The 72,089-nt window shown below is 37.6% G+C and overlaps 1 protein-coding gene, 1 non-coding gene and 2 pseudogenes across 2 annotated transcripts; 2 read left to right on the top strand and 2 right to left on the bottom strand.

Annotated features, from left to right (window-relative positions):
- Positions 1-7,793: 7,793 nt before the first annotated feature.
- On the bottom strand, positions 7,794-7,899 carry LOC125854002 (small nucleolar RNA R71). Its single transcript, XR_007445301.1, has one exon. It is a non-coding gene; the product is annotated as a small nucleolar RNA R71 (small nucleolar RNA).
- Positions 7,900-8,208: 309 nt separating this feature from the next.
- LOC125853490 (uncharacterized) lies at positions 8,209-9,597 on the top strand. Its single transcript, XM_049533186.1, has 3 exons — positions 8,209-8,494; positions 8,579-8,872; positions 8,966-9,597. Exons 1-3 carry the CDS (start codon positions 8,209-8,211, stop codon positions 9,595-9,597), a joined length of 1,212 nt encoding a protein of 403 aa, XP_049389143.1.
- A 20,421-nt stretch (positions 9,598-30,018) lies between these two features.
- Positions 30,019-36,857, bottom strand: LOC125853471 (expansin-A6-like; annotated as a pseudogene).
- A 10,262-nt stretch (positions 36,858-47,119) lies between these two features.
- On the top strand, positions 47,120-53,107 carry LOC125853462 (L-tryptophan--pyruvate aminotransferase 1-like; annotated as a pseudogene).
- Positions 53,108-72,089: the final 18,982 nt, after the last annotated feature.

Genomic DNA, 72,089 nt, shown 5'->3' with positions numbered 1-72,089 from the left:
CCTCGTTGCTTGTAAGGTAATAGACTTTCCCCTCACTTTGAATTTCGATTCATAGATAGAATATAGAAAGTCGGGAGTTGGGTCTTGACCTTGGGTAATTGTTAGATGAAATTGCATGATAAACTTGGAAATTACAATGCCCTTGGAACGATAGATAGTGATTGCGTAGCCTTATTGTATGTGATTATAAGTCTAAATGTAAGTTTCGACTTAGGGTTCCAAAGTTTGTCTTCAATACTTGGTTAAAATGATTAATTGGAATCCTGAGAATGACAAACTAGCATGATTAAATGTTGAAATGCATGGTTCAACTATGATATTGTTGAAGAGGGTCTAAGAGGTGAACTTGAAACCTAGCACAGATTACATCCACGATACCACGTCTACGGACCGTAGACCAGTCTACGGACTATAGATTGGGTTCGTGGTTAGATGCACCTGTAAATATGACCAAGTGTGAAACCACGGATGTGGACTACGGTCCGTAGATCAATCTACGGACCGTTCTGTACATCTGTGGTTTCCATCTGCGACCAGTACTGGTGGATCTCTGACCCACGGAAGGAATCCATGGACCGTAGATAATATCGCATCTACAGGTACAATGACACCCAAGAAGCTAGTCACCTACTCAAAACAGGGCAAGTCAAAATCTATTGCCCCTAGCTTTAGGTTAATCGATAAGGACACAGACACGGAGAAGGATCTAACATATGTTCCTCCCAACACACGAACTTCTCCCACTGCATCTCGAGTCACCATAGGCACCCCCAGAAGGTGTTTCCCGACGTAGTCACTGTCTCCCAGTCTGATGAGGAGCACACACTGATCGGATCACCAACTGGGGCTGCTTCCAATTCAGAGGGGTCTATGTCCGGATTCGAGTCTGCCCATGCTTCGGGCTCCGCATCTGCCCATGCTTTAGGCTCTGAGTCTGCCCATGCTTCAGGCTCCGAGTCTTCCCATGCTTCAGGATCCGAGTCTGCCCATGCTGCCGAGTCCAGTGCTAAATCAGCCACACGGTTTGGTGAGAATGACCAAGCAGCCTCGTCTGATGAGGCCACTAGCTCGGAGTCCATACCTGCACCACGGAGTGATGACCTCTCTCCAGTAGCCGGCGAGCTAAATAGGTGGTGTGTAGAGGGCCAATGGAAAATTTATCGGGATGCCAAGATGATAAACGACAAACAGAGGATGGCCCGACTAATTACAAAAAAGCGCAGAGTCCTCACGGGGAGCTTGCACGCTGTTCCATACATTCACCGGCTATTTAACCTTCACAAGTGTGATTGGATAGCTCGAGACCCAGGGACGTATAGCGAGGAGATTGTGCAGGAATTCTACGCCTCCTATGATGCCACTCTCCGAGGTTCAATTTCCAAGCAGTCAAAGCCCCTAGCTCAAGATCCTCTCACTTCCACTTTGGTTCGAGGTTGTTCGATAGACATATCACCTGCCACTATCAGCCGTTTTCTCTATGGTCCTACCACGGGTTACTCTTGGTCTCTCAACACAGCAGAGTTTGATTACAGATGAGACATCGTGCGGAGTGGCGCTTTCCAGAGGAACGCTGCGCAATGAGAGGCTGTTATACTATGGTTGGCTAGGTACATTGCTGCAGATGGCGAGCGTGCGGAATGGGTCGCCGCTCTACGGTTGGGCATCCGAAAAGCCACATTAAATTTTGTGGCCAAGTTCTTCTGGTTGCTGGTACGTAACAAAGTGTCGCCTACAAAAACTGACAACCAAGTCACATGGGGCAGAGATTGACTTTGCTCGCATGCTGCTGGCAGAGATTCACGAGAGGGCATTCAAGACCTCCACTACTTACCCTTTTCCATGTCTAATTTTTTAATTGTGCAGGGACCTTGGAGTGCCGATCTGGCATTGTGACAAGTTAGTCCACCCTACAGGGGCATTGGATAGAGGCCTCATTTGAGACGAGGCAAATGTGGTAGCACCTCGCAGAGAGCCCCAGGTTGAGGTACCTCCCTTGGGTGCTGATCTTGCAGACACAGTGGGGCAGGCACAGGGCGGTGACCCCAGTATACCAGATCACACCAAGACTGTCCCGGCCTCCTCTTCTCAGGAAGCTAGTATGGCTCCTAGCTCTTCGTGGTCCACACCACAGTTAGGAGCTACTGTTGTCCCATTGGCCAGAGTATAGAAATTAGAGGCTCAGATGGCTACACTGCTGCATCACACTCAACCGTGGATGCAAAAGTCGATAGCCGAGTCCGAGGCTAGAATGGAGCGAAGGATGGAGGGGATGATGGACCGGAAGGTCCAGGCTGTTAATAAGCGTCTTGATGCCTTTGCAGGCTGAATTAGCTAGTCTACGGACCGACGTTGATGCCATTCTTGTCGCCCCTTCAGTTGAGCCTTAGGTTGTACCTACTGCACTAGGTGATGATACATTGTTGGATGCTTTATTCAGTGGGACCGCCGAGGAAGGGCTTGAGGCTACACACGCCAAAGGTAAGCGGTACCGTTCTCGTCGCACTGAGGAGGAGAAAGCTCAAAAGAGACAGCGTAGGCAGGAGAAGAAGGCTAGGAGGGCTTCAATTTTAGATGAAGAGTTGCGCCAACATAGGGTGCGTGAGAGAGTTGCAGGGGCATCGAGCTCTGCCCCAGTTGTAGAGGCCCAGCCTGTTTTGAGGGACGTTGTGAGCACCACTGATGGTGCGGTGAGATTGATAGAGAGCACTACTGAGGGTGCTATGATTGATGATGTGGGCACTACTAAGGGTGCCCTCACTATTGTTCCAGCGGGCTCCGGGAAACCGAACCCCCCTGCTTGTTGATGATTCACCGGCGCTTTGCGCCACAGGTTTGCTTCACCCAATCCATTTTCTTTTACTGTTTTTGTATGCATTGGGGACAATCGCATCTATTTTTTTTTGGGGTGGGGTAAATGGATTGTGAGTGATAGGGTAAAGTCTGAGTAACCCAACTCATAAATCCTCTCTTGGGGCTTTCTTGCCTGTGTTCTTTTTCCCCAAGAGACTATTTAATTTCTGTTGAGCCGGCATGTGTTAGGATCGTATGTGTAGAAGCATGAAACAAAAAGAAAGAAGCATGATGGCGTCAGATTCTGTGATGTGTGCTAGAATTTGTAGGCTACGATAAGTTGAATGTGTTGGCTCTGAGTATGACTTGATAATGAACCAACTTGATGGCATGACTTAAGCTAAAACTTGAACTGGATAATCTGATAATGAAACTATGTGCCAAGAGTGTGTGAGAATAGTTGAGTGTTCAAACAGTGTTTGTGCAAAAACTAGAACTTGCCTGGTTAGTCCTGCTAAGACAATTCAATCTAGAGGTTAGGAAGTGATCATAGACCATTGTTCTGAAAAGTCCACAAATTGCCTAAATGAAGGATCCAACCAAATGAAATAAATGCTCCCTTTGATCCAAATACTTTGAGCCTTAAATTAAACCATTTCTTTCTGAACCTCGAACTCACCTTCCCATAATCTACTATGTTGGCTCCGGTCCCTCCTTGGACATGTGCACTTCGACTTAGGCTAAAAGCCTAAGTTGAGGGTGGCTAATGTAAAAAAGTAACTTCAATCTTGGCCCTGACCCGACAACGGGTATTGTGCACCTCAACTAATGGAAAATCCAGAAGTTGAGGGTGGCTATGAAAGAGGAAATTGAAAGAAAAATGGATATGAAAAGAGTGATGTTGGAAAAAAGAGAGGAAAGGATGTGACTTGTTGAAAGCTATAAGAAAAATAAAATAAAAGTAAAAAGAGCTACAAAGTTTAAAGTCACATCCGTGGTTGAAGAAAATTAAGGGAAAGAAGGTAAAACGATAGGATGACAAAAATCGGGCAAAAAGAGGTTGAAAGCCTAGTGTAATGTCAAGGAGGGCAGAAAGTCACTAAGCAGTATCCAAATGTACCACACCTGACCCTGAGCCTACGTTACAAGCCAAGAAAGTCCTATAGTAATCCTAGAGTCTAGTTTGGAGAGTCTAAGCAGTGAAAATAAGGGCAAGCTTATGGCATTGAGCACTAACTGTATTTGAAATTACTTCTGAGCGTGAGTGTTAAATAAACCCTTGTAACATGAATGACATTTATTTTTTTGTGAAAATGGGATTTCGTTTGAACTAAGGGCACTAGTTACATCATCGGAAAGTTGGTACCTTGGTGATAGTGAGACGGTGTATGTTGTGTGTCGGTTGGTCGATCTGTGTCATGGTTTGATCCGCATGAATTAGCTTGTCGAGTCTAAGAGAACAAATTTTGTACCCTAAAAGAGGGGGGGTAGAGAGCCATGTGATTGCTTGGGCTTGAAATGCTTGCTTCTATACAAATGTCGTTTATAGTCTTAGTGCGTCGCTTGAGGACAAACAACGAATTTATGTTGAAGGTGTTGATATACCGTGAGTTTACGGTATTTCTAATACATTTCACTTACAAGTTGTGTATGTCTAGGGCCTTTTTGTATTGGTTTTTTTGTGTTTTTATCATATTTTGCAGGAAAGGTGTTCAGGCGCGGAAGTATAGAGACAGCTGAAAGAAATGCAAAAATAGGGCATTCACGGAGGTGATCTACGGACCGTAGGTCCATTGACAGTCCGTAGGTGATGACCGTAGATCAGCAGGCAAGGTATGGAAGACAAATCAGGGAAATCTGACCAAGTGTGGAACCACGGTGGCCATTGACGGTCCTTAGATTGATCTACGGACCGTACTGGTGATCCGTAGATTGATACTGCAAGGGTTCCAGTACCTGATTTTTGAAGATTCCAAGTATGGAGCTACGGAGGGGACTGACGGACCGTAGATCGATCTACGGTCCGTCCTGCAAGTCCGTCGTTTGCTTCAGAGGAGCTGATTTTTGGAAGCTGAAATATTTTTCAAGTCTTGGCTGACGGAAGGGACTTACGGACCGTAGATCCATTTACGGTCCGTAAGCTAGTCTCGTGGAATGAAGACGCGTGCCTGAACAAAATTTCCTTAATTTGTTTCCCTTTTAAATTAGAATTTTTTTTTCTATAAATAGCGCATGTAAACCTCGTTTTTGGGGGTTGGACATTATTATTCTTGTTTTACTTTGTGACTTGGGATATTAGGTTGCAAATCTAGCAAATATAGATTTCTTAATTGAGTTTTGAAGATTTTTGGTTTTGAAATTCAAGTTGAAGTTCTGGGTTTATTAGTCTTCTTACGTAATTTCATAATTCTTTCAACTAAAACAATGAATTGTGTTCATATGATTATGGGTAACTAAACTCCACAACTAGGGTTGTGGGATCCATGAGCGATTAACAAAGTATGAATAGTAAATAAGCAATTCTTGAATAGTGTTTTGCATGCATTGATAATTCTTTCGTTCAAAAGTCTTTTTAACGAGTGCACGCGTTAGAACTCGCCTTGTTGATACTTGCCGGACCAAGGAGGTAATCAACAAGAAAAGAATTATCAACGTAGATTTAGTGTGATACTATCTAATAGGCTAGTGTCGATTGGTGCGAAGTAATAACTACGCCAAACATCGATTATGATGTCTAATATGAGGTAAAGGTAGGGGTTAGTAAATTATACACACGTAGCCGGACCAAGGTGCGGGGTGAAATTCTCTAGATGCCGGACCAAGGATTTAGAGATACCTAACTTATCACTTTGCATGTAATACACTAGGAAATGATTGCTATTACTAGGATTACTGAGTTATGAGCTTGTGGGGAAAACATATACCCTAATTAATTCTCTTATCTTGGCAACAACCATAATTAACTTATGTTTACTGAATTCTTACAATTTGTTTTTATAAATCCCCCCTTTAATTACCTGTTTCTGGAAGTAATTTGACTTATTGAATATAATTGTTGGTTAAGTAAACCCTAAACCATTTTCCTCGTGGGATCGACCCCAACCTACAAGTTGGGTTCTTTACTTGATAACGATCGCTTATGCTTCTTTAGGGAGGTGTAATTTTAGCGTATCAATAATGCTTAAACTACTCTCTAAACTAAATTCATAGAGTAAGTGGTTGTAGTTTAAAGAGTCGTTTTGAGGATTTGATGTCTTAAGTTGTGAAATTGTAGAAATTTAGCATTTGGGTTGACTTTGCTCAACATTCAGGGTATGGATATTCGGATCTGAATTCCATGAGCGATGGCAGCGCGTTGCGGACTGGTTTGATCTGTTCCCAATATACAACGAGGGAACATGTCCGCGTCACGGACCTAGGTATCAAATTTTCACCACGTGTTTTATTTTTGGACTGTAAATAGCGCAGCTATGTTATTTTATTATGATTCAGTTTTTGAAAAACGGGATAACACGATTTGGGCGATTTTGCGGACATTATCTAGGGCTTTTCTTCTACTCCTTCATTTTGGTAAACACTTCTATGATCTTTGAACATTATTTGATGATGTTTTATTCTATGAGTAGCTAAATTCCCTTATTCTAGGGTTGTAGCTACGATTAATGGTGTAATAGTAATTATTTCTAGCATGAGATGGTTTTTTTTTTTATGATTTATGCTTATATTCTTGTTTAACTATTTTAGTGACTGATCAACATTAAAATAAACTCATTTTCCGCTCTTGAAGTCGGAAGACGAATAGAGGGATAGACCAAAGAATGTGAGAAGCCTGTTCATTCTAGGGTAAAACTTAGAGTGTTTCGTAAATAGGATAGGCTTATACCTATATGCCGCGTTTGATTATATTACAAGAGGATAACTTAATGCTCCACCATTGGTTTATGCCTATCCCCGCTCTACAATGTAGTTAGGTTGTCAATGGTGTTAGGCGATTAGAGGTCAGGAGATCATGATCGTAAAATTAACCTTGTGAATCAATAATGAGTTTAACCTGTCGAATGCTAGGATAAGTTATTATTATGCTTGAAATCAGTATATGCTACAACCCTGGAATATTTTCCCAAATTGCAAAATTCCCTTGTTTACTAATTAATATTTGAGATTGTTCAATTTAGTAGATATAAACAAATTCCTGAAATAGTCTGTCGCATAAGTAAATTTATTTTAGATACAATAAAGTTAGTATTTGTTGATTTGAAGTCCTTTGGGTTCGATAATCCGGCTCGAAAGACTCGAGTACTACTTGAGTGAGCACGTGCACTTGTGTGTGCTTTTGGACGCAAAAAGTTTTTGGCGCCGCTGTCGGGGACTTTAAAATTGACAGATATTTAATTTTTGAGTTTCTAAATTATTTGTACAAGTTTTGACAACTTGATCTTGGCTCTTCATTTCGCAGGTTGTGTCAGGTTTTCACACTGGAAGACGACCAGGACTTGGTAGAGCCTCTAGCTGAATCAGAGAGATTTGTTCGTTACCGGAGAAGGCAAAAAAGAGTCACATTTATTGTTCCTCTTGTCGCTAGTGAACCAGAAACCCCAGAAGAAAGGGAGGATCAAGAGACATCTGCAGTGATGGCAGAAATGAAAGTGAGAGATGTGGCAATCCCACAGACCACCAATGTTACTTCAAGTATTCAGAAACCTACAGTTGGTGGGAGGTTTGAATTGAAGCAAAACATGGAGCAACTATTGCACATAAACAGACAGTTCACTGGTCTATCTCATGAGGACCCACGAGTGCATATTCAGAATTTCCTCGAGATTAGTGACACGTACACCCAAACTGGAGTGAAATCTGATTATATAAGGCTCACCTTATTCCCTTTTTCTCTGCTAAGGGAAGCAAAAAGATGGTTGAACTCTAATCCCGCAAATTCCATAACATCTTGGGATGATCTTTCCCAGAAGTTCTTGATAAGGTTTTTTCCATTCGGGAAAACAACCAAGTTGAGAAGCGACATATTAAGCTTTCGACAGAAAGGAGGAGAAAACTTGTACCAAGCTTGGGATAGGTTTAAGTCCTGGTTCTAAGTTGTCCACATCATCATTAAGCTAACGAAGTGTTGGTCCATACCTTTATTGAAGGGTTGGAACCAAACACAAAAATTTACTTGATTCTGCTGCAGGTGGACAAGCTTTAGAGAAGACATATGCTGAGTTGTTTACATTACTTAACAGAATTTCACAAGGTAATCCCGAGTGGAATGGAGGAGGAGTTAAACCGGTTGTACAAAAGACTGCTGGAGTGTTGGAAGTGGATGCAATGATAGGCCTGACTGCACAAATTTCATCAATGCAGAATATGATGACTACTCACTTCAGCAACATGTCACTATGACAACAGCAAACTCAAGTTAATATGGTGCAACAACCACCAACATGGTGTGAAGTATGTGGAGGTGGAGATCACAATGCTGAGGTATGTGGAGTAAACCCAAAATCTGTTCATTTTGTAGGTAAAACACACCGAGGAGGAAATCAACAAAATTATGGCAACACCTACAATCCAAGCTGGCGGAACCACCCAAACTTCTCATGGGGTGGTAATCAAAACCAACACCAAGGACAGAAGCAGTACATGCCACAAGGTAGTGGACAACATTACAATCAACAAAGCCATGGTAATCAGCAAGCTACCAAGCAAGGTGATATGAGTGTGGAGGACATGTTAAAATAAATCATGGCTGACCAAACTAAGTTAGCAGCAGATGTCTGAAACAATCAACTAGCGACTCAGAATTTGGAGAAGCAGTTTGGGCAATTTGCTAGTGCACAGAATTCCCAACCACAAGGAGGTTTGCCTGGTAATATTGATCCAAAGCCAAAACAAGTAAATGTTGTGAGTACTCGTAGTGGTCGTCCATTGGAGGAGTTAATGTCAAAGATCAAAGCTGTTGAAGAAAAAGGAAAACAGGTAGATGAAGCTGGACCAAGTGAGCAAAGGGTGGATGAGGAACCAAAAGCAAAACCACCTCCTCCATTCCCACAGAAATTCAAAAAGCAGAAGGAGGATGAATATTTCGGTAAGTTTATTGAATTACTCAAACAAGTACATGTTAGCTTGCCTTTGATTGATGTGTTATAGAGCATTCTTAAGTATGCCAAATATGTGAAAGATATGGTAGCCAACAAGAGTAGATTGGCGGAGTATGCAACAGTGGCACTCACTGAGGAGTGCAGTTCTAGGATCCAGAATAAGCTCCCAGCTAAGTTGAAAGATCCAAGGAGTTTTACTGTGCAAATAAAAATTGGTAAGTGTATTGAGGCAAGAGGGTTGTGCGATTTGGGCGCAAATATCAACTTGATGCCTACTTCCATGTTTCTTAAGTTGGGACTAGGAAGGCCTAAGTCCACAACCATAATGTTGCAATTAGCTGACCGTTTGGTAGCAAGGCCAGATGACGTTGTTGAGGATGTCTTAGTTCAAGTGGGAACTCTGATCTTCTCCATGGATTTTGTCATCTTGGATTTTGAGCTTGACCCGGAGGTCCCATTTATTTTAGGACGCCCATTCCTAGGAATCGGTGGTGCGTTAATTGATGTGGCGGTTGGTAGACTGACGATGAGGGCTCATGACAAGGTAAGGGTATTTGATGTGTACAAGGCAATAAAGTTACCTGCAATATATGAGGAGTTGTCTGCAATTACAATCATTGATGAGGAAACAACAACTAAATATGTTGAAGCCCGAGACCCTTTAGAGAAAGTGTTAATTGGGAAGGACATTGAGGGGGACACTGAAGCCTAGGAGTTGGTTAGTGTTCTAGATGTCCCAAATGTGAGTACGCTACGCAAGTTTGTGGATCCATTAAACAGAGTCTTGGGACCACCTCATAAGCCATAAATTGAGGAAGCACCGAAGTTGGAGTTAAAGGCTCTTCCCTCTCATTTCAGGTATGCATTCGTAGGTGCCAATGAATCGTTACATGTAATCCTTTCTTCTGCTTTGTTTGAAGTGCAGGTTGAGGCCTCTCTGAAAAAAGTGAGGAAGAGGAAAAAGGCGATAGGCTAGCAGATGGCTGACATACATGGCATCAACCCAGCTTTAGGCATGAACATGATATTTATGGAGGAGGGCCACAAGTCAAGTGTACAACCTCAGCACCGACTAAACCCAGTGATGAAAGATATGGTGCGCAAGGAGGTGATTAAATGGCTTGATGCAGGTATTGTATACCCGATTTCAGACAACAAGTGGGTCAGCCCAGTTCAGTGTGTCCCTAAAAAAGGAGGCATGACAGTGATCACCAATAAAACGAATGAGCTAATTCCAACCAGGACAGTGGCAGGGTGGCGAATATGCATGGATTACAGGAAATTGAATGAGGCCACCAGAAAGGATCACTACTCGGTTCCTTTTATTGCTTAGATGCTGGACAGGTTAGCTGGGCAAAAATATTATTGTTTCCTGGATGGCTATTCAGGATACAACCAAATTGTGATTGCACCAGAGGACTAGGAGAAAACTACATTTACTTGTCCGTATGTGACATATGCTTTCAAGCAAATGCCATTTGGGCTATGCAATGCTCCAGCCACCTTCCAAAGATGCATGATGACTATCTTTCATGATATGGTTGAAGATTTTGTGGAGATATTCATGGATGACTTCTCAGTCTTTGGAGAGTCTTTTGACAGGTGTCTGGAGAATTTGGACAGGGTGCTGGCTAGATGTGAGCTAATTAATCTCGTCCTAAACTAGGAAAAATGTCATTTTCTAGTGAAGGAAGTGATTGTATTAGGCCATAAGGTGTCAAATCGAGGGATGGAAGTTGATCGTGCCAAAGTGGAAGTCATTCAAACTCTACCTCCCCAGTCTCTGTTAAAAGGGTGAGAAGTTTTTTGGGTCATGCTGGTTTCTACAGGAGATTCATCAAGGATTTCTCTAAGACTGTGAGACCCATGTGCAGTCTCCTAGAGAGGAGATGAAATTTGCATTAGATGAGCAATGCATTCAAGCTTTTGAAGCCTTGAAGAAGAAGTTGATAGAAGCTCCAATCCTGACTTCCCCAAATTGGGAGCTTCCTTTTGAGCTGATGTGTGACGCAAGTGATGTAGTTGTAGGAGCAGTGTTAGGGGAAAGGAATGAAAAGGTGTTTCACTCTATCTATTATACAACTCAAGCCAACTACACAGTGATCGTGAAAGAAATGCTAGCCTTGGTCTATGCTTTTGACAAATTTAGATCTTACCTGGTAGGGACTAAAGTTGTTGTTTATACTGACCATGCAGCTATCAGGTACCTGTTAAATAAGAAGGATGCAAAGCTGTGGTTGATTAGGTGGATTCTATTGTTGCAAGAGTTTGACATAGAGATCAAGGACCGAAGAGGTTCTGAAAATCAGATTGCAGATCACTTGTCCAAGTTGATGAGTTCGTCACATGTGGGGGAGCAAAGTCAGATTCAGGTTGACTTTCCTGATGAATAGTTATTGGCGCTAGAGGTGACAGAACTACCATGGTATGTATATATTGTTAATTATTTGGTAAGAGAATTGTTCCCACCGGGTGCAACCACACATCAAAAGAAGAGGCTGATTTATGATGCCATGTTCTACATATGGGATAAGTTTTATCTCTTCAAGCAAAGGCTTGACAAAGATATGAGGAGGTGTGTGCCTGAATCTAATGAATCTGAGATGAGACAAGTGATGGATAGCTGCCACTCGTCTACATATGAGGGTCATCATGGAAATGATCACTGCACATAAGGTGCTCCAATAAGGTTTTTTCTGGCCTACTCTGTTTAAAGATGTTGCAGGGTATGTGAAAAATTGTGATCAATTCCAGAGGATGGGAACTATCTCTAGACGACATAAGATGCCTTTGCATAACATCTTTGAGGTCAAAATATTTGATGTCTGGGGGATCGACTTCATAGGACCATTCCCTCCATCCAATGGAAATCAATACATACGTGTGGGTGTGGACTATGTGTAAAAGTGGGTTGAGGCAGTAGCTTTGCCTACAAATAATGTTAAAGTGGTGTTGAAGTTTCCGAAGAAGCATATCTTCACTCGGTTTGGAACTCCTATAGCAATAATCAAGATAGAGGGACACACTTCATAAATCAATTGGTGAAGAATAGTTTAGCTAAATACGGAGTCAGGCACAAGGTGGCTACATCGTATCACCCTCAAACTAGTGGCCAGGTAGAAGTATCAAACCAGGAAGTGAAGAAGATTCTGCAGAAAACAGTGAATGCCCAAAGGAAAGATTGGACAATGAAGGTTGATGATGCATTATGGGCGTACCAAACCGCCTATAAGAAACCAATAGGGACTTCTCCCTATCACTTGGTGTTTAGTAAAGCATGTCACCTTCAAGCTGAATTAGAACATCATGCTTACTGGGTAGTGAAGAAATTGAATCTTGATCCACAATTAGCTAGGAGAAAAAGGATGGGTTAGTTACATGAATTGGAGGAATTCAGACTCCATGCCTATGAAAATGCTAAGCTCTATAAGAAGAAGACTAAGCGATGGCATGATAAGCATATTGTGCCCTGACTCTTTGAGCCTGGTCTAAAGGTATTATTGTTTAACTCTAGATTGCGGTTGTTTCCAGGCAAGTTGAAGTCAAAATGGAGTGGACCATTTGAGGTGGTACGCATGACCGACCATGGAGCTGTAGAGTTATGGAATGAATGTAGGCAATCCACGTTCATAGTGAATGGACAGAGGGTAAAGCATTACTTCGGACAAGAAGTGGATCGAGAAGAAGAGAGTTTGGATCTGAGCAATGAATGAGGGGGAGCTGAGTCGTGCTGCAATGTTAAATCAGGCGCTTCTCGGGAGGCAACCCGTGACCTTGTACTCTGGAGGATATTTACTTTTTATTTTGTTTTGATAGGTCAATTCTCGTTGTTGTTAGTTATAGGTTAGTTTATTTATTTTAGAAGTTGTAATTTGTAATATAAAAACATGAGGGAAATTTTGGGTGAAAAACAGTGGAGTCCGTGACCTTACCGCGTCGCGGACTTGTTTCTGCAAGGTGATGGCCCCCAGGCGAATAAAGAAATCCCAAGTCATGTCCGCGACAGCTCCGCATCGTGGACCTATTTCTGAGAATGACGAAAATTATGAGGGTTTAACAGTGGAGTCTGCGATCGAAACGCATCGCGGACCTATTTCCATTGCGCAGAAGTTCTCCCGCGTGACTAAGGGAAATTCACAAGACATGTCTGCGACAGCTACGCGTCACGGACCTGGTACATAATTCTGACTTTTTCATTAAAAAGTAGGGTTTTACCCGACCAATAGGGTAAAAATCCGACTCCCATGCTCTTTTAATTCCCCAAATCTGCCCTTAACCCTATTTCTCTCCACATAATTTCATAAATTCCCTTTCCCCATCAACCTTAACTCTCTTTCTCAATCAAATCTGTGTCACAAAGTTGAAAGATCATCATCAAGTTCGTAAATTTTCCTTCTTTTAAAAACTCAAGGTATGTTTCTCACATCTTTTCTTCTCTCTTTAGGGTGAAATTTGGATGTAAGTTCATGAAGGGGAGGGGATTGATGGGTAGTGCTTCTGAAATTGATTCTTCTTGGTATAAATTGTGATAATAGGTGAAATGATTTAATCGTTTAACCTAAGTTATGGAACCCTTGTATGTATACCTTGTTGAATGACCATGGGGGAAGTAGGAAGAGGTTACTTTGTATTAATTGGGTGAAATTTGGGTTTTGTAAAGTCTTGAGTAGCAAATATGTTATGAGGGGTATGATTGAGTAAAAGCATGGATGTTGGTTCGAATTCTTGAGTAGAATCAAAGTAGTAAGGGGTTTGTATGCTTAAAATAACAATGGGAAGTCTGAGTACTATGTTTCTTGAGAAATTTGTGCTTGAAAATAAGTGTGGGGTGATCTTTCATGATTGGGTCTCATTAACTGAAATGTTAACTGTCTAATTGCAGGATAACATGTCTAGCACACAAGGGTCTGGAAAAGTGGTTGCGTCTAGTAGCCGTAAGAGAGTGAGGACTGGCACAACCATTCCCCCAACACCCACAGTCCCAGGAGGGTAGACCCAATGTTACGGGGCTAAGGCAGTCATGTTTGAGGGCAAAAAGTGGTATAAATCACACACTGAAGCCAAGTACTTTTTAGATGTGATCCTTGATGATGTGCAATTAGAGAGGGAATTCCCTCGAATTATGCGCCACCTACAAGAGTTGCACATGGGATCCATCTTTCAAGATCCAACAGAGTGCAATGTTAGTGTGATTCGGGAATTCTATGCAAATTGGGAACCCGATGCTCGTTCTCACTTTGTAACAGTGCGTGGCGTGGAGGTCCTTCTGACACCCTCAACTATCAATCAAATATTGGTTACTACATATGCCCCTTCTGATGTCCTCACTAGGATAAATATCAACCCTCCGTATCAGTAGATTAGACACACTCTGTGTAGAGCACAGTCCACTGCGAAGTGGATTAGGCATGGGCACTGAGGTTATCATCAATCCTTTCATTATGCTCACATGAATCGTGAAGCTCGGGTGTGGCTAAAAATTGTAATGAATTGCTTGATATCGGGATTTCATTTCACTGAAGTGACAAGGGACCGCGTGTGCTTGGTTTATGCTCTGATGAAATATGTACCCATAAATATAGGCGCAGTGTTAAAATTGGCCATGCGAAAGTCTAGAGTGCATCGAGGTCGAAGGTATGCTTTTGGGGGACTAATCACTAATTTGTGTAGGTGAGCTGGAGTACTAGAGGAAAGTGTGGACTACATGACACCTTTGTTCACCACAACCCTAGATGTCACAAAAATAAAGTGGCCAGAAAATTTGCATGGACCCACCGTTACTACTACTAAACGCAACAGGAGGGATGATCTGATCACGGCGCACATGTTTGGACTAGAAATGTTGCGCCATAGAAATGGGTGTCACACTTTAACTCAGGAGCAGTTGGATGAAATTGTAACGAGGTACCCCCTGAATGAACATGCTAATGCATTGCTGGGACTCGGGCCTGCATTTCTGGAGCCCGTATGGGATGATGTTCCAACTGATGAATACAAGAGACGAACCATGTCGAATAGTGAATCGATTCTGAAGCAGAGGAGGATGACGTGTTGGCTCTTGAGGGCACCGAGGGTGATGCCGACATGGATGCGTGATCAGGGAAGTACACCTACCCTACTTTGCTTTCATTTTGATATCTGTCACACTAGGGGCAGTGTTGCATTTTAAGTGTGGGGTGGGAGTATTATATCTGTGTAAATATTTTTGTTTTTGCTATTTTGATTTGGGTTCGTTGGAAGTTGTTTTCGGTTCTTTGGCCAAGGACAGTCCCGTTGAATTGTATAAAAAAAGATTATTTTTCTTAGGATTGAGTCAGTGTCATTGTTGAGTCAAGCTGCCCTATGATAGATGGATGATGACCGTCTTAAGGGCAGTTTTAGTCATTGGGTCTATAGGGTTGGCATTTCACTAAGGCTGCACAACTGCTTTGAGTTAGACTGAATGTTGAAAATAATGGATGACTTTGTGTTGAGACATTTAGGCTCTTTTATGTGACTCTAAAGGGCGTGTGCTTAAAATAAATTTGTGTCAGTGATTGGGAAGTAGTTTGTAGTGATCAGTTCTGATTTGAATGTGTGTAAGAATTGTGTATTCCTTGCTACTAATTGAGGTCCAGAACTTGCCTGGTGTGTCTGCAAAGCGAAAAAGAGGATATGGAGTTGAGGAAGTGATATAGGCATTTCTTTGATAGCCTTGTTTGCTTTCTTCCTGTACCCACCTTGATGTATATCCTTAGTTAACCCCTTCGAGCCTTTAGCTTATTCTTTGGTAGCCAAGCATGAACCTAATTCCCATTCATTCTATGGCCTATAAATTTGATCCAAAAGCTCCTAAACGCTTTGTGTGAACAATAGTGAAGGAAACAAAAGAATGAGTGGGAAGCCACAACATAAGTCTGGCTCGTTAAAAAAAAATTGTGATGAATTGAGAATAAAAATGGTAGAAAGAAATGAATGTTGAGTGCCTTACAACAAAGGGCCAAGTGGTTTCAAGAAAAGGGGCATAACAAGAAGGTTATTAAATGAAGGTCCAAAAATGAAGTTTGTCTTGTATTAAAGCGCTTGGAAATGCAGTCACTATTTATATCCAAAAATAGTTCCCACCCGTCCCCTAGCCTACATTACAACCCTTAAAATACCTAATTGATCTTGAACTTCCGTATTCTTGAAAGTAGTGATGCAGTACACTAAGGGCAAGCCTATGATTCGTTGGTTGTGGCATGTGAATTAGTTTGAGAGTGTGAGCAAAATTTGCTTCCTACACCCATCCGCGCTCCTATTGTGTGAATTTTTTATGTGTGAGTAAATCAGGGTGTTCACTTGTGGTGAGGGCATATGTTTAATGAGGTCTGGTAACTGATATAAATGTGTATCCAAAAATTGTGCATGAGTTTGCTGCGCTCTAGGAGTCCATTCTTGAGGCTAAATTTTTTTGTGCGAGTTGTCCAAATGAGTGATTGTTGTTGCCGTGCTATTGTGAAGCTCTTGTAGTTGTTGTGGCCGAAGTTGGAATGCCTTTAGATGGAAGTATAGTAGAGTCGTCAGACGTCTGAAAGTGCGGAAGTGTTCGAGGACGAACAAAGTTTTAACTGTGGGGTGGTGATCTTAGGTGTATTTATGCGCCTAATAACCAATTTATCCAATATATATAGCTAAGTTTGAGTGCAAATTCCTAATCGGAACTGAAATTTTAGAGTCCATTGATTGTGTTTCCTCTAACCAGTATAATTAGATATTTCAGGGTGAAAAGCAAAGAAAAAGGAGCTAAAAAGGGCACCATGCAAAAGGTCGGAGATTAGAAGTCGAAGTTGCTGAGGAAATTGGCCAAGAAGCTGGAAAAATACACTGTAAGGGAGCAACTCCGCGTCGCGGAGCTGAAGCCATCGTATGGAAAATAATTTAGCTTAACAAAGGAGTGCGCGATGGCAACGCGTCACGGACTAGTTTGATCTGTTCACAATATACAACAAGGGAATAGGTCCACGACGTGGACCTGGGTGGCAGATTTTCACCATATGTTATATTTTTAGACTATAAATATCCCGACTGTGTTATTTTATTATGATCCAGTTTTTGAAAAATGAAAGAACACGATTTGGGCGATGTTGCTGACATTATCTAGGGCTTTTCTTCTACTCCTTCATTTTGGTAAACACTTCTATGATCTTTGAACATTATTTGATGATGTTTTATTCTATGAGTAGCTAAATTCCCTTATTCTAGGGTTGTAGCTACGATTAATGGTGTAATAATATTTATTTCTAGAATGAGATGGATTTTCTTATGATTTATGCTTACATTCTTGTTTAACTATTTTAATGACTGAACAACATTAAAATAAACTCATTTTCCGCTCTTGAACTCAGAAGACGAATAGAGGGATAGACCAAAGAATGTGAGAAGCGTGTTCATTCTAGGATAAAACTTGAGTGTTTCGTATATAGGATAGGCTTATACCTATATTCCGCGTTTGTTTAATATACAAAAGGATAGCTTAATGCTCCACCATTGGTTCATGTCTATCCCCGCTCTACGATGTAGTTAGGTTGTTAATGGTGGTAGGCGATTAGAGGTCGGGAGATTATGATCTTAAAATTAACCTTGTGAATCAATAATGAGGTTAACCTATCGAAAGCTAGGATAAGTTATTATTATGCTTGATATCGGTATATGCTACAACCCTGGAATATTTTCCCAAACTGCGAAATTCCCTTGTTTGAAACTGTTTAATTGAGTAATTAATATTTGAGATTGTTCAATTTAGTAGATATAAACAAATTCCTGAAATCGTCTGTCGCATAAGTAAATTTATTTTAGATCCAATAAATTTAGTATTTGTTGATTCAAAGTCCTTTGGGTTTGATAATCCGGCTCGAAAGAGTCGTTGTACTACTTGAGTGACCACGTGCACTTGCGTGTGCTTTTGGACGCAACAGTCACGAACGTGAAGGGTCTTAGTTAGGCAGGGTTCGCTTAAGCGAAACATGGGTCACGATTGCGATGTTCGCGAAAGCGAAGGTCTACACTTTCACAGAGTTCTCTTTTGCAAACCCAAGGTCTATTTGGAGACATCAGAGATGGGTTTATGTTTGAAAATTTCAGGGGTTTAATCCCCATTTTTCATTTTTGAGCTTGGAAAACCTTTGGGGGGGATTTTAAAAAAGATTTCTCATGCAAAATCATTTGAGTAAGCTCTTGTAACCCTAAAACTTCATTTCCCTTTTACTATTTATGGATTTTAACATCAAAATTTGAGATTTTGATTGGTAAATGACTAGGTTTTTTCAAGAACTCAAGTTCTTAACTAAAATGGAGATTGTGAACTGATTTTGATTCCTTTTTTGAAATGATTTTTCACCAATGAGTTCCTAAATCCTAGAGTATTATTTTTAAGTGTTGATTTTCGGATTCAAACCTTATTTTTGGAATTGTGTTGTGAGTTGATTGACCTATTTTACAATGAAATTGATGTGAGTATTACTGTTTCCGGAAATTTATTGTGAATACCTAATTGTTATAGATTGTGTATCTTTTGACATTGATTGGAAGGGGAAGACTCAACTCTTGGAGTGATTAATTGATTGATTTAAGTCAAGTGATCTCCTAAACCTTATTTTCTAGTAGATTTTATGTATTTCCTTCGTTGTTTGTGTGTTGGGAATAATGGGAATGAGGTGAAGGGTTAATTATCCACTTGATAAATCCTAATGATTAAAAAAGGGCTTAAATGAAAAGGCTATGTGATGATCATGATGATGTAAATTGCCTTGTTGTGACCCTTATTGGTTGATTGATGAAATGCTTGGTAGCATTAATGTGGACTTGAATTGCATGAATTGCTGTCTCCTTCATATGGTATGATATTACTTGTGTGCATTGATTGTTTGACACCATGATGAAACATGTGATGATTATGATGTCGATTTAATTTTCAGCAAGTGTTTATGATGTCGAGGTCATTGTCGGCAAGTGCTATTATGGCGAGGTCATTTCCGGTAAATATTTATCATACCAAGGTCATTTCTATCTAGTAAATTAATATAAAACCGGTGGGAAATGGTTACAGCTAGTGATTTGATCTAAAGCCAATGAAAAATGGTTTCGGCTAATGATTTGATATAAAGTAGATAGAAAATGGTTCTGACTACTGATTTGATATAAAATGATGGGAAATGGTTCCGACTAGTGATATTGTGTTGATGGAAAATGGTTCCGACAAGAGATTGATTATTGTGATTTGATGTATTTTGATGTTTATATGTGACTTACTTGTTAATTGTGATTGATGCACTTGTTACGTGTGGTTCATCTACTTGACATTGGTATTTACTAACTTGATTCGTTTGGTTGTTGAATTGTTACTATTGAACTGTGATTATTAAGCCATGTGAGTTGTGCTTTGCAGAAGGTTGGGCTGATTTCTGTGTAGGTTGTAGTTTGAGGAGGTTCGGTTGGGATGAAAGGAGTATTCAATTTCTAACTAGATGCCTTGTTTATTAGGTTGCTTTCAGGGTACCTTGTTGTTGGTACTCACTCCTTACTTCTACACTTGTGTAGGTTCTGAGCCCAGTATAGCGTGATTGCTCTTCTTCTCCTACTTTCTGAGGCTTATTGAAGGACTTGAGAGGTAGATGTTTGTCATCCTGGTGGACCCTCTTTTCCCTTTTGTTTATACTTTGTTCTATTTGAGAAATAAAGGTTGAGACTTGTACTTATTTCTTAATTTCGCACTTTTAGTATTAAAGGCTTGTACACATGACAACCAGGTTGTGTGGTGTTAATAGAATGAATAAGTTTTCCGCTTTTATTTTGTTTTGATTTATCTTTCCGCTTTTTATTTTGTTTTCGTTGGGTTGAGGTTGACTTGTCTTGATGGGAATAAATAAGTGTCATCACGTCTATTTATGGATCGTGACACTAAAATACCCTACTATTGCTACATGCAAAAATTGGGGCATTATATGTCACGACCTAGGGGTACCCCCTAGACGTAACATGACATATTTGACCCCGAAAGGGTCTGATACAAGCCCTTAGCATAATCATAAACATAAAGTCATAGAAATGATGCGGAAAAATTTAAAACTTTTACAATCGAAGTCAACTTCTTTTTCATAAACGAAAAATAAGAGTCAAGACCTTGNAAAAGGGACATTTAGTTGAAATCGTGCATTTATCAAGTTTAAAAGCCATTATGCAGATTTATGAAGAAACATAAGTCAAACCAACATATAAGCAACCCAAAGCCATACTAGTGCAATGCAAAGGTAAGATCTCATAACCCTACCAAATGCTAAGTATCACATTTAGGTCACCAACAACATATATATCTTACTTTTGCCTCATCCATAACCAATATACATAAATAAGGAGTCATTCATGTTCATAACTTGTAGCAAGTAAAGTCAACCTTAACATCCATACATATCTTACATACATAATCCATAAGTCCTCATAACATAAGAGAACCTCACCATAACCCCTCTTAAAGTCTACTTGTGCAATGCATAAGTGAAGTCCCATACCCCACTCATACTAAGTAGTACCTCTTAAGAAGTCATAATTAAAGCCCATGTTCTTATCATAGTTCATATTCATATCATATAGGGACAATCGCCTTAACCGACATAGACCATGTGAGCTACATGGAATTCGGTGTTCTACCCCCACACTGAAAAGGGGTTGTTCTACTTGCCTAAGTTAGAACCATACTCTTAGCTTAGGTGGATCCACTAGCTAAAGACCTATGTGGGCACATAGTTATGGGATAATGAGCTTGCTACTAGAAACCCTAAGTACTAATGTGGAGGTTTCCATATCATGAGATAACCATATTGGGAACGCAACTACTAGCGTGAAGGAACCCATCTCATACTCATATCCACTCGGTGCTAAGAATAATTCCCTTTAGAATTCATATTAAGTCTTTACTTAAGTTCATGGTCATGAGAGAATTCACTAGGCACTCAACCCAATATACATCATAATAGCTCATAGATTCATTAGTTGAGGATGTCCTTTCAACCTTAGAATCATCAACATGTGGGTAAACCTTCACATCATATTCATGGTGTGTTCATGAGAATTGCCTTTCAATCAACACAACAAACTTATCATAAACATACATACATACTTCATGCATAATCAAATGTAAGGGTATAGGGAAGAAGGGTTCTTGAATCAATACCACAATTACACAATAGTCATAGGATCATCACTATCTAAGTGAATCACAAGTTCATATACAATCCTCATCAACATGTATAAACCCTAACAAGTTGTCCTTTAAGGCTATCAATCAAGATCAACCCTAACTTATAGAATTACCACATTAGATCGAGGAATATCATGATTCAACAACTTAATCAATGTAAACATAATCAATTGTCAAGCTCCCATCATCAATCAAGCCATACCATAGTTCACAATTTAGGAAGAAGGGGGAATCATGGGTCCAAGGGAGATTTTCATTGTGAAACATCAATACTCCATTAATCCAACCATAATTCATCATAACCCACCATAATCAACCATAATAAACAATTGAAAATGTTTTAGAAGGAGACCCATGTCATAGATTGAAAACCCTAGGTTTGTGGGATTTGGAATCTCAAAAACATAGTTTGAAGGGGCTCTTTGGGTGATAGCTACCCAAAGATTAAAAGCATACATACCTTGACTAAGAAACTCCAAGAAATTTAGGGAAGAACCTTTGGAATCCACAAACCCTAGCTTTAATGGCTCCTTTTTTCTTCCTTGAGTTTAGAGAGAGAAATATTGAGAGAGGAGGAAGTTTTTGATTTCAATTGGGTGTTTGGGTATTATGACTTAGAATAATGGATTTTGACTTAAAAACATCTTATATACTTCCCCTAAAAATACCCAAAACAACCCCACTTTAATTGGACTAAAAAGGAAATGACCCAACTAACCCTCATTTAAGTCACCTCGTCAGGGACCAAAGGCCACCTTCACGAGCCGTGGTATGGACCACGACTCATTGTCCTGCCCGTGAAGGTGAGGCAGTGGCCATGTTTTTGGAGCACAAGGCTTATTTGTCCAAGGCATGTTCATGAGCCCCCTTCACGAGCCATGAAGTGGACCACGATCCATGGTCCTACTCGTGAGGGGTGAGGCAGTAGCTAGGCTACCTCATGCCCCCAATTCCTCATGCCCAAGTCTCCTTCACGAAGGGCTCCACGAGCTATGGTCAAGACCACGAGCCGTGGTCCCTTCCGTGAAGTTGAGGCAGTGGCTAAGGTTTTGGGTGGCCACTTTTCCAAGGCCAAGGGAACTTCACGACCACCTTCACGAGTGGTGGAGTGGATCAGGACCCGTGGTCCCTCTCGTGAAGGTGGGGCAGTATGCTCCTATCTAGGGGCAGTCTTGGCCTTTGGCCTTGGCTTGGCCCCTTCGCTTTGGCACTTGTCCCTTTGTCTTGACTCAAATAACCTTATTTCAACCTTAAATGACTTATTAAATTTGGGGAGTCATTTTATGACTTTGAACTTTACATTTAGGCTCTAGTTTAACCTACCATTTTTCTGGGGTGTTACATTATAACTACTAAATGTTGTCTGAATATAAGTTTCAAACAAAGAACAACCCTTCAACTTTCCTCCCCATTTTGGATCCTCTTTTAGCCCTATATTATGTAATTCTTACGTCCAGAATGTTATATGAGCATTTTAAACGTAAAGAAAACCTTCATACTTCAACAAATTCGCCAAATTAGAACCACATTTTCAAAAATTCAAAAAATCAACCCAAACTCTATTCTACTCAACAAAATTCTAGCATGAGATAATCACTATGCGTAAATTGAAGTAAGAAGGTTAAGTAAATCATTAGTACCTTAGTATTGCAAAATGGAGTGATCGGGAGAGAAAAAAGTGAGTTTTTGAAGTAAAAGAGGAGAGAATGGGCGAAAAATCCATTCCTCTCCCCTTTATTCTTGTTCTGAGCCCCGCTATGTTGTTATAGCGACTGAGTAGCCACTACAACAGTACATCTATAGAGGAAATATTCTTGCTATAATGGGGTCCAGATTGGTGGACGAAAAAAGTTTTTGTTGTTTTGTTCGTATAGTTTCTGTAAATCGATGCTTAATAAGGCCCTAGTGTACCTGGGTACTCAGAGGGTGGTAATTTTCTATGGTTTACATAGGGATTCAATTCTCTCTTGACAGTGTAAAAATTAGGCGGTAGAATTTTGCGATCGTCCTTTCTTTCTTCCATCTTACATTCACTCAGGGACGAATAATGAATTTATTGGTATCTATTGCAATTATCAATCTTGTCGTTATTCAAAGGGCATATAGTGTGGAACCTTTAAGAAATTTGAATTACATTTCCAATTTAAGTTAGGGTGACATGACGAAATTTTAATTTGATTTAGTTTGACGTCAGCCCTCCATATCAGAAATTTTACCTTTACGGAGCTGCTACTATAGCAGTTACATGGCTGCTATAGCGAGGCTGATGAGATCAGGGCTTATAAAATACAATTTCTTTTATTTTCTTTTCACTTTGAATTACAGGGAAATGTTGGAATAATAATTCAATGTTGGAGTAGAAATTCAAATTTATAAAATTTGATATTTATTTAACTCATGTCTAAATAATATAGGAAATTGATTTCTAGTTCTAGTTAAATTAGATTTCCTTTTGCATAGTTGAGTTATTTTTTATGTGTTAAGGAGATTTTTTATCTAATAGGTAGAAAGAGGGGCAAATTTGAATCATTTCTGATAGGTTAAAGAGATTTTTTATTCAATAGATGGAAGGAGGGGTAAACTTTATCCAAGAAGTGGAAGGAGGACATTTTTGAAACATTTTCAATATTTTGAGGTCATTTTTTGAAACATTTCTAATACTTTAAAGCCATTTTTGAACCTTTTCCGTTTAATGTAACAACACTATATTTTAATCTAATTGGATAAGTTTAGCCCTTATATATTCATTCTATGTTTTCTTTTCTTATTTTGTGACACTAAACCACCTTCTAAAAAACATTCTAGAATTAGATGTATTTACTTCTCTGAACCTATCAAATTTGTTAAATTGTATTTGTACATATTTTGTATTTGAATTCGTAAAAGTCAAATAATCAAAATTCAATTCTGTAAAAGGAGAAAAAACAAAGCAATCTAATCCAACCCATGGATTAAAATGACTTAATTGGTTAGAAGCTTATCAAGAATCATAGGAACGTCAAAGTTAGAAAAACGATACACCTTTACAACTTCTTTTCTTCGATAAAAAACATGTGATGCCTTTTCATAACTTGTAATTCTCAACTCTATGTCATAAGCGTGCATACCTAATTCTTCAAAAGTTTGAGGCTTAATCCCTTGGAGGATATACACTAGGCCCTAATGCATTCCATGAATACAAATTTCAACTACGAAAGTTTCAAAAAGTTGATCCTTGCAATCTACGCGGAACATTCACCAACGATTGATGTAATTCACTACATGCTCATTCTTACTTTGTTTATACTTGTGAACTACACCATGATTATTGCACGATGGGTGCTGAAAAAATGATTAAGAAACTAATTTTTGAGTTGTCTCCAACTATCAATGGACTCATGTTCCAAGTTGATATACCAGTTAAATACATTCCCCTTCAATGAAAGAAAAAATTGTCTTACCAAAAAGTCACCATGTATTTCATCATTGCTACAAATTTCAATAAAGTAGGTGATATGTTGCCTCTAGTTTCCTTTGCCATCAAATTATTGTAGTTTAGGTGGTTGATAGTTCGTTGGCATGTGTAGATACTCAATTTGTTTGCTATAAGGTTTGGAGTAATATAATGAATTTTATGGTGCTCCACCATATTGACCCCTAATAGTGTTTTTATCATGTCTTGCAGCTATTGAATAGATAGAGTCGTAACTAAAGCAAATTCTTTCTCTTTTTGAAATTTAGACTTACCTCGTGACTCCTCAACATGCTTATTTAGCGGAATAAATCCAGGTGGACAAGTGGCGAGTGACTCGACTCTCCGGGAGAGAAGAACTCTATTTTATTCATAAGTTGAGAGATTTGAAGACTTTTATCATCAACAGACTTCTTCAGGTCTTAATGATTTGTTCCATCATTGCGAACTTCTCGTCCATGTTAGTAGTGTCCACCATCAAGGTGTTGACATTCGTTTGAGTTGGAGAGTCAGTTGAACCCCCAGATTCACCAAAGTTGAAGCCAATATGAGAAAGTTCTTCAAGCACCATAGATGCAAGGCTACCCTAGTGATCTTGGTTACATCGTCATCTAGATTTTTATTTTTTTTTCATATCTCCAAAGAGGTAAGTATTTAGATCCATCCAAACCACTACTTTTGAATTTGCATCACGTGATGGGTCCAACATGATTGAGATTAGAAAACGTGGCAGTAGTAGAGTCCTAGCATGAGGCATCGTTGATTTTATCGAAGTCCACTACAGTAGTTGGATTTGTAAATTATTTTTTTTCAGGTTGAAGAGATGAAGAGAAGAACTGGTCCCACTAGGTGTGCCAAATTTGTTCGCAATAAATTTTTGTAGTTCTTAAAATTAACTTCAATCAAAATAATTTTTTTAAAAACTAATTTTATTGATGAATCTTCATGAGTATAATTCTGTTATTCTCTTGATTCTTCTCTCCTAATAATTTTTATGATTCGAGGGCTGACAGTAGTGTATTTATCGAATGTAGGATGATGTAGATCTCTGAAAACATCGAGCAACACTTCGTCGTCAAGTCGATCTCGGAAAAAAACTTTGTTGATCACACTTTCAAAGAACTATGTAGTTGATGTTGTGGCTTTCTTCAATGCTTCCAAGATGTCCTAAAAAATTATGTAACCCTCATATTTATAGTTGTATAAGAGAGGCACCCCAAATATGGATGAACTCTTATACCTTCTTCTGATTGGTTTATGTAAGTCATCAAGCTTATTAAAAATACTATGTGATAAGGTAGCTTTTTAATTGATTGTTGAACTTTGACCAGGATTACCACATCATTTGAACACATGAGATCCTCTTGTTGGTCTTTAAACTTGATTGGGACGCCAAGTCACCTTGATATGTGACATGAGCTTGGACCTTAAGATGAAATGGACTTTGAATTTGAAATTAATAAAATGAATTTATTTATTTGTGAATGTCAAATTAAATATTCAACTCAAATGAATATAGACTTAATCCAATTTTTGTATGAATTGAATCCAACAAAATTTATGTGTCTACACTAATAAACAATATTAACCCATAAAAATGGGTTGATATGTTGTTTTACTATGAAAACAAAATTCAGTCTATTTTCAAAAAAGATATTTTCTTATTCGATATGTTAAATATAGTCATAATTAAGACATAATATAATTTTATTAGATATTAAATAATTATAAAATAATAAAATAAAAGAAAATAACGATCCACCTACCTTTTAGAGGCAGTGCAATCTATTTTAACATGCTCAAATTAACCAAATTCAGCTATTTGACACTATTCACACACATCCATAATGAAAAATGTTTAACCTTAGGTAGGAGTGACAATTTAAGCCCATATAAGTGAAGTGGAACCATTTTTTTCATATTAAATTAAATGGATCACTCATATTTTCTTAAACGGATAAATATGAACTTCAACCTATTTAAGCTCATATTAATATGAACAAAATGGGTAAACATAAGAATCCATATATACCCATATATATATCACTCTATTATCACAAAAATTCCTAATTGTACCATTTATTTTTTAAAATAAAATATAAAAAATTGGGTGGGTGATGGGGGCAAAAAAATTGGGTGTGTGGGGGGGGGGGGGNATAAGAAAGATTGTCCTTGTAAGACATAGTTGAATGAAAATGAGGATTTGAAGTAGATAAAATAATTTGTCAGATGTGTTGGGATGGTTTTCATTCAAAGTATGGCCGGCCTTTTCTTTGAAAAGTTGAGACAAGTCAATCAGTGAGTATAAGAATCACATGTGGCACTGACTCACCTTCTACTACCTAATGTTATCCATTCAAACGAATTAGCTTTTTGCACCGAAAAACTCATTCACACTCACTATCAACATCTTTAATTTATTTATTTAATTTCAACAAACAACTTAAACTTATAATAAATGAGCAAAACAAACTTTATATTTAGTTATCATACGTCATATACCTAATGGTTTGTAACATATACACCTGAAATAAAAGTAAGTTCTATTCCAATTTCATCTCAATTTATGTGACACATTCGAATTAGAGATTCAAACCAATCTATCTTTGACTGTAAAATTTTCATATATCTTTTGAATATTTTTTAATTATCAATTATTGTGACTTATAGAACTTTTTACGTAGTTTACAAATATAGAAATTTCATTTTTTAAAAAGATTAGAAATTTCATGAGCAAATTCTCCGTCAAACTTAAACTGTTTGACTCTAAAAAACAAATTATGTCACCTAAATTGGGACAAAAGAAGTAACAATGTTTTCCTTCAACACACCCTATGCCAAAACTTTCCCCCAGAGAATTAGGACCTAGACTAAGCTAATAAGGCAATATGGAATACATTACAAGAAAACAATTAATGGTAGAAAAAACAAGGAATCTTGTTAAACATAACTGAATTGAAATAAATTTGAGTGTTTGGTTGTCTGTTGATTGGATTATCCTCCCATCATTGTACAAAATTTGTTATTTATATAAAAAGAAGTCTCTCCTTAAAATATTCAATCGCACTAAGGGGTTTGTTTAATAGGGTACATTAGGAAAAATAATCCATATATTATGGATGATATTATTTAGTACTATATTTTGTAGAAATATTAGGCCTATATATAACTAATGCAGGTATTAATTATACATCCTATATGTTATTATAAGATGTATAACTAATACCATCCATTTGGTGGTATTAATAATATATGAAATTTAATATCATGAGATTAATCTAGATAAAAAATACCCCCTCAAATCATTTTAATCGTTTTGTTTATTTTTTATTTTATATTTGTACTAGTAAATTTATTTCAATAAATTAGCGTACAAATTTTATTATTTAGAGAGAGTTTTTTATTGCTAAATAAATTCAATACAAATGAAATGTACAATGTTTAATCTATTTATTATTAATATAAAATATTATAATCCAACTAATATAATAATGTTGATGTATGAATTAAGACCAAGAAGCACCAACAAAATCATGAATTAACCTTAGATTAAAATAAGTATATAAGATCATAGTCTAATCATGAAAGAGACCATAAATACAAGTTAAAGCAATGCATTATGATCAAGTTTCCGCTTGCTTTCAGATGAAAAAAATTGAGTAGACAATTTTATATCAGTTAAGAAATTACTAGACTCAAAAATCTAAAAATAAAAATTGTTCAAATCAGACCAAAAAGTTCAATTTTATATGATAAAATGCTCGTTTCCCATAAGATCTAATAACTTTTCAAAATATTTTAAAAAAAAATACATCTTAGGTATGAAAATAGTTTAATTTCTTTTACTATTCTTATTTTTTAGTTTTTATTTTATGATAAATAGTATTTTTGGGTGATAAAAGTCCTAAGTTAATGATATTATTGATACAAAATAAAGTTCAATGACTTTTCTCTAAAAATTCTTATAGTTGTGTGATATTTTGAGATATTAACTCTAATTTATTAAGATGACAATTATTCACCCTAAAATAATTTAAGTGAGTGTAACGACCTGTTCCCATCATTATAGAAAAGCCAACGGGGAAAATTTTTGGACCGAAAAACTTTTTGGTAGTATCATAAATTTCTCAACCTAGTCCAAATTTGGACGAAATCGGAGTCAGTGAGGACTAGGGAAATCTGGTAACTAATGGGAGGTCTAATTGTGAATTTGATTATATGGGTAGGTAGCTAAGATGTTAAGGAACCCGTACGACTTTACAAAATTAAATTCGGGCGAGTAGAACTCCCAAAAATGATCTTAGCGTGAACGGGTATTTTTTGAGTGTCGTGGGATGAAGGTGTGTTGTGAAATGGGGGTTTGAGAATTCTTTATTTAGCTCTCTGTTCCGTGCAAGCCCCTATGGCGGGATTTGTGCCGCCAGAGCGGGGCTGCTGCAGCGGGGAGAGGACCGTTGTGGCGGGACATACACGACTCAAGTCGGAGATAAACCCCAAACGCCATTATTATGCACTTTTTGACTTTGAGTGCTAAGGAACGACCACTGGTGTTTTCTTGACAATTTTTCACCATTCTTGAAGCTAAAGGTAAGGTTTTCACCTCCCGAAGATCCGTAGAACTTAGTTTCTTGGTTAATTATCGATGGGGGAGGATTTTGATCGGGGATTTATAGTGGGAAAAGTCCTAACTCATCATACTTCTTAATTTCATTGAGAGTTGCATTAACTTTCAATGGTTGGACAACAAGTTCTCCAAGCTCAACAACTTCCCATAAGTTGAGAGCGTTTAGATAAGCCTTCATTTTGATGACCCATATGTGATAATTCTCTTCGGTAAAAGTTGGAGGACCTGTCGTTGGTTGATTTTCAGGTGCCATGAATTTTTTTCAACAAGCAAATTCAAGATAGAACAGAAAGTAGATGAGCGAAACAAACAAAATTTGATTCAGATTCCTTAAGAAATAGGCTTTGATACCATGTTACAACGAAAAGGAAGAAGAACTTCAGGTCTACAAGGTGTAAACAGTAGGAAATAACAGTTGTAAATTGCTACAGAAATTTGAAAGTGAAGAAGAAGGCTTAAGTTTTCTTGAGTTCAATTTTTTTTCTCGATGTTTCATTACATATGGTGTATTTATAGATAAAGTGTGAGAATTACAACCACATAATAAGCAAAATATCTCACACCAAACTATGTACCTATGTGGCTCACTAACCACCACTCATTTTAAATCAAGACTAACATATCTACTACAAAATATTTCCAACCTAGGAGTTTCTAGACAATTCTTACTTTTCTAACATATCTAATACAAAATATCTCCAACCTAGGAGTTTCTAGACAAAATCTTACTTTTCTAACATATCTAATACAAAATATCTCCAATCTAGGAGTTTCTAGACAAATCTTAATTTTCTAACAAACCACGACTCTTACATACTGTGTTATGATCACCTCATTTCCCTATTTAGACTCTAAAGTTCTTTCCAACAAATATCTGACCAAATTGCCAATGTGATGGGGCTATGTTCCACGAGACAGATTTGTGTTTATCGCTAGTTGTGACCCTGAATGACAACGACTGACCAACCAAAACGGAGTTGGTGTGCCAGTTCTGACCCCAATTACGACTCAACATTATCCAGTTAGTCCTCGTACCCTTCAACATAATCTTCGTAATGTCACCTACACCCGTGACATTCGTGACTAAAACCAAGTTGAAGTAACTAAAACCATTGATAGTGAACCTTATTCAACCTTGCTTCCTACATGGTACCCTGCATAAACAAATTACAAATGACTTTTAACTTCTACACGCTGACACTATAAAAGAACTTTTACACTATCGCTTTTATACTTAAGTGTGAAAGTAAATTGTACCTAATGTGAACATGTATACATGGTCATTGTGTTGTAGAGTTTAAATCCTATGTTACCATGAAACATGGACCGTTAATTGTTGGAATTCAACTTTCTTCTCCACCATCTTCTCAACCATTGATAGCATGTTCTAATTTCACCAGAGAAGATAAATATGTCTGATCATGTCTTGTTTGAGAAAAGCAAATGGGCCAAGAGTGATATTGGGTAGCAGAAGAAGACACGGCTGGGCTCGGCTTGGAATTAGATAAATAATGTATAGGTTAAGATTTATTTAATTTTCCACACTTGTATAAATACAGGATTCTTTACGCAGTAAATACACACGAGAAAATTTTCTATACGACCTTCAATTTTTACATGGTATCAGAGCGGTGAGAATTTCTATTATTCTAATTCACATCAATGGGTGACAATTCAACCCTAGCTGCTACTGCTGCCAGTATCATATCTTCAATTGATTCAAATCATCTGCTCTATCTTCATGCTTCTAATAATCTCGGACTGACCTTGGTCAATAGTCTATTTGATGGTAAAGGCTATCAGGGGTGGAAGAGATCCATAATCATAGCACTATCGGCAAAGAATAAAATGGGTTTTATCAATGGTACTTTTGTCATTCCAACATCAGGTTCTTTAGATCTGCAACCTTGGCATAGACCCAACGACATGGTGACTTCTTGGCTCTTGAATTCTTTGTCAAAAGAAATTGCTAATAGTGTCCTTTATTCAAGAACGACTCATGAACTGTGGACTAGCTTGGAGCACAGGTTTGGCCATACCAATGGTGCAAAGTTGTTTCATCTACAGAAGGAGTTGAGTAGGTCATCACAAGGAACAAACAATATTTCTGCATATTTTACCAAACTGAAGAAGTTGTGGAATGACCTTGATTCCATCAACTCGAATGTTAAGTGCATTTGTGTGTGCTCTTGTAAAGGAAAACATAAACTCCAAAATCTTTGGAAGATGAGAGGCTTATGTAGTTTCTCATGGGTTTTAATGACACTTATGCACAGACTAGGGGGAATATTTTGATGGTAAACCCCTTACCAAGTATCAACCATGCCTACTCTTTGATTTTACAAGTTGAGAATTAGAGAGAGACTTATCTCAGTCCTCATCTTTCATCTGATTCTTCTTCTTATTTCATGGTGGGTAATACCAATCAACACAAACATGAAAAGCAGGCACAAAGGTATCCAACACCTTCACAGAGATCTGGGATCTCACAATCAAGAAATATCACTTCCCAAGAGCCACAAAGGTTCGAGAAACAACAAATCAATTTCAGAAATTCAAAGGAAAAAGGGCTAAGTATGATCCTAATGTTACCTGCACATATTATGGAAAAACAGGCCATGTAGAGGATAATTGTTTTAGAAAAATAGGTTTTCCAGAAGACTTTGTGTTCACAAATAATAAAGGAACTCAGGGACAGATTAGGGGAAATTGAGCATTGATTACTGAAGACAATGAAGGAAGAAACAATGATCAAACATATGCCACAAATGTTGCTCACAATTACAACAAAGAACAATACAATTAATTTCTTCATATGTTTAGACAAATGAAAATGGAGGAGGCATCACAGAAAAACACAAACACAGGCTCTGAGATCAACAATAATGTTGTGGCTGGTACAATTTCAAAGTATCATGGATCCTTTTTTTTTGTTATTCATTCTAGCACCTGGATCATTGATTCAGGTGCATCTGAACATGTGTTATAATCCCCAATGTTTTACCTCCATGTCCCCTCTTCAATTCCCCTTGACCATTAATCTTCCTAATTGTCAAACCATTCAAGTCACTCATTCAGGAACTGTGCCTATATTTTCTGATATCATTTTACAAAACGTTTTGTATGTTCCCAGTTTCAAGTTCAATCTCATGTCTGTTCATAAATTTTGTGTTCAATTTTGTTACACACTATTTTTTACATGACATGAATGAGTGTTTCAGGACTCTTCAATGAGGAGGGGTCAAGTTTTTTGTGAAGCCAATGAGGGTCTCTACTTGCTACAACCTAGTCCTCAGAAGTGTAGTTCTTTTTTTAGCAATAATGTTTTAGTTTCACCACAAACTATATTTAGTGGATCTAGTCTTTTATCTTTACCTATTTCAGTTCTTGTTGAATCAGTTTCAGTTTCTCATTCTGTATATACAAGTGCAACTTCTAATGTAAAATTGTGGCACATTAGATTGGGGCATTTGCCTTACTCTTCAATGAAAAATGTCATTTTCCTTTCTTTTTCGAGTAATTATGACTGTGTATGTGATGTGTGTCCTAAAGCTAGGCAATCCAGGCCACCCTTTCCCATTAGTCAAATTTCTAGCAAATCTGTTTTTGATCTTATCCATGTTGATACTTGGGGACCTTATAAAGTAGCTACTCATAATCATTATAGGTATTTTTTGACTATTGTTGATGATTTTAGTAGAGCTACGTGGACTTGTTGGCTACAAAGAGCAATGCATTCACAGTCTTGCAAAGTTATTTACAAATGGTGGAAAGACAGTTCAATGCGAAGGTTAAAGTCATTAGATTGGATAATGCCTTAGAACTAGGAAAGAGTGAAGTGGGTTCTCAATTCTTTAGTTCTCATGGGATTGTGCATCAGACCTCTTGTGTGGCCACTCCACAACAAAATGGGACAGTGGAGAGAAAATACAAACACTTACTAGAGCTTGCAAGGGCTTTAATATTTCAATCTCATGTTCCTATCGTTTACTGGGGAGAGTCCATCCTTACAACCATTTATTTGATTAACAGGTTACCTTCTAAGGTGCTAAAAGGAAAAAATACCTTATGACATCATATTCGGGAAGTGACCATCTTATTATACTTTGAAGTGTTTTGGATGTTTATGCTATGCTAACACTTAATTTATCTACTGATCAGCCTGGTTCTCAAACTGATCTCATTCCTCATACCATTCCATCTACTAGTTCCACTTCTTCACCAGATCATCCATTCACTTCATCATCACCTGATTCAACTCATACTCATATTTCCCCTCGGTTCAATTCACTCTCATATTTCATCCCCTGATCCTCCCATTAATAATCCCAGAAGATCTCACAGAATAAAGGTACTTTACCATCACATCTTCAAGATTATTATTGCGACACCATTTTTTTAGTGATGTGACAAACTCCTGTTTTGACACTCCTACTAAACCTAGTGTTATTTCTTTTAATGCTCTTTCTCTTTCTAATAAATCCATCATATAATTAGTTTCTACAATCACTGAGCCCACTAGTTATAAAGAAGCTTTTACTCATCCGGGTTGGAGGAAGGCTATGGATGATGAAATGGAGGCTTTACAAGCAAATCATATATGGGACTTAGTTGCTTTACCTCCGGGTAGACAAGCTTTACCTTGCAAGTGGGTTTACATGGTGAAGCAACATGCTGATGGGACACTTGAGAGGCTGAAAGCAAGGTTGGTGATCAGGGGTGATATAAAGAAAGAGGGGATAGATTTCAATAAGACTTTTTCCCAGGTGGTCAAAATGACCACTATCAAATGTTTGCTAGCCTTTGTAGCTAAGAAGAATTGAGAAATTTCTCAATTTGATGTAAATAATGCCTTCTTGCAGGGAGATTTGCAAGAAGAAGTTTACATGAAGTTCCCAATTTGTGTTGATCCTCCTAAAGCTAGTTTGGTTTGCTAGTTACAAAAGTTTTTATATGGTCTCAAGCAAGCCTCTAGGCAATGGTATGCCAGACTTGCAGGGGCCCTCAGTTTCAAAGGTTTTATTGCCTCTTTGATTGATTATTCTATTTTCTTTAAGAAAGTAGGGGATACTATTGCTATTGTGGCTATTTATGTGATGATATATTGATAACTAGAGATGATACACTGTGATAGAGGATCTAAAGGTCTTTCTTAATTCAGAATTTACGATCAAGAGTCTTGGGTCCCTGCATTACTTTCTTGGTATGGAAATCTTAAGGGACAATCATGGTTTGATAGTCAGTCAAAAGAAATATACCTCTGATTTGTTGTGCGAATTTGATGTCTCACATCTTTCTCCAGTTGCCTCTCTATTGGATCCTGCAGTGAAATTTGTTACAGAATTAGTAGAGTATATGGAAGAACAACCTTATATCGGCACATCATTGGTAAGTTAAATTACTTAACTCATACACGACTGGATATATTCATGCAGTTTTGATTCTCGGTCAATTTATGAAAAAATCAAGTCTTGATCACTATCATGGAGCTTTGAGGGTTGTAAGTTACCTGAAACAATATCTGCATCAGGGTCTATTCTTCTCTTCTTCTCCATCCTTTTCCCTTAATGCTTTTTGTGATGTGGATTGGGCTTCCTGTAGAGACTCACCGAGATCTATCAGTGGTTTTTTCATTAGTTTAGGGGGTTCCCCCATTTGTTGGAAGTCCAGTAAACAAATCTCTTTATCCCTCTCTTCCACAAAGGCAAAGTATCGATCTATGCATCGATTGCTGGTTGAATTAACCTGACTTACTCGATTATTGGATGATCTCTCTGTTTCGCCTCAACTTGTTGTACCTGTGCACTCTGATAGTGCTGCAGCCATTCATATCGCACGAAATCCAGTCTTTCATGAGCAGAAGAAGCACTTGAGTTGGATTCTCATTTTGTCCGTCAACAGTACTTGTTAGGGATCATTTCCCTATCTTTTGTTCCTTCCAAAGAGAAACTCACTGACATATTCACTAAGCCTCTTCATGGCCCGCAACATCATGGAGTTCTATGCAAGTCAGGTTCTCACTCCGCTCCCCTCCACCTTGAGGGGGGATGTTGGAATTAAGCCTTCTTCTACACCATCTTCTCAACCATTGATAGCATGTTCTAATTTCACCAGAGAGAAGATGAAGATGTTTGATGATGTCTTGTTTGAGAAAAGCAAATGGGCCAAGAGTGATATTGTGTCGCAGAAGAAGGCATGGATGGGCTCGGCTTGGAATTACACAAATAATGTATAGGTTAAGATTTATTTAATTTTCCACACTAGTATAAATACATGATTCTTTACGCAGTAAATACACACGAGAAAATTTTCTATACGGCCTTCAAGTTTTACATTAATTAAGGATGGAAAAAACACTTTGGCTGTGAGTTTTTCACACCACCTAGGGGTTTAGAGTTTGACATTCAAATGGAGACAAGTTCCCCAATTTTCCACAAACAAAATGTTTCAAAGTTTTCATTACTAGTGCGCCATATGTTCACTTTTACTTGTTCATTTCAAATTTTTGATAACCCTTAGAAAAAAATGATTAATGTAGTTCACACCCAGCTTTGACAAATGACAACAATGCCCTATGACATAAAATAACTATTAATCCCTCTGTCCCAATTTATGTAGAATTTTATTTTTTTCGAAAGTCAAACAGTTTAAGTTTGACCGGCAATTTGCACATGGAATGTTCAAATTTTTTGAAATGAAATTTATATATTTGTAAACTAGGTAAAAAGTACTATAAGTCATAATAATTTATAATTCAATTTTTAAAAAAAAGCTGTTAAAAACTTACTGTCAAAAATAAACTTATTTGAATCTCGAAATCCGAAAAGTCTCACATAAAATGAGACGGTGGGAGTACTTCAATAACTATCAAACAAAAAACAAATAAAGGAAACCAACTCAACATGACCCCACAAAATAAAAATAAAAAGGAAAAAGAACAAGAAAACACAAATAAATGAAAAAACCAAGAAAAGCTCAAAAAAGCTAATTGAGCTCTTTTCCCACTTTTGGCTTCACCCGTCATGAATCTGAATTAGTCCATCAATTGATTTCGAATATTGAATATCTATAGACTTTCTAAACAAATACATATGATATACATAAGTTATATTCTTTGAGAAAAAGACTTATTATTATCGGGTTATCAATTAACAATTATAATATAGACAAAGTTCAAAAAAATGCTTACCTACGATAAACAACAGGGACGATACCAGCACGATACTTAGAGATCTTGAGGAACATAGGCATGGCGAGATCAAAATGAGTATGAGGTGGATTACACCAACCACCATTATTATTACGCAATGCATAATTTGGAGGACAAAAGTTAGTTGCAGTAATAAAAAATTTCTGGCGAGTTGAATATACTATTTTATTCAGAGTTAATCTTTTGAGTTAAAGATTTTGTAATTTAGTTCAATGAATTTTATTCAATTTTAAGCTTTGTATGCTTGAGTTAGTCTTTCGCTTGTAGTTAGCCAGGATGAGGGTTCGCTTAGGGGACAACAATGGTTCTTGAGTGTCAGAAGAGCATGCCGACCATCTTCGTATTGTTATAGGTGTTCTTGGGAGACAAAATTTATATGCCAAATTTTCTAAGTGTGAGTTTTGGTTGGATTTAGTTGCCTTTTTGGGACTTGTAGTTTCAAGGAAAAGGGTAATGGTAGATCCCCAATACATTGAAGCGGTTAAGAATTGGGTCCGACAAAGCTCTGTGTTTGAAGTTAGGAGTTTTGTCGGGCTCACTAGTTACTATCGTCAATTTGTGAAAAACTTTACTTCTATTGCCACACATTTGTCAAGGTTGACCAAAAATGAGGTGCCTTTTGAATTGACTAAAGAGTTTGAAGAGAGATTTCAAAAGATCAAGACCCTTTTGACCACAACACTTATCCTGGCACTACTGGTGGAAGGTAAGGATTTCATTGTTTATTGTGATGCTTTACATTCGGGTTCGGGTGCTGTGTTAATGCAAGATAAGAATGTTATAGCTTATGCATCGCGACAGTTGAAGGCGCATGAGAGAAATTACCTAACACATGATTTACAGTTGGCAGCGGTAGTGTTTGCTCTTAAGATCTGGTGGCATTACCTCTATGGTGTCAAGTGTGAGGTGTTTACTGATCATCGTAGTCTACAACATGTATTCACTCAAATTGATATGAATTTGAGACAACGAAGGTGGATGGAGTTACTCAAGGATTATGATGTGACCATTCAGTATCATCCGAGTAAGGCTAACATGGTGGCAGGGACATTAAGCCGAAAGGCGATGAGTATGGCTAGTCTAGCTTGCTTGAGTGTATTCGAGAGACATTTGGCTAAGGAAATTCAAACCTTGGAATCTAAGTTCATGCAGTTGGGCATATTAGAAAAACATGGGGTTTTAGCTAGCATTGAGGTGAAGGCTACATTCATTGAGAAGATCAAGGCCAAACAGTTTGAGGATGACAGCTTGAATAAGCTCAGAAAGAAGACAGTGTCTGGAAATGCACAAAATACCACTCTTAAAGCGGGGGGCGTGCTCAACTTTACAAGACGGATTTCTGTTCCTTGAATTGATAACTGGATTTTGAAATTATTGACAGAAGCTCATGGTTCGAGGTATTCCATTCATCCAGGTGTGACCAAGATGTACCGAGACTTGAAGCGACTTTATTAGTGGTCTGGAATAAATAAAGACATAGCCGCGTTTATGGCTAAGTGCCAAAACTGTCAGCAGGTAAAGTATGAGCATCAAAGGCCTGCAAGTTTTCTCCAAAGAATGTCAATTCCAAAATGGAAGTGGGAAAGGATCGCTATAGATTTTGTGGTTGGTCTTCCCAAGACTTTGGGGAAGTTTGATTCTATTTGGGTAGTGGTTCACAGGTTGACTGAGTCAGCTCATTTTATTCCTGTCAGAATAGACTATAATGCTCAACAGTTGGCTAATGTTTATGTGAAAGAGATAGTAAGGCTGCATGAGGTGCCCCTTTCTATCATCTCAGACTGTGGTACGCAGTTCACATCCAAGTTTTGGAGGAAATTACATAATGAATTGGGCACACAACCCACTTTTAGTATAACTTTCCATCCGTAGCCGGACGGGCAGTCGGAGAAGACTATTCAGGTATTAGAGGACATGTTGAGGGCATACGTGATTGACTTTGGAGGGAATTGGGATAAGTTCCTACCGTTTTGTGAGTTCTCCTATAATAACAATTACCACTCCAACATTGATATGGCACTGTTCGAAGCACTTTATGGGAGGGGATGTAGATCACCTGTAGGGTGGTTTGAAGCTGGAGATGTAAAACCTTTAGGGGTTGAATTGGTGAAAGATGCTCAGGATAAGGTAAGAAGCATCCAAGCTAAGCTTTTAGCAGCCCAAAGTCGATAGAAGAAGTATGTAGACCATATGGTAAGACACATGGCATTTCAGACTGGTGAGAATGTTCTTCTTAACATGTCACCCATGAAAGGAGTGATGAGATTTGGCAAGAAAGGCAAGCTTAGTCCGCGATACATTGGTCCATTTTAGATTATTAACTGTGTAGGACCAGTGTATTATAGATTGGCTTTACCACCTAGATTATCTGGATGTTATCCAGTGTTCCATGTGTCCATGTTAAAGAAGTATGATGGGATGGAGATTACATCATCAAATGGGACTCAGTTTTGTTTGACAAGGACCTTCAGTATGAGGAAGAACCAGCAGCAATTTTTGACCGCGATATTCGGAAGCTGAGGACTAAGGAGATAAAGTTGGTGAAAGTTCAATGGAAGCATCGTCTAGTTGAGGAAGCTAATTGGGATGCTGTGAAGGACATGCGAGACAAGTATCCCCAGTTGTTCAATGATTCAGTTACTACTCTACCCTTACTTTAGCTCATTTTTTCCCTAGTTTGTCACTCGGGTATGAGTGATGGGTAAATTGATATATATTGTAACGAACTGTTCCCGTCATTATTGTAAAGCCAACGTGGAAAGAATTGGGGCTAGAAAAACTTTTTGTAGTAATTTGGAAATTCCTATCCTAGTCCAGATTTGGATGAAATATGAGTCATGTGAGGTCTATGGAAATCTAGTAATGAATAAGCGATTTAATAATGATTTGGATTACATGAGTAGATAGCTAAGACGTTAAGGAACACGTACAACTTTACATAACCAAATTCGGGCAAGTGGAACTCCCAAAACTGATCTTAGAATGAAAGGGTAGTCTTCAAACATCATGGGTTAAAGATGTGTTGTGAAATGGGGGTTTGAAACTCTAATTTCGATTCTCTGTCTCTATGTAAGCCATTGTAGGGGGATTATTCCCACCAGGGCAGGGATGTTGTGGCGGGATGGGGTTTGCTGTAGCGGCATAGTCGCGAATTAAACCCCAAAAATGTTATTTTTCGCAAGTTTTGTTCTTGAGAGCTAAGAGACGACCCATGGGTATTTCTTGAAGGTTTTCCACCTATTCTAGCACTAAAGGTAATGATTTTACTTCCCTAATCCCCTTTTCGATCCGTAGAACTTAGATTCTTGGTTAATTATTATTGGGGGAGGGTTTTAGACTGAAATTGATGGTGGAAAATAGCCCTACCTGCATATTAGGATCATTGGTTTGGTATTAGGTTATTGGGTTTGTTATAATTCGGGTAATTGTACCTTAAATAATTGATCCTTGCATTAAATTATTGTTTATAGACCACGAACAAGCGAAAAGAATTTGGAAAGGGAAGATTCAAGTGCTTATGAGTCCAAGATTTGGACTTATTTAGGGCTTTGTTTATGTAGAATTAGTTTCCTCAAAAGCTTATTTTGTGCCAATAACTAATGTAAAACCCTTGATTTTAAGGTATATGGATTGAGGAACAAAGGAAGGACACTAACAAGCAAAAAGGAACAAAACAAGCTGAAAGGATGAAGAAAGGCTGCCTGGTGATCGTCAAGATCACTCGGCGAATCGCAGAGTGGCTATTTGACCACCTGAAGTTCTAGTGTACCAAGCCCTGAGGGAAGAAATCAAGTTGGCGACAGAAAGGAGCAGTCGGTATATCACCGAGTAGTCCCGCGATGTTGTGCTGGATCGCCCAAAGTTACAGACGTTGAGGATGCTGAATGCCAAGGTAGAAAGACAATGAAAGTGACCAAAGGGAAGCTCCCCGAGTGGTTCTGCGAGCCCGACTTACTTCACCGAGTGACTCTTCACAACACATTTTTGACGACTATAAATTTAGTTTAGTATCTAATATCAGAATATCTTATCATAACTCATATTTTTAGAACTGAGACAAGTTTTCTCTAGTTTTTCCTAAGCTTTGAAGAACTGAAGTTTTTCACTTTTGATAAATTGGAAGTGGGTCTTTGAGATTCTTTGAATTGGAGCATTGTAAGGAAGAATCTACTCCTACCCGGTTGATGGATAATCAATTTGGTAACGGTTTTTACCTTTTTATGATGTCTAGCTAAAACCCAAATTCTTGGGGTGTGATTATGTGATTTTGGGTTGATTTAGTTTATGATTGCTAATTATTAGTTTAAATGCTATTTAGAAGTGAGTTCAATCATTAAATATGGTTTAATTTAAGAATTGTAGTTGCAAATGCAATTCTAGCCTTGTGTTCGTGGCTTGCTCGAGAGAGAGGTTTTAGAACTAAGGTTTTTGACTGATGATCAGTGGGTATTAGGTTGACCTGGGTCTAACTCGAGAGAGTGAATCCTAAACCTAATCCCACACTTTCAACTCGAGAGAGTGAATGGGCTAAGGTGTGGGCAATTATTTTTTTGCATGCTTGTTGATGTTCGAGAGAAATCAACTTTATTCGGGGGTAAATTGTTCGAGAGAAAGTTTATCTCCTCTATAGCCTAGCTTACTTACTAATATTTAGCTATTTTTTAATAGTTGCAATCACCCATTTATCTAAATTAGCGTATAATCTAATCACATCCCAAGAACCCGTCTCATAATTGTTATCTCATATTGTTTGGCACTGTTTGAAGTTGATAATTAAAATCAAAACCCCTCATTTGACATTCGTGTCACCCCCTGATTTGAATGATGTGTTTATTTGATAACTTTTATTCCTATGACTTATTTGAACATGTTGATACTTCTCAATTGAATCTTATACACGTACCACTCCCTGTAGGATTCGACCCCAACTTATTTAGTTGGGTTATATACTGAGTAACAATCGTTGACGATTAGAATTAGATGAATTGTCTTTGAAACGATTAATGGAAATGGTGCCGCTGCCGGGGAGCGGTGTTGTTTGAAATTCTTTTGGTGAAGTTGAATTTTGTTCTTTTTAGTCATAGTTGAATCTACTTACTTTTAATTTTGGTTTTTGTGTTGTTGTTTTAATGCAGAGAAAATGAGTGTCAGCAGAAGCAATGGTAGCCAAGTGGGCCGCCAAGATGACATCGGCAATCTCAATGATGTAAATAAGCCGAATGTTAATGACCCTAATCTAGTCGGTGGTGTTGGTGCCGTTCGCTTGCCTCTAGCTGAAGGGAACACCGTGTTCCACATTATTAGCACCAAGTTGCAGCTCTTGCAATTGAAAGGGTTTTTTGGTGGCTCGGCTCATGAGGATCCCCATGAGCACATAAGGAACTTTGTTGATGTTTGTGGGTCATTCTCCTTTAATAACATATCTCAAGAGTCGGTCCGGCTGAGGTTGTTTCTATTTTATCTAATGGTAGAAGTGTGCAATTGGTTGGCGGAGTTGCCAAGAGATTCTATCACTTTGTGGGAAGAGCTCATTACCGCATTTCAAGTGCGATTCTTTCCCCCTTCGAAGATGATGAATCTTCGGGACAACATCCAAAGCTTAAAGTGTTTGGAGGGTGAGCTAATCCATGAGACTTGGCTAAGATTTAAGAAGTTGGTGCTACAATGCCTAACTCATGGTTTGCCCAACAACGTTTTACTGTAGTACTTTTACCGAATCCTTGATTCGGTGAACAAAAGAGTAGCTGATCAACTTTCTCCGGGAGGTCTGATGCAACAACCTTATATTATAGCAATCTTGATCTTGGATGGTATGACCAAAATTAACCGGGCATGGTACTCTCGTGAAGATCAAGTCTCCTCTCTCACTTTTAAATTGACAAATGAGCAGCTTGAGAAAGATCAATAGAGGGACCAAAACATGGCAAAAATAATGACCCAACTCGACATTTTAGCCAAGAATGTCATGGATGCTGGTGCTAAAAATGTAAATGTTATGGGTGTTGGGTGTGTAAACCCTGATGAGGACAAGGTTGAAGCGCTGTACAACGAGAAAGTGAACTTTCTAGCTAACCAAGGAGGAGGTTATCGTGCAAACTACCCAAGATAGGGTGGTAACCAAGGTTGTAACATGGATGAGGGATGGAGAGATCGTGATAAAGAATGGCGAGATCGAAATGCCACTTGGAAGGAAATAGATGGGGAGAAGGATAGGTATATTCCTCCCCACAACTATCAAAAGCCCAAAGATTCCGAGGGTGGCCGGTCAGAGGATATGCTTTCTCGTGTTCTCAACAAGGTTGAAGGGTGCAATAAAATTTTGAACGAGATGAAGGAAGATGTATTGACCCTTAATCAGATGGTGACCTCTCCTTCCGTCTCTATTAAGCAGTCGAAGACCCAAATGGGTCAATTTTCTTCTCATTTAAACCTGAGACATCAATGGGGTTGCCTAGTGATACTATGGCAAACCCCAATAATGAAGTTTGAGTGGGGACTTACGTTGTGCCACGACGTTAACTAAGGCGCTGCTTGGGAGGCAACCCAAGTTTTTATTGCTTTATTTTTGTTTTTGGAATAACGTGTGTTGATTGTGCAGGTTGAAGTGTAAAATGTGTTTGAAAAGTGTAGGTTGGCGAGTAAAATGTCCAGTCGGCGACTCGCCGAAGAGGTTGGTGAGCCCGACTTGGACCACCGTTGGGCTCAGGAATATATCAGGTTAGAGTCTGTAAAACTCAGTGGGCCCATGGACTAGTCGGTGAATCGTTGAACAGGTTGGTGAGCCCTACTTTGTCCACCGTTTGGACCCCCAAGTCAACTGGAGGTCCTATAAAACTCGGTGAGGTGAGTAACCACTCGGTGTGTCGCCGAGTGGTTCGGTGAGGAAAAATAATATCGCTAAAAGGGCGCGAACTGCATGGTTTTAAAAGGCCAAAGGTATAAACTCTCAAACTCTTTCACATTCCTTCACTTTTCAACTTCATACTGTAATATCCCGTATCCTAGATAGACCAAAATGCAGATTTTGAGAAGTTGCTGGTGCAACCCAAGGTTGCCATCCGCGGACCGTAGGTTAAACAACGGCCCGTGCTGGTGGTCCGTGGTTCACCACTGCAACCCCTCCCCAAACCTAGCTCAGAAAATCGGCTAAGTCTCGACCCACGGAAAGACCCATGGTCCATGGTCTGTGTCTGTGGATCAAGACTCCTTTACCTAGCCTCTGACATGAACTACGGTCGACTAGCACGGACTATCGTTCAATGCACGGTCCGTAGGTTTAACCGTAGATGAGGGTCAGCAGCCAGTTTGAGGAAAATTATTGATTGGGTCAACTTCAAATGGTCATAACTCTTAGAATAAAATTAATTATGTGTCCCATGACCTATTATATCATAGATAATTGAATCCTCTTTCCAACGCCACCAAGTTTGCTAAAATCCGACCTCCGAGTAAAAAGTTATGCTCGTTTTAGTGAAGACCTGCCGGATAGACTTGACCGACGGACCCAAACGACGGCCGGTAGATCAAACGATGGACCGTCATTCCTTCCGTGGATGGGCTTCGCCAGAATTAACTTAGGGTTGTTTTGATCCTTTTCTTATTTCGTAGGACCCCTAAGCTACGTCGTTTAGACCCTAATTATGAGGTTTTAGTCAGTTTAAGCCTAGAAACATAACTAAAACTTACCCAAGTCAAATCATTAATCAAAACTTAGAAAAATTAGAACGCTAAGAGGAGAAAGAAGTCAAGAACCCTAGTTCAAGAACGTATCAAGTTTCCTCCAGTTCCAGCCCTGAAATCGAAGGATTTCTTCATGGAATTCGTCACCAGGTATGTGGGATTTCACTAGTGGGTTCCTTTCACCCATTAGGTCCCTAGAATTCAGTCAGATTCTTGATTCCATGATTATGAACAGACCTAGGGTTTTCTAGAATTTCAACAAATCATCATGAATTAGTTATTTAAATGTTCCAAATCAGATTATCATGTTATTGCTCAGTTTATTTCATGAATTTCAGAACCCTAGCTATGTATTTCTTTAGTTCTTGAATTACACATGCTAGGTCAGATATTTCAGTTATTCAGTTATACATGCTTCAGTTATTAATGCATCAATATTAGATTAATTGTTGCATTCTCAGTTTTGCATGTTCAGTTTGAGCTATCCAGTAACTTACAGAAATTCAGTCATAATGTGTTAATCACTTAATCCATTGGGAGTATCATAATACCGAGTTGGACTAGGGTTCAGTGTACCCAAATAGTCCCAGAACTACTAGCCACGTAGGTTGTAAGTCCCCTATGTAGGCATCATTTCAGTGATCACGCCAGCATGCCTCTATTCCTCTGGTAGGGTATATTAGGTCCTCTCGATGGGGAGTATACATCGGACTCCACATTTAGATCATATGGTTTTATTATCGGTTATTAGTAGCTCCCACAGTTCAGTCAAATTCTATTGCATTGACAATTTATTAGTATAGTCAGTATTCAGTTTCAGCATGTTATAAATTGGTCACTGCATTCAGTTATCTCAACATTCAGTATCTATATCCTGTTCAGCTTATATCATTTCTTATTTGCTTTGTTCAGTTATATGTTACTTCACCTGTATTCTATCTTGCATTCTCAATACCTTTTAAGTACTGACACATACGTGTGCTACATCTTCTCATGATGTAGGTTCAGGTTCTCAGCATCCAGATCATGCTTAGATCGGTTCCCGATCTCCAGTTCAGCAGAATCAGTGGCGAGTTCTCATTCTCCGAGGACAATAGTCATGAGTCTCTTTTCAGTATTATTTTTAGTCATTTAGTTTCAGTTTTTCTAGACTTAGCTGGGGCTTGTCCCAGCATTTCTAGTCAGTTAGAGGCTATTTTCAGACATAGATAGATTCAGCTTAGTATTGAGTTAATATCTTCTTTGTATTTAATTCATCAGTTTTCATTTATCTAAGTTATAATATATGGGTATTCCCCATCTTTTCATTTTTATTTATGATTTAGCTTCCGCATCAGTTTATTATCTTTAGTATGCTAATGATTATGCTAACAGGTTTAGCTTGGGGTCACTTGTGATCCTAGGTCCTGTGTCCGCGTCTCGGGGCGTGACACATACAATCACACCCGCACTCTATATTTCCCATATTTTTGCATTTTCCACTTTTTAGTCATTGATTCTATGTTCGGAGTTGGATACTTTGCTGCCTAACTTACAGATACATATATTCGGCATTAAAGGTTGGTTTTCCGAACCCTAAACTCGTAAATAGCGGTTGAAATCAAATGCTTTGTTATAAATTATGTTGATCTGTGCTGGGCCTCTCTGAATTTGTATATGTGTGCTTGTTTGCCTGTTTTAAATTCAATTTCATGCCTTAATTGCCTATGTGGTTGATTTCCCCAATTTCGTTCTTTAAAATTGATCGTAATCTTATGGGTTGTGCTTAATTGGTGTTGAGTCTACTCGGGTGATGTCTGAGTAACCCAAATTGTGCTAAATGACGTGCTTTGCCCAATGATGGAGCGTTTGATGTCATTCTTAAGGGAAAAACTTATCAAATGGCCAATTTTAGCCAAATCGGGCGAAGTCTAAGTACTCCGGTGGCATGGGTTTAATGGGTCTAGGGTAAATTGAGAATGTGTGTGGTTTGATTTTGTTTTTGGGGGTTACTGGGTTGATTTTAGAAGTTGGGGTTGAAAATAGGCATGTTAGGTAGTTTGGCTAGCTGGGTCGGCTCACTCGGCGGTTTGCCAAAATCCCTCTTGATCACCTTTAATTTCATGCTTTTGTTGAGTTTGGTTCTATAACTTTTGGTGAGAAGCTTAAGCTCGCCGAGTGCACTCAATGACTTGCCGAAAGTCTTTTTTGATCGCCCTTTGTATGCCCCTAACCACTAATATGCATTGTAACTTTTGAAAAGCTTGTCTGTGCTTGCTGAATGAGGTCGGTGATTCACTGAAAGGACTCTCCCATCACCGACATGCCATTTTTCTGGGAAATTTTGCTCCAGTCTTTTCAGCGAGCCCGATCTAGCTCACCAAAGTGATTCGGCGAGTCTTTCTGCAATTTATTTTATGCATTTTCTTGAATCGTTCTAACTTATTTTGGTGTGTTTTACAGATATGGCTAGACCAAAAGTGGTAGGTAAAGACATGCCGCCCCCAAGTGGGCAAAACGAGTTATCATAAATGAGGATGCAACTGCATCCAAAGCAAAGGCCACAAAGCTGCCTACCACCGGTGGGAAAGGCAAAGGGAAAGGCAAAGCACCTGTTCTAGTATCACCGGATGTCAGCTCCGATAATGAGGGGATATATGCCACTCACCTCACCATTTCTGAGAGTGAGGGTAAGCACTAAGACCCTTAGGCTGCAATTTTTGAGCCTGAGGATGATGAGCTATCGATGGCTCAGAGTGATGAACTGCGCTCCAAGGGGATGCATGATCCGTCTAGGATCTGGGTATCCTAAGCTGCTACTCCTCCTTCTATCCCAGACCAGGCAGTGGTCCCAACACCACATGCACATGGTCCTCCTCTCTGGTCTATGAACAGACTAAAGATTGAGGGATTGAGGACCATTATCTAGGAGAAGAGGTTATCTATTGACAGAGTAATAGACATATACCCGGAGATTTGAAGCTTCTTGAGGTCCCATAAGTTCCAGATATTGACTAGACCGCGTGACCCTTACATTCCAAATTGGGTCTGGGAATTCTACACTGCCTACAGAGCCATGGTGCCACTAGGGAAGAAGAAGGCCACTAAATTCAAGCCGGTTGATTATGTAGTTGTCAGGGGAAAGAAGGTAAAATTCAGTGATGACATCAACACAGTTTTGGAGTGCACCAGCAATATCTCAGAGGACTATCAATACATGATCAAGACAAAGTCATTGGAGACTCCGAAAAAGTGGTTGGCCCCTATGATATCTGATGGCACTTTCCTAGTTTCTAGTCAAGTGGGAGTCATGGATAGATATTATCTTCTTGAGTCTGTAATCCTATAAAAGCAGATGTTTCCGGTTAATAAAAAGGGCACTTCTACAAAGTATTTCCTTCATATTCTTTGTGCAGTTCTAAGATTTGTAGTTAAAGAACCTCTATGTTTCCTACAAGAACTTCATGGTTCTCGAGAAACAGTATATGTAAGTTAAAACTCCATTTCGTCCATGTAGCAATCAAGGTAAGCAATATGTCAAACATGTTGAGAGATTTAATTGCATAGATGACTGAAATTAAACTTTTATGTATCAAACAAAACAAGCAGCTAGACTAGCTAGTAGTTATTCTTATATATGTACTCCTTCATTCTTTTAATCACTCTCACTTGTAGTTTATGGATCAGTAGTGGTCCGATAATCTTATGATTTCAAAAAGCCTCATTCTGGCTCTCCAAGAATGATATATTACCGCTGCAACTATTGCCAATAACATAGCTTTGCTAACCGATCGTTGTGTCCTTTTGATCATTTCTATCCATATGCCTTGTAATGTCAAGTCTTACAAGTTTAGGCCATTTTTTTTTAGAATTATTTTACATTCAATACAATAATTTATCAAATAGTCATTGTGAATTTATATACAAATAGTAGTGGTTTGTTTTTTCCGGGTGCTATTGGTAAGGGATGAGGAAAAGGACATAAAAACTCTACCACATCTTCTAGTCAAGTTCATACTCAATTTCATTCATCTACAATGTGATCTATCTTAGTTACTTAGTTTATATTGGCTAGTTCTTAAAAGGGATCTATTCTATATACATTAATCTAATCAGAAGTCTAATCATAGTACAATAAAATGAAAGATGTATATGTGCTCACTCAAACCTTGTGGTTTAGTATCTTGGTAGAATATTTGCTCGCCTAAACCTTGTTGTTACACTTCCATGGGAGGATAGTGACAGCCAATAGATTGATCAAATGGAAGATCAACGTGGAATCAGAGTGTGGACTTTGTAGAACTACTGATGAAAGCAGAGACCATTTGTTCGTTTCATGCAACCATACTCTTGACATATGGGCAAGGCTATTAAGTGGATCAAAAAATTAATGGTCACTGCCTAAACCTGGAAACAATATGTAGATTGGGAAACTCATTATAGAAGATAAAGATCACAAAGTGCTAGACTATTCAGAATGGTCTTTACTGAAGCGATGTATGTCATCTGGATAGAGAGAAGTCTGAGTTTCAATTAGTTAAATCGTATATGCAATTATTTTTATACTGTTGAATCATGAATACATCATTTGTGCAATTAGTTTTAACTTGGTGAATCATGAATACATATAGTTGCCTGGCTTAACTGTCATCTGCCATCTAGTGCTTAACTTCATGTTGAATTGAAACTTTTTTTTTTGTCTATTTCCATTATTAGCCATTGTTATACATCTTCTTCTTACCTTACTTTTTACATAATTTCTGCATAGTTGACACACATTTTACTCTCTTTTTTCATCTTCTTTACTATAGAAGTGAAATTCATCATCGTTTATGTTATGTTCATTAACTTAATTCATAATTCAATATTGTAGGATAAATTAGAGAGTGTTGACATAATCATGGAGATCATATATCTGGATGGATGAATGAGTTATGGAACAAATGGAGAGGAAGCTTGCATGCAACTTATTGAAGAATAAGCCAACTGTATAGGCTCTTAACTATATTCCCAAGGGAGTAGACAAGAAGCAATGGGAGTGGTTAGTTAAGGAAAAAAAATTCCAAACTAGTGATTTTATAGTCTATTTTGTCAAAGCTTTCATTTCGCAGCTCGTCATAGTATTTTAGATGTGAAACTTTCAATTTGCAAAATTGCACTTCAAATTTTATTTTTTACATTCAATTTCATAGCTTTGTGTCAAATACAATGGATGATTTTGTGGGGGTTACGTATAAATTTCGTTTTCCTTTCAATTAACAATATAGGCAAGAAGTAGTAGAAATACAGAAAATCGAGTTATGTTGAAGATGTTTCATCGTATTGGTAGCAAGCCTGTTAGATAGATTGTTTATCAGCAGGTGTTATCCGCAAGTATCATCACACACATATTTTCTACACGTACAGTTGCACGCACGTGTTTTTCCTGTTTTTATTTTTTCTTATTTTCTACATACAATTGTTTCATAAGTACTATACTGCACTCATCCTTGTAGTAGTGGAGATGTGTTTGGTCCATTTTTCTTTAAATCATCATATAGTTGAAGAATTTCTTCATCGTGGCTTACATTTCTATGATTATTGCCAGCATATTTTTTACTCCCATTGAATCATATCTATCAGACAATAATGATGATGTCATGCAAGTCACTTTTCTTGTTGTCAAGTATCACTTGGGTCTTTATCCATGATCGATTTCTTTGGATTAAAATCATAGAAATATGCTTACAATATTGGATGTATCACACACAAAAGCATTTCTCTACCCAATTTTACCACAAAGGAGAATAAAATTATTAATCCAATAACAAATTACTTAACTTTATAATCTTTAATTTGATCAAGGTTATAGTCAGAAACAATAAGAAACTATTGTGTAGCATCAAGTCTAAGATTCCTTCTTCATGTACTTACTTGGACATACTGGAATCATATAAATGCCACAACAACAACGTTTATGATATGTTGTGCTCCAATCCAAAAATCTGTTCAAAACAAATTATAAGGACACAAACTCCTACTTACATGATCTATTTCCCTTAATCAAAAGAACAAAAAAAGATCCAACAATATGATAGTTTCCTTAAAATTACAGTTCAACCTATAATACTAAGATACTTAGAAAAATAACTTTGAAGAACATGGTAAGAAACAACAATGTTTAAAGAATACTTTAAAAACTAGAAACTTAAAACTAGCAAAATAATACAAAAATATATTTTCTAAGAGAAGAAAATCGGGCCCGCATAGTGTATCCTTTAGGAAATTGTTCCCCTAAAGTATCCGAGGTTAATGAAATATATCCTCCCATAATAAAACGTTATTACTCACTGGTGTATCTGTAGCTAAAACGATGGTATCAGTGAACCATTCAACAAAAATAAAGTATACTTATAATACTAGTACTAGATTTAATAGAAGCAGAAGAAGTCCAAAAATTCGTTGTTGAAAAATAAAAGGAAACCCCTCTATTAATAGACAACAAAGAGTTGTGTGAACACGTGTTTATTGTGTCTTATCAAAAATATCACAACCCGTTGGAACCCTTCGTCAAAGTCACAACCTTACAAAAAAAGTCACAACTGTTCAAAAATGTCACAACTTTTCATAAAAGTCACAACTCTTCATAAAAGTCACAATTCTTCATAAAAGTCACAACTCTGCATAAAAGTTATAACTCTTCATTTTTCATGTACACCTTTTAAAAGCCAACAACCACTAAAATAGTTCCTTTCTATATATGAAAATGTATATACTTGTCTCCTTCCCTATATATAGACCTCAAATCTGTCTTCTTCTCCCATAGGTTTATTTGAGACTGATTTAAGATTTTATATTTGAAAAGAAAAGAAGAGAAAAAGATCAGTCAAACAAATGTTTGTCTTGTCAAGTGTTCTTTAGTCCCTTGTCCAACTCTAGAAAATGACACTAGAGACACTTCCCCCACTATTGTTCTGGATCAGTTCGTATTCTAAGTTATAAGCTTATTGTCTTGACCTGTTCTCATGAGTCTTTCTTTTATTTATAAAATCATCAATTTTGATTTACTCAATATTGAGCGGTCTATTATATTTTGTGCCCTTCGAATGTCATGGGGTGTAATGTGTCAAAATGAGATAATTTGTTTATGTCTTTGGTTAGCCAAGTGGTCTAAATTTATCTACAAAAAAATATTCATCTACCTACTTTTAGAGAATAATTTAACCATTGAGATAAAAGGGGGACAAAATTTATAGAGTGGCCTTAGAAATGATTAGACGGTGAAAACCATTGAGTCCTTATCGAATTCTCCCCTTATGAACTAGCTAGCTTTTGAGATTGATTAAATATCTGTCAAGATTAGTTCCATTTTCTTACAATTTGTTGAAATGCTCAATTCTTTGTTGGAATACTAATTTGGGATTTTTTTTTTGTGTGTGTATAGTGGTGATCCAACAATGTATGAGTCATATTGGAGAAAAAAGGGAACAAGTGTGACATAACATTCCATGGTGATGATTCATTGAGTTATTTTGCTAAAGGTAAGAGCTTGTGTTGGTTCTTGGAGTCAAAACTAGAGGAACAGATTAAGAGGCTGCACAATGTAGTTGGAAATGCAATCGTTGATGATCATTATATTGTTGTTGACACAGGATCAAGCCAGCTTGTGCAAGCTGCCCTTTATGCTCTTTCTCCGTCCGATCAACCTGAACCAACAAGTGTAGTTTCATATACACCTTTTTATTCGGTACACATTTATACAATATTTTTTTAATTTAAATTGTAAAGTTTATGCTCTGCTCAATAAAATTAGCAGTCTGAAGTTATGGTTCTTGGTACATGTTAGATCCATTAAATATAACATTCTTTTTCCTTTGTTGGATTTTAAATTCGAATTTTTAGTATTCACAATCAACATCAGTAATCACTAGGTAAAACCCTTAAATACAACATGAATCACAATTCTTGGAACACATCATGTGACTTAATAAGTCAAATTTAAAAGTGTCATTTTTCGATGTTTATTAATAAGTTTTGTCTTTTTGCAGGCATATCCTGATGTGACTCATTTTGTGAGGTAAGGACTACACAAATGGGCAGGAGATGCAATTTTTTTTGAGAAAGATGGACCTTATATTGAGTTGATTACATCTCCAAATAATCCTGATGGGATTATTAGAGAGCCTGTATTTAATGGAGATCAAGCAAAATTAATCTACGACTTAGCTTATTATTGGCCACAGTATACTGCTATTAACTCACATGCCAACCACGATCTTATGCACTTTACTATTTCAAAATGCACTGGCCATGTCGGTTCCAAAAGTAGGTAAGTTTTTAAAACAATAATTTCAAGTGAGCTCACAATAATTAGAAAATATTTCAATTTATCACTTAGTATAATTTGATTTGCATGTAGTTGGGCACTTGTTAAGGACAAAGAGGTGGCAAGGAAAATGACTAAGTTCATATAGATTGGTACAATTGGTGTATCAAAAGAAGCTCAACTTAGAGCTGCTAAGACTCTTGAAGTGGTCTCTAATAGTTGTTTGGATTTCACATTGAAAAATTTATTTGAATATAGTTAGTCTCTTATGACTGACAAATGGCAAAGGTTAAGAAAAGTTGTTATGGACAACGACCTTTTTGTCCTCCAAAATTACCCTCCTCAGTATTGCCTCTTCACAAAAGACTTGTGTGAATCACACCCTGGTAATCATGAAAATATTACAACGTAACATTTTCATTTTAATTTATTTAAAAAATAATGTAACCTCATATACTTGAAATTCCTTTACATTTTAAACTATATTATTGATACATATATTTGAAAAAGTTTTATTTTCTTTTGAATTTGAAATTCATATTTTTTTTTGAAACTACTTTTGCATTGGTTATTTGCAAATGAGGTGAAGAGGGGGATTGTGAAAAGCTTTTTAAAGAACACAAGATTCAAACAAGGAGTGGAAGAAGATTTGGAAGTGATTCAAGAAATGTTACGATAAGTATGCTGAGTAGAGATGAAGACTTCAACATTTTTCTGAAGAGTCTTATGGCTATTCAAGGATCTACAAATAGAAAATAATACATTTATGCATGAAATATTACTTTGAGACATTATATTGTCATTTTCTTGTTGCAGCAATGAAACTTTGAGTTTGGATGTGTTAAAGTGTAGAATAATTTTCCTTATTGATAGAACTTCATTGATTAATGCCTAAAAGTGAATTGTTCTTTTGATTTTTGTGATATTAGATGTGAAATGTCTATTCTTCAATTAACTCAAGTGTGTGTTGAAGTATGTTATATTTGAATTATTTTTGGAATTGTATTACTATCAAATATGAAGTAACAATACATACTCAACTTAATATATTGATAATTAAGATGTAACTAAATAAAGATTAAATGTATTTAATCAGGTATCATAGGAATCAAAATTAAAATTAATTTATATATAGAAGAAAAGGAAAAACAAAAACAATTGGTGTGAACAAATGAAAGACAGATAGACCCACTCTTTCATAACAAACAAACAATCTTTTCTATATATCTAAAGATATTTCTAGACTAATACCTTATAAATGATTTCACACACAATATGACCTTAATAACCAGAAAAAACTAAAGGCATGCATAGACAGGCTAATGTGTAACAATATGAATAAGTTTCACACATAAGGCTATAGTTAATACTCATATCAACAGATAATCAAGTAACACAATACAATAAATCTATCCAATGCAATGAAATAAGATGAAGAAATGATGTGGTTGAATCAAGGTCATCGCACAACCTATTGTATACACCTTGCCAAGCTTTAATTCCAGAAAAAGATCCATGGGGGACTCGCAGTCCATATAACAATCTCAATATCTCATCAACTTTTCACCTAGCTCGTGGTCAAGGATAAATGTTAGGTGTCTCATTTTCTTTCTAAAATAAATAGCTTTTCTCCACTTTCTCATATTTCCAATTGACAATAATATGTCAAATGAGGATGAATGCATCACAAATACAACACAAATGAATAATCAATTCATCAAGGATTTTGAGTCTCTAACCAATGTTCGGAATTAATAATGTTGACCAAAGTCAACCATACTAATAATTCTCAAATCAAAAGGGATAAAATCACCAAAAACACATCCGATCGCATCGGAGACCACACCAACCATTCCCACAATACAAACTAAGAATGATAACGCTATGGGAAAGGGAAAAATGGTCATTTCCTAATTAAAACATAAGAAATAGGATATTAGATGAGTGTATAGCCATTTTGGATAGGCAGGTCCAAAATCGTAGGATAAAAAAGATTGCTTTAGTGAAGGTGCACTGGAAACACTATTTAGTTGGTGAGGCAACTCAGGAGACAGAGTTTGATATGCATGCTAGATATCCTTAAATTTTTTACGCTCCAAGTACTTTGTTTTGCTTTATGATCGAGGACGACATGGGATTTAGTGGTGGATAATGTAATAAGCCGGTTGGTCATTTTTAGAAATTTTTGTAAAATTATAATTTTTTCCCTCCCAATATCAGCCCTGAGTATTTTCTAATTGAGTTTTGAAAGGTTGTTTCGACCTTTGAATATAGTCAGTCTCTTATGATTAACAAATTATAGATGTTAAGACAAGTTGTTATGGGCAATATCCTTTTTTGTCCTCCAAAATTACCCTCTTCAATATTGCCTCTTCATAAAAGACTTGTGTGAATCACACCCTGGTAATCACAAAAATATTACAACATAACCTTTTCTTTTTAGTTTATTCTAAAAATAATGTAACCTCATATACTTGAAATTTCTGTACTTTTTCAACAATATTATCGATATATATTTGAAAATGTTCTCTTTTCTTTTGAATATTGTTGAAACAGAATTTGCATGGTTAATTTTCAAAGGAGGTGAAGGATTGTGAAAAGCTTCATAATGAACACAAGATTCATACAAGGGGTGGAAGAAGATTTGGAAGTGATGCAAGAAATGTTAGGATAAGTATGTTGAGTAGAGTGAAAACTTCAACATTTTTATGAAGAGGATTATGGATTTTCAAGGATCTACAAATAGAAAATAAGACATTTATGCATGAAAGTTTACTTAGAGACGTTATATTGTCATTTTCTTTTTGCATCAATGAAATTTTAATTTTGGATGTGTTGAAGAGTAGAATAATTTTCCTTATTGATAGAACTTCATTGATTAATGCCAAAAAAGTAAATTATTCTTTTGAGTTTTGTGATATTAGATGTGAAATGTCTATTCTTCAATTAACTCAAGTGTGTGTTGAAGTATGTTATATTTGAATTATTTTTAGAATTATATTACTGTCAAATATGAAGTAACAATACATACTCAACATAATATATTGATAATTAAGTAATGTAATTAATTAAAGATTATATTTATTTGATGAGATATCATAAGGATTAAAATTAAAATTAATTTATATATAGAAGTAAAGGAAAAACAAAAACCATTGGTGTGAACAAATGAAACAGAGACAGAAACCCCACTCTTTCATAACAACAGTACAAACAATGGTTTTATAGATATCAAAAGATATTTCCAAACTCACACCTTATAAATGATTTCACACACAATATGACCTTAATTACCAGAAAAACTTAAGGCATTCATAGACATGCTAAGGTGTAACAACGTGAATAAGGTTAACACATAAGGCTATAGTTAATACTCATATCAACAGATAATCAAGTTACACAACACAAAAAATCTAAGCAGCGCAATGCAATAAGATGATGAGATGAAGTGATGGAATAAAGGTTGTCGCACAACCTATTGTATACATCTTGCCAAGCTTTAGCTTCTAGAAAAAGATCCATAGGGGACTCACATTTCATATAAGAATCTCAAAATCTCAAAATCTCAATATACAATCAACTTGTAACCTAGCTCGTGGTCAAGGATAATTTTAAGGTGTCTCATTTTCTTTCTAAAATAAATAGCTTTTCTCCACTTTATCATATTTCCATGAACAATCATATGTCAAATGAGGATAAATGCATCACAACACATACAACACAAATGCATAATCAATTCATCAATGATTTTGAATCTCTAACCGATGCTCGGAATTAAAAATGTTGACTAAAGTCAACCATACAAATAATTATCAAATCAAAAGGGTCAAAGCCACAAAAAAAAAACACGTACGATCACATCAAAGATCACACCAACCATTCCCACAACACAAAATAAGCATGTAACGCTATGGGGAAGAGCAAACTGGTAATTTCCTTATTAAAACATAAGAAGTAGGACATTACATGAGCATATATCCATTTTGGATAAGCAGGTCGAAAAGCTTAGGATCAAGAAGATCGCTTTAGTGAAGGTGTAGTAGAAGCACTATTTAGTTGGTGAGGTGACTTGAGAGACAGATTCTGATATGCATGCTAGATATCCTTAATTTTTTTAAGCTCCAAGTACTTTCTTTTGCTTTATGGTTGAGGAAGAACATGGTTTTTAGTGGTGGATAATGTAATAACTCGGTTGGTCATTTTTAGAAATTTTTGCAAAATTTTAATTTTGTCCTTCCCGATATTAGCCCAAGGCTTTTTTGATTTAGTTTTGAAAGTTAGTTTCGAACATTGACTAAAAGTTGTGAATATTTTTAATTTTTGAGTTTTTAAAAGGTAAAGTGATTAAAAGTGATTTTTAGTATTTTTTGGAGTTTCAAGTGTCAGAATAAAATTTTGACTATTCCATCGGTCCCGAAATATGGAAATTTGTCTTAGAGAGTTGGGGGTTTCATATTTAGAGTCTTTTTGAGGATTGAAGTCCTAAGTTGGAAATTTGTGAAATTTTAACCTTTGGATTGACTCTGGTCGACATTAGGGGTTCGAAAGTTTGGATAAGAATTCTGAGAGTTCCATTGGGTTCAAGGGATAATTTTAGGCTTGAGTGAGGTCTTGGTTGAATTTTCAGAGGTGCCGAGTTTGATTTAGCCTTTTAAGGCGTTATGTTCATTTACTTGAGACTCTCACAAGTTTTAGATCAAGTTTACCTCAGATTAATGTTTCGATGGTTCCATTGATTTTGGAATGCTGAGTTTAAGTGGATTGAATAAGTGATTTGTATGTACGGGGTTCTGATCTATTCCTGAGGGTCCTTTCTGTGATTTTGAGTTGGTTGTATTTTGCTAGTATCTTCTATGCCCCGCTTTCACAAAGGGTCAGCACTTTCACAACCTTCATGGTAGAGAGAGTCTGACCAATGCATTCACGATGACCTGTTTGAGATCACGACCTCAATGTTAGCGAAGACTAGTTCGCGAAAGCGAAGACCGGGTCTTCTGGGGTTCACTTTTGCAAATAAGATGCCGTTTTTGTGGTATTAGAGACCTTTTTTGGCTTGTCATTTCAGGGTTTTACCCCTAGTTTTCCCTATTTTGAATTTCAGAGAACACCTAGAGGCGATTTTGAACTAATTTCTTGTGATAAATCATTAGGGTAAGCCTTTGTGACCCTAAAATTTCAATCCCCTTTTATCATTTATAAAATTGAATATCAAAACTTGGGATTTTGATTGACAATGACAAGGTTTTACAAGAACTTGAGTTCTAAAATAAAATGGTGATTGTGAACTCATTTTAATTCCTTTTTCGAAATTGTTTTCACCAATGAGTTCCAAATTCATTGGATAATATTTTCAAGTAAAGATTTTTTTTATTCAAACCTCAATTTTGGAATTGGGGTTTTGAGTTCTTTTGACCCATTTTAAAATATTTATGATTTGGTTGTTGTTATTTCTAACATCTTATTGTGGTTACTTGATTGAACTAGATTGTGTGTCTTTGTACATTATTCAGAAAGGGAAAACTCAAGTCTTGAATTGACATTTGATTGAATTGAGGTAAGTGATCTTATAAACCCTATAAAACTTGTGGAATCTTGTATTTTCGTTCATTATGTATTGATTGATGAAAAACCTTGATGGAATTACTGTGGACTTGAATTACCTGAGCTATTGTTTCTTTCTTATGGTGTAAAATTACTTATTTTCATCGTTTGTTGTGCACCGTGATTATACATGTGATGATTATGCCGAAGGAAAATAGTTCTGACAAGTGATATTATAAAAAGCCAAAGGAAAATGGTTCTGGCTGGTGATATTGTGCCAAAGGGAAATGGTCTACTTGATACTTGTTGGTTGTTGAAATTTGACTGTTAAACTGTGAATGTTAAACTCTACGAACTATGTATTGTAAAGTTGTTAGGTTTGACTTATTTCTATGCAAGTTGTAGTTTCAGGAGGTTCGGTTGGGATCAAAGGAGTACTCGTATTCTAACTTAGTTGTGCTTTGTTTAGTAGGTTACTTGCTGATTACCGTGTTGTTTGGTACTCACTCTGTAACACCTCGGAAATCAAATTTAGAAGTTGCAGCAGAAAAAATGCAGAAAGTGGTGAACCACGACAGGGTTCAAGGATCGTGAAAGGAACCATGGTCCGTCGACCTGCCTGTGGTAGCCAGACAGAACCCACTAGGCATAGGCGTCTGACAACGGAGTACTCCAAGGGCCGTGGTCTCGAAGATGGGCCGTGGTGGCATCCGTGAACCTGAGCTGACATACCCCAACTCAAGTAAAGAACCACGTTGACCATCACGGTCCGTGGTCCTTCACACGGGCCGTGGTAAGGCTTGTGGTTGGACCACCCAGAACTAGGAGGCACTGGACAGTAGACCACGACCCACTTGATGGGCTGTGGTCCTTGTGACGGTCTGTCATAGGGCCCGTGGAAGGCCTCCGTCAGATTTTATGTTGGGGTCTTTTGGTCTTTTTCTCTATGCGTTGGACACCTAAACTACATCGTTTAACCCCTAAACTACGTAGTTTTGGTCAGTTTAAGCCTAGCAACTTTATTAGAACTTTTCCTAACCAATTATTCTCCAAAAATTCATCAAACCTAGGGCAAAAGGAGAAGAAACAATCGACCAAGCCCTCTACAGGAACGCAACAGGTTTTCCTCAGTTCCAGCCCCGAAGTTGAAAGATTTCTCCGTGAAATTCGTCACCAAGTATGTGGGATTTCACTAGTGTATTCCTTTCTTCCACTAGGTCCCTATAATTCATTCAGATTCGTGATTCTCTATCTTTTGTTTAGACCTAGGGTTTCTAGAAACTTTAGATATTTGTTGTAATTTAGCTGTTCTAGTGTTCCGAATTGAATTATCATGTTTTCTTGGAATCGTTGTTAAATTCCTTGTATGGACTTCAGAACCCTAGTTGTGTAGATTCTTTAGTTCATGAAATGCACTTGCTAGGTTAGTCAAACAGCTAATCATGCTTCAGTTTCGAATGTCACATTATTAGTATATAATTGTTACAGTCTCAGATTTTGCATGTCAGTTTTTTGAGCTATTCGGTATTTCAACATTTAAGTCATAATGTGGTATATACATATTCAGTTGGAATTAGGCTTTACATCGAGTTGGAATATGGTTCAACATACCCTCCTAGTCGTAGAACTACGTGCCACCTTAGGTTTATAAGTCCCATATGTGGGCATTATATTTAGTTATCACGCCAGTCATGCCTTTATACCCTTGGCAACGTATATTGGGTCCTCTCGATGTGGCATATACATTGGACTCCACGTTTAGCTCACGTGGTTTTATGTTGGTTAATAGTAACTCCCACTGTCATAAATTAGTGTAATTGACCAGGTCTTCATTTATACCTTAGCATGCATTCTCAGTATGTCATGTTCAGGATTAGTACTTGGTCATTGCATTTACCTTAGTATTCAATATATTTAAGTATTTATATTCAGTTCAGATTATATCATTGCTTAGTATGCTTTGTTTAGTTTATGTATTTTATTCAGCTACATTCTATATCTTGCATGCTCAGTACATTCCAAGTACTGACATATACTCTGTGCTACATCTTTTCATGATCTAGGTTTAGGTACTCAGCATCCAGATCACGTGTAGATCGATTCCCGATCTTCACTTCAGCAGCTATAGTGGTGATTCCTCATACTTCGAGGACAAGAGACATGTTTTCTAGATTCAGTCTTTTCATTTTAGTTTTCAGTATGTTTAGTGTTAGCTTCGGCTTGTCCCAACAACTTTAGTCAGTTAGAGGCTTTTTTCAGACATAGTATTAGATTCAACTTTAGATTTGAGTTGATCTTTCAGTTGTATTAAAACTCATAGTACCTTATATATTCAGATCAGTTGAGTATTCCCCACTTTAGTTATCCTTTATTTTAAACTTCCGCATAGTATTTGTTTTTCTTTCAGTATGCTTATGATATGCCAGCTTATGGTTAGCTTGGGGTCACTCGTGATCATAGGTCCCGTGTTTACGTCAAGGGAGTAGCCTCGGGGAGTGACACACTCCTTGCTTCTGCACTTTTGTAGGTTCCTGATTTCACGTATCAGGACACTACTTCCAGTTTAAGTGCCAACGATCGTGAGTAGTAATATAACCCAACTAATGAGTTGGGGTCGAATCCCAAAGGAGTTGTTTGTACTCAAGAATCAATAGAAAAACATAAATATGCTCAAGTCAATTATAGCTAAAAGCATTTACGAAGAAAAAAATGATAAATTAAAGGTTGACACAAGTGTCAAATATCAAAAGGTGGTTTGTAGTTAACTAGCAACTAAAAACAGCAAACAATATGAAAGTACGAATACAGAGACAGGATTCTTGGGATGTGTTAGGATTATGGGCTAAGGAAAACAACTGGGTAATTGTAATTAATTGTAAACCGCTGCAAATCAGTGAATAAGCTAGACTTTAGTGGGGGTAAACTTTCTCTCGAACAATTTACCCCGAATCGAATTGGTTTCTCTCGAACACCGTTAGGCTGCAATGAAGAACAACCTTCGCTTTAGTCCATTCACTCTCTTGAGCTGAATGTGTGGAAAAGGGTTTAGGGTTCACTCTCTCGAACTGAACCCATGACAACCCAATACCCACAGACCATCAATCCAACAATTTTGGTTTTTAAACCTCTCTCTCGAGCAAGTCAAAAACACGAAGTTAGGATTGTATTTGCAACTACAACCCATTAAATTCAACCACAATTACTGAACGAAATCACTTTCAAATAGCAAATAGACTATAAATTAGCAATACCCAACAGTTAATTCAACCCATAGTCACATAATCATACCCCAGGAATTGGGGTTTTAGCTAGACATAGTAAAAGGACAGAAATCGATACCGAAATGTGTTTCCATTAACTGGGTACGATTAATATTATCTTTACAAACGTCTAAGATGAAGAATCTTCAATACCCACTTTCAATTTCTTAGAAATGGAAATTTTCATATCTTCAAAGTTAAGGAAAAATGTCTCTCAAACTCAGTTCTGAGTTCGCAACATCAAAACCTGAATAATAATATGATATCAGATACTAAGCTAAAAATTTAAACAAGTATTTATAGTTGCCAAAAAGTGTGTTGCGAAGGACCTGTTGGCGAAATAAGTCAGGATCGCCGATCCACTCAGAGATCCGCCCTTTGGTCATTTGTATCACCTTTTTGCGTTTGCCTTCAGCATCCTTGAGGTCCTGTAACTTTGGGTGATATAGTACTGGATCGCGGAACCGTTCAACGACTCGCAGACTGCTACTTTCTATCACCGACTTGATTTTCTCCTTCAGGGCTTGTTACACCGGAACATTAGGCAAGACCAAGGCCATTCGGTGACTCGCCCAATGGTTTAGGCGATACTCAGGCCTTATTTTCTTCGTTCTTTCAGCTCCCTTGTTCCTTTTTGGTCAATGGTGTCCATGCTTTGTCCCTAAGTCCAAATACCTGAATTAAAAGGATTTACATCAGTTATTGAGACAAAATATGCTTTCAAGGACACTAATTCTATTAAAATTAAGCCCTAAATGAGTCCAAATCGTGGAATCATCAACACCCCCAACTTAAACTTTTACTTTTCCTCAAGTAAAACTCAAGTTCAGCAGTTCAAAAAGGATGTCTCAAGCAGTGCTACACAAGACTCAATCGTGAATGCACACAAAAAGGCTTAACTTACTCATGCAAAGATCAATTGTGCACTCAAAGAGTCAAGCTGTGACACACCAATATCAAAGAATCTCAAACTCACAATACTTGCTTCAAATGCAAGTTCAAGCTCAATAAAGGTATTCAAATGCCCTTACACAAAGAATGATTCCATATTCACACATAATGGTTCAACAATTTAAAGTTCCGGAATCAAATGCAATACTCACACTCACAAAGATGAACAAAATGTATGATTTCACGCATAGGCTTGCCCGTATTTTCCAACCAACATTTGTTTCAGCTCACTGAAGATCAAAGAGTGCAAATGTATGGTCAATTTAGTCTCAATGGCTAAAGTCCTCGTGAAATGTGGTGCGAACAACACTTCCTTTCCTTTTCTTCATCATTTTTCATTCGTGCTTACAAGTCATCCCCTTATTCACTTTCCATGGACTGTTGGAAACCCCATTTCTTTTTGTATTTTCACAACTTTATTCCACAAAATTTTCATTTTTTTGCATTTTTTTCATTCTTTTCTTCTCTTTCTCTTTTTTTTTGTATGGAGGGGTTCCATTTTCTCACAACATGGGTAAAAAGGGACTTTCTTGTACGTCTTGATTTACCTTCTCCTTTCACCGCACCCCAAACTTAGGCTTTTGGCCTAAGTTGACTATTCAAACTAATCACAAATCATGAGGATTATGGGTATTGGATCAAGAAAAGGTCACAATGTCATCAAGTTTCTTCCAAGAAAAGGTTAAGGCTCAAAGGGTGCTCAAGAGGGGTTTACACACTCACAAGGTAGGCCACAAAAAGAGGTATAATGTCAAATTGTTTAACACTCTTTAAAGTTGCCTAAGATCATATCAAGAGATTGCATCACTTAGTCAGCCGGACTAATGGGGCAAATTCTAGGTGTCATCACACATGGTTCACGGTAAGCTTATCACACAAGGCATTGACACCAAAGTCAAACAAGACTCCACACTTTTGCTAGTGTGCAATGTTCATCACAGGAGACTCAATTCGATACTTGGCTAGTCATAACGAGATGCAAAGAGTTCATATATTGGCTATGCAACTTCATTAGGCCTCATCGTAGCCGCATATTCTTTTTTGTTCTATTATGAGCACTATTCAAGTCATCGGTATTGATCAAAACCGATACTCAAATTTGCACAAGAACAACCACATTCAATACAAACAAGAGTTGTCAACAATTTTTTGGACAGGTCAAAAATAATTTATAATTAAAAACACGGAGCCACAAGCTCAAACCTTCCACAAAAAGTAGTGTACAACACAATTTTAGCTCAAAAACCCAAATGTATAAACAAAACATAAATATTCATAAAAAATCACACAAAAGGTGGGCCTTTCCCCACCACAAATAAAATCATTTGTACTCAAATGCAAACAAGAATATCCAAAAGTTACAATAAAAGTAAGATAGAGAGGGGATCCTGTCTACGCAGTCGCTCCATTTGTTTGGGCATCTGTGCCCGGTGCATCAGTCTTGTCTCGGGCCTCAGTACCTAGAGTCACCTCAGAAGGAATAGTATTAGCACTAGGAGCTGCCAATGGTGTATCTACCAAAGAAGCCTGTACAACAACATCTACCATGGCCTCTTATGTCTCAGTAAGGCCATGATATGCAGCTTCCTTAGCCACCTCGAGCATCTCCTCATCAGTTTTCGCCTTAGACTCAGGATCAGTTCTCTGCTCAACTCTACCCTCATCTCCGGTGGTAGCCGGACGCATCTATGGCACATATGGGATCTCCACCGTCTCGAAGATCATGAACATATCGGTGGACTTCAGCTGATCCACATCGCTCTGCAACACAGCTATAGCGGCTTTTAAGGCAGTCACCTCCTCGATGGCCCCTTAGACACAGTCGCACACCACGATCTTCGCCGCAAGGGCATCAATGGCAGTGCTCAAGGGTGTCATAACATCAGCCAGGGAAGTCTGAATCATGCTCAGAATGGAGGCGTCGACTCTAGCAACTCGACGATCCGCAGAATGGGCAAGTTACCCCATCTGGAGTAATGAAGCCTGAGTGAGCGGGGTCTGGGAGATAGGAGCAGCAGCAGGTCTAGGAGGTAGTGCAGCAACAAAAGAACCTAGAACCTCAGAAGGGATAACGATAGGGGTACTTGAAGGCCCAGGGGCTAGAGTAGGGATTGATGCCTCTATAGGTAGTGAATCTGTATCCACAACTGGGGATGAATCCACCGGGTTTGCCTTCTTCTTCTTCTCAGGCTGGTCCTTTAATTATTCAGCCTCAATTCTCTGGATATCAGTGGAGGATGTGGGAATCACTTCCACATCCTTCTTTGCATCTCTCGGAACTAGAGCCCGTTTTCATAGGTCGGTGATCAACACCGGGAAGGGGAGTAAGGTCTGGCGCTTCTTGGCCAGCATGATCATTTCCTTTGTGATGATCATTCCAGGTTTAGACTGGACCCCTTAATGAGACAGCCCAAACAGGTTGCTTTGGCGTGGCGAAAAATAGACTCGTTTTGGGAGGGCATGATCATGCTGCTGATGAAACCAAACCAATTCCTCGCTGCCACATTGAGGTCCTTCTTTTCAATAGCTACTCCAAACTCAAGCCACTTGGGAGTGCCGTCTGATATCAATGGAGCCAGCCACTTCCTTATGTTCTTTAGAGTCGTCATCGTGATCTTGGGGAGACAGTCATTCTCAAGCCTCGTTGTGCATTCTAATATTGCGTTGACGGTAGTACAATCACATTGCACCTTCTTACCCCTGACAACCACGTAGTCAATCGGGTTAAATTTAGCTGCTGGCTTCTTCCCCCGTGGTCTCAAGGTCCCATAAGAGGGATAGAACTCCCGGACCCAATTTGGAATATATGGACCACGAGGCTTGGTGAAGATATGGAATTTCTGAGCCTTCAGACAACTCATAATCTCTGGGTATCTGTAAATGACCCTATTTGTGGACATACGCTTTTCCTCAATGATGGTCCTCAGCCCCTCAGTCTTTAATCTGTTAATCGACTTGAGAGGTGGACCCTATATAGGAGGTGCTAGGAATAAATCCTGCTCTGGTATTGGAGGAGAAGAAGTGGTGGGTGGAGGAGTCCTGATCCTAGATGGATCATGCATTCTTTTTTAACGTAGGTCTGTCCTCTATGCTACTATCAGCTCATCATCACCAGAAGTTATAGTTTGAGGCTCCTGATGCTCATCCTAACTCTCAGAAGTGGTAAGGTAAGTTTCATAGATGCCGTCACTGTCGGAGCTTGCCTCCTGTGACGCAGGTGCTTTTCCTTTAACCTTGCCTTTCCCACCAGTTGTGGGGAGTTTTATGGCCTTGCCCCTGGATACAACTGCATCCTCATTGAGTGCAATCCCTTTTTCTTTCTTTCAGGGTGGCATGTTTCTTCCTGTAACTTTAGGTGTAGCCATTTCTGCAAAACATTGGGAAAAAGTTAGAACTAATTCAGTTAAATTCACAGAAAAACAGTTGCAGAAAGACTCGTCGAACTAGTCGGCGAGTCGCCGAATCGCTTTGGCGAGCTAGATCGGGCTCGCCAAAAGGATCAGCTTTAAAGCTAGTGCAAGTCGGCGATGGGAAATCCTTTCGGTGAATTGCCGACAACATTTGGCGAGCAAGGATTAGCCCGCCGAAAGTTACAGTGCAAAAAGGGTTCAGGGGTGCAGACAAATGGCGATCAAGAAGACTTTCGGTGAGTCGCCGAGAGCCTCCAGCGACCTCAAGCTTCTCGCCAAAAGTTACAGAACCAAACTGCTCATTTAACATGAAATTAAAGGTGAGATAGGGACTTTCAGCGTACCGCCGAGTGGTTCGGCGAGCTCGACTCAGCTTGTCAATCGACCCAATGTGCTTACTTTCAATCCATCATCTTGAATTCAACCGCGCAACCCCCAAAAACAAAATCAAAGCATGCACTAGTCAAATTAAAGCAAGACCCATAACACCCATTACCTTGGGATACTCGAAATTTTCCCGATTTTGGTAAATTTGGCCAATTGATGAGTTTTTCCCTTAAGAATAATGTCATTCATTCTTTCATTGGACAAATTAGGTCTTTTGGCACAAATACGGGAAACTCAGACTTCTCCCAACCAAACTAAACAACATGCAAGCACAACCCTACAAAATTTAAATCATTTCAATGCACAAGAATACACGATTTTAACAATCAAAGCAATACGGGCAAGATTATCAACTTAAAATGGGCATTCAAACATTCTAAACCTATTAGAAAGGCCCAACACACGACAATATGATAATAGCATTGCAAATGAGTACAAATTTGATAAAAATAAACTCGAGGTTCGAAAAACCAACCTTTTATGCCGATGAAAACAAGATTAAAATGCTAGGTGGCAAGGTAATCCAAATCCGAGCATCAATCAACAACTCAAATATAGTAATGAAGTAATAAATATAGAAAATAAAGTGCGGGTGTGAGTTTGGAAAGATTGAAAGTGAAGAGTTTGAAAATTTAAACCTTTCGTCTTATAAAAACCGTCCAGTTCTTGCCCGTTCGGCGACATTAGTCGTGCTCGCCAATCCACTCGGTGAGTCACAGAGTGGATACTTACCTCGCCGAGTTTTACAGAACCTCCAGTTAAACTGGGGGTCCAAACAACGGATTAAATCGAGTTCGCTGACCTGGTTGGCGATGCGCCGACTGGAGATTTTGCTCGCCAACCTGCACTTTCAACAATTTTCCCACTTTGATTTACACAAACAACACACCATTATTTCTTAAAGCAAAAATAGTGCGATAAGGAGTCTTGGGTTGCCTCCCAAGCAGCGCCTTAGTTAACGTCGTGGCACGACGCAAGTCCACACTCAATCTCCATTTTTGGGGTTGACCTTAGTGTCACTAAGTAACCCTTCTTGTTTGTTTGGGTGAAGATTAGGCCATACATGACCCACGAGGTTTTATAGCTGGATAGATCTGGAGTGAGAGCCAATTATCTGATTTAGCACTTCGATATTCTCCTTCATCTCTTCCAGCACTCTATCATGCTCATTTACCTTTTGAATAATGATTGAGAACATTTCTTCGACACGTTTACCCTCATCGTCCTTAGGCCTTCTTCGCTCATGAGGAGGGATGATCTATCCTTCCTTTTGAATTGGACATCAATCTCCATCATCTTTTTGGCCAAATCATCCAACTGGTTTATCAGTGTTGCCAACCTGAAGTCCTTCTCTACTTCTTGGTTTGTTTCAGCCATGTGATCAAGAAGTTGGGCTGCTATCACATAGGGTTGTTGTGCAATACCACCCGAGATGAGTTGATTAGTTAAAACCTTGTTCCCGGGACTAAGACTTCTGCAAAAAAATTCCAGGAGGAGTACATCGAGAATTTCACAAGTTAGGCATTGAACCATCAGTACTTTAAACCTTTGCCATGACTCATGAATCCATTCACCTTCCAATTTTTTGAAGGTTAGGATGCGATCCCTGAACATCATCACTTCTAACGGAGGAAAATACACTTGTTCGCATTAACTGCCAAACATTCTCACTTCCTCTATTTCAAAGTACAAGCACACAAAACAAAACTAAAAATTAAGTAAGTATTACTATAGCTAACATGAAAAAAATCTAACTTAACTAAAAATTCTTAAGTAATACCACTCCCCGGCAGCGACGCCACTTTGATTTCACGTATTAGGACACTACTTCCAGTTCAATTGCCAACGATCGTGAGTAGTAATATAACCCAACTAGTGAGTTGGGGTCGAGGTCCAAGGGAGTGGTTCGTACTCAAGAATCAATAGAAAATCATAAATATGCTCAAGTCAATTATAGCTAAAAACATTTACGAAGAAAAACATGATAAATTAAAGGTTGACACAAGTGTCAAATATCAAAAGGTGGTTTGTATTCAACGAGCAACTAAAAACAACAAACAATAAGAAAATACAAATATGGAGACAGGATTCTTGGGATGTGATAGGATTATGGGCTAAGGCAAACACCGGGTAATTGTAATTAATTGTGTAAACCTTTGCAAATCAGTGAATTAGCTAGACGTTAGTGGGGGTAAACTTTGTCTCGAACAATTTACCCCGAATCTAATTGGTTTCTCTCGAACACCAATAAGCCACAATGAAGCACAACCTTCGCTTTAGTCCATTCACTCTCTCGAGCTGAATGTGTCGAAAATGGTTTAGGGTTCACTCTCTCGAGCTGAATCCATGACAACCCAATACCCACATGCCAAAGATTCAACAATTTTGGTTTTAAAACCTCTCTGTCTCGCAAGACAAAACACGAAGTTAGGATTGTATTTGCAACTACAACCCATTAAATTCAACCACAATTACTAAACGAAATCACTTTTAAACAACAAATAGACTATCAACTAGCAATACCCAACACCTAATTCAACCCATAATCACACCCCAAAAATTGGGGATTTAGCTAGACATAGTAAAAAGACAGAAATCGATACCGAAATGTGTTTTCATCAACTAAGTCAGGATCATTGATCCACTCGGCGATCCGCCCTTTGGTCATTTGTATCGCCTTTTTGCGTTTGCCTTCAACATCTTTGAGGTCCTGCAATTTTGTGCGATATAGCACTGCATCGCGGAACAGTTCGGCAACTCGCCGACTGCTACTTTCTATCGTTGACTTGATTTTCTCCTTCAGGGCTTGGCACAGTAGAAAATTAGGCGAGACCAAGGGCATTCGGCGACTCGCCCAATGGTTTAGGCGATCCTCAGGCCTTCTTTTCTTCATTCTTTTAGCTACCTTGTTCCTTTTTGCTCAATAGTGTCCACACTTTGTCCCTAAGTCGAAATACCTAAAATTCAAGGATTTACATAAGTTATTTAGACAAAATATGCATTCGAGGACACTAAATCTATTAAAAGTAAGCCCTAAATGAGTCGAAATCGTGGACTCATCAGTTCCCAGTCCAGATTCAAGTGATTGCTCTTCTTCTATTTTTGAGGGTTTCAAAAGACTTTGAGAGGCAACTACTTGTCATTCCAACGGACCCTCTTGTTCCTTATTTTGTGCTTTGTTCTATTCTAGAGACAGATATTGAAACTTGTACTTCCAGGTTTTGGGGTTATATTAGAATTACTAAGTTTTCCACTATTATGTTATCATTGTTCTATTTTCCGCATTTCTTTCATGTTGTTGAATTTGAGGCCGACTTTTCTTGCTGAGAAGAGAGTTGTGCCATCACGCCAAGTTTTGGATTATGAAATAAATGGTCTCTATTGTTGAAACATGAAAATGAGGATTATCCTTAACCAAAAGGTCTTCGTCCTCTTTATTTCTTTCCACGATGAATAGACATATAGCCTTGAGCCATGTTGAACCTGAAAGGAAAACATCAAACATTAGAATGAAAATATATATATAAAAAGTTCTTATTTAAAATCTTACTTTATTGATCATTGATGAACACAAAAATACAAATTAGATTGGACAAAAATATATAGGAAGGAAAAACCATGATTCTAAGGGTGTGTTTTATATATGAAGGAAAGCGTTCTCTTAGAAAATAAGTAGATTTCTTACCATAATTTTGTTCTTGTGTGCGGTAGTTATGACAAAATATTCTCCTAAAATTATTTATACATAATCTAGAAAAATAGTACTATGAGAGATGGGTAGGGTGAAAATGAGGTGCGTTGGTGCTTGGAGTGTGAGAGGAGACAATCAATATGGAATGCCTCTTGTAGAACTTTTTTTTCCTATTTACACTGAGGAAGTAATTTCCTCATCATTTTTGGAACTTAATTTCCTAGAGAAAATATTTTCCTATCAAAATGCCATTTGACAACATGAAGTTTCTTTTGGAAATAATATTCTACAAAATAATTGTAGTGCTTCAATTCCCTTTGACAATCTTTACAAATTGTCAAAGTTCATTCCATAGAGGCACCCATTGCAGGCACACAATCACTAACTTTATGTCACTATTTTTTTTGTCACAGAAAATTTAGTATTCTAAATACTAACAATAAAGGCTGAATCTTTATAAAATTTGTTTCTAGTAAATGAAGAAGTTTTTGTATTCTTTAGTGAAAAGGCACAAGAACCCCCTAGATTATGAACGAAATCCGAGAGACACACCTAAACTTTACTAGGGTCCTATTANCCCCCCCCCCCCCCCCCCCACAAACTAATTGCTAATGGAATAAATACACCACAAATGCTGACATGGCATAGAGAGTTTGCACAATCTCTCGAACGCATGTCATTTTTTGATTGGTAACTTTATAATTAGTTAGTACATATATTTATTAATTTGAAAACTTATATATGTTTAACTACTTTTATTTTGTGTATTATTTTTTAAAAATATTTTAAACATGTACTTTAATTTTAAGGTTAAACGTCAAATAAATTTCAAATTAAAATGGAGTAGAAAATCAAGAGGTTTTAATCTCCAGAAACCAAAAATAAAACATTGGTTCTAGTTAGCGATGAAGTTTTTCTAATTTTAAATCATTTAGCCATAATATTCCTGGCGAAGTTTAATATTCTTCGAACCAAATGCATATTCAAATATACATGGTAAAGTTTTTATATTCTTCAAATCAAAGGAGTAGAAAATCAAAAGATTTGAGTCTGCGAAAATCCGACACAATCAAATTTCACATGGAGTGAAAAACTACAAAAAAAATTAATCTCCAAACATAACAAAATTATATTCTGAGATCATCACATAATGAACATCTATCCTAAAATTTATGAAATAAATCTCGTAACTTATAAAGGTGAAAATGAAATAAGCAAGGAAAATAAACTCAATTTTTACTCCCATTGAATCATATCTATATCTGACAGTAATGATGATGTCATGCAAGTCACTTCTCTTGTTGTCAAACGTCGCTTGGGTCTTTATCCATGATCAATTTATTTGGATTAAAATCATAAAAAGATGCTTACAATATTTGATGTAACACACACAAAAGTATTTCTCTACCCAATTTTACCACAACGGAGAATAAAACTATTAAGCCGATAACAAATTATTTAACTTAATCATCTTTAATTTGATCAAGGTTATAGTCAGAAACAATAAGAAACTACTGTGTAGCATCAAGTGTAAGATTCCTTCATCATGTACTTACTTGGATATACTAGAATCATATAAATACCACAACAACGTTGTTTACAATATGTTGTGCCCCAATTCAAAAATCTGTCCAAAATAAATTATAAGAACACAAACTCCTACTTCCATAATATATTTCCCTCAATAAAAAGAATCAAAAAGGATTCAAAATATAATAATTTCCTTAAAATTGTAGTTCAACCTATATTACTAAGATACTTATAACAATAACTTTGAAGAACATGGTAAGAAACAACAGAGTTTAGAGAATACTTTAAAAACAAGAAACTTAAAATTAGCAAAGAAAATAGAATCCAAAACATATTAGAAATAATATAAAAAATATATTTTCTCACAGAAGAAAATCGAGCCCCCATAGTGCGTCCTTCAGGAAATTATTCCCTTGAAGTACCCGAGGTTAATGAAATATATGTTTCCATAATATAACGATCTTACTCGCCGGTGTATCAGTACCTAAAATGATGGTGCCAATGAACCACTCATAGAATACTAGTACAAGATTTAATAGAAGATGAAGAAGTCCAAAAATTCGTTGTTGAAAAATAAGAGAAACCCCTCTATTAATAGACAACAAAGAGTAGTGTGAACAAGTGTTTATTGTACCTTATCGAAAAGGTCACAACCCTTTGGGAAAAGTCAAAAGTCATAACCCTTCATAAAAGTTACAACCCTTCGTAAAAGTCACAACCTTACGAAAAAGTCACAACTTTGCATAAAAGTCACAATTGTTCAGAAATGTCACAACTATTCATAAAAGTTACAATTCTTCATAAAAGACACAAATCTTCGTAAAAGTCACAATTCTTGATAAAAGTCACAACTCTTCATAAAAGTCATAAGCCTTCATTTTTAATGTACACCTTTTAAAACCCAACAGTCACAAAAATAGTTCCTTTCTATATATGAAAATATATATACTTGTTTCCTTACCTATATATAG

The sequence above is a fragment of the Solanum stenotomum genome, chromosome 1, assembly GCF_019186545.1.
Source record: "Solanum stenotomum isolate F172 chromosome 1, ASM1918654v1, whole genome shotgun sequence".
Classification (NCBI taxonomy): domain Eukaryota; kingdom Viridiplantae; phylum Streptophyta; class Magnoliopsida; order Solanales; family Solanaceae; genus Solanum; species Solanum stenotomum.
The sequence above is the reverse complement of the archived record's forward strand: the minus strand, read 5'-3'. Positions and strand labels throughout refer to the sequence as shown.

What these genes read in the sequence shown, in the direction of transcription:
- LOC125853490 (XM_049533186.1), top strand. Translation starts at nt 8,209, where the DNA reads ATGGTGCAACAACCACCAACATGGTGTGAAGTATGTGGAGGTGGAGAT. An exon ending in TCAGCAAGCTACCAAGCAAG is followed by an intron (nt 8,495 to 8,578) that starts GTGATATGAGTG and finishes ACAATCAACTAG; the next exon opens with CGACTCAGAATTTGGAGAAG. An exon ending in GAAGGAGGATGAATATTTCG is followed by an intron (nt 8,873 to 8,965) that starts GTAAGTTTATTG and finishes AATATGTGAAAG; the next exon opens with ATATGGTAGCCAACAAGAGT.